A 72,089-nucleotide genomic window follows, 5' to 3' on the forward strand; every position below is an offset into this window, starting at 1 on the left:
TCTCCTACAAACGAAGGAGAACCAACTCCAGGTGTTGTGAAGACGAGGTCGAAGAGGTGAAGGAAAACAGGGTTTCTTTGAGGCTGTCACGCAATGTGTTTTAAATAAATGACGTAAAAAAAAAAACAAGAGACGAATTAAGTCCCGTTGACGAAGCTATTCGAGTACACACAGTGGCTCTGGCCTCTCATACGATTTGCCTTGAAGAGACGTGTATCACTGCCAGCTGCTGGAAGGACCAGCCCACCACTCACGAGAGAGATCTCCATCAGGCACTCTGCCTGGCTAACAAGAGTTAGAGTGTATGAACACCAACCTTACCCGATCCTTCAGGTGAATCCACGAACCACAACAGCAATTATCCAATGATTAGTCTTCCGCCTCGTTCAGGTGCTTCGAATGACAAGAGGAAGGGCTCGCAAGTACACCCAGGCAGCTTCCAGTCGACACAAGCAGAGACGATCGAGGGTTGGAGATGCCGCCACCACTGCTTTCCCTCCAGAGACGCTACAAATCTTGCCTTTTCCAACACTTTCTTTTTTTTCCCTCCCTTGGCTCTGGCGTGGTGGGGTGGGTACGAGAGGTGCTTGGGCACAATACTCTTGCTAAGGACCACTGGGAGAGATTCTTTGCCCTGGAAATGGTTTCAAAAGGCAGCCAGAAGGCATGCGACACCACTGTTAGTATTTAGGAAAAGGCCTCTTGCTCCTTATAGGTCTTGAAGGGTGGAGCGGTCATTGACAATGTGGATAACTTGGCTCTTGTGGGTATACACTGCTATTGTCTTCACCCATCAGCCTCCAATGCACCCGAGCGCCTCCCCTTTACTTCAAAGACCCTCCAACGGAGAATGATTAATGAGGATGTGAGGGGAAAGTGACTAAGTTTATACACCCGAGACAGATATACTCACTCTCTTCTGTACGACAAAGTCCTTCATTTCTCTTTCTTTTCATCACCAGGAGGTCCCCAGGTGGATGTGTTGTGTGTCACTCCAACAGACTCTTCCCATGCGAGGCCATCCAGCTCCAAGCTGACCATGTTACGTCTCAGCTGGGAGGAGCACAGGTCCGTAAAATGCAACCGGAGTGGAAATCGTGGCAACGAGGACCCGTCCGACATTCCATGAATCCACGCTTGAGTAACCTAGTTCTTGTTCCAGATTCCAGCAAAGATGAGGGTTTGAAAAAAAAACCCCACCTGGATTCCAGGCATTGTGTCTGAATGTCTGGGGATCTCTGCAGTGTCATGTAGAAGCGAGATGTGCGCTCTCTGCTCATGGATATATGTTGACCAAATACATATCTGCTGAAAATACCTCACAGAGAGAGACACGAGAACAGTGGATCTCTCTCTCCAACAGCCATGGCAACGATATTCTCGCCGTGTGCACACGTACGTGTATGTTCGCTACACAGCGGATCCTCCGGCTTCCCCAGTATACATCCACCCACATGAAAACCTCCGAAGTCAGTTCGAAGCTGGAGACAAGCGCAGGCAACACTCAGTCCAACACTCCGTTCATGAAACACCCTCGTCTTTCATATGACCACAAGGATCCTCAGAACCATTCTTATGTGGTAGGTACCACTGTCCATTTAGAGGTTTATCTATCGTATCTACCTAACCTAGAACCCATGTGGAGGAATACTTACTGGGTTTAATAGATCGGTGGCTACTGCCGAAGCGATATGTAAGACAGTAAGACTGTGGTATTAAGGGGGAATGACTGAGTGTTCAAAAAAGATGAGGACCACCAAGATCTCGAAGGCATGACCCTTGAACACTGCGGTGGTATGAACACCCTCCCCCCCTCCTTCCTTCCCTTGGGTATCATGACCTAACCTTTGACATGACCCTAGAGGGCAAGGTCACTCAAAGTGTCCAGGCCATCATACACAAAGGGACGTCATCACCATCAGCTTTATCCAGTCGTACCGTCCTGCTCAAAGGGGTATTCCAGACGCCCATTAATCTTCTCAACCATGGTGCATGGATGGATAAGGGGACGGACCAACTTGGCTGGTCCTCTGGTCGAACCTGTCCAGGTAAAGCCACGGGCGAGGGGGGTTGGAGGTGGGGGGCGGGATGAGGGGCAAGAGTGGCAATAAATAAATGAAACAATATAAGAATCAGACAGCTAACGGTGGCCCCGGGAGTGTACAGGCTGCAGAGCTAAACCTTCCCTTGCAATCGCAGTCACCTAATCCCATTGCAGAGCTGAGGTTGGAGGCTCCTATATACACCAAACGACATCCCAGCTTCGTCTCTTCGTCGTATATCAACTGACTGCTATATTTCTCTCTTGTGTCTCCCCTGATGATGTGATTATTTCACGAAAGTGCACTTGGGAGCTTATCGTGTTTCATTTTCCCCGTGGACTCATAGGAATATCTTGATCACGCGCAAAAATTGTGATCCTTTCCAATATATATATATATATATATATATATATATATATATATATATATATATATATATATATATATATATATGGTATATGAACGGTCTTATCAAAGGGCATGACCCCACATGACACCCACAAAGGTCATCTTTACCACATGAACGTGACCACAACACCAACACATGTGTGTGTGAGAGTGAAGGCGATACAAGTTTGTGGACCAACTTCTGAAAAAAAAAAAAAAAAGCCTCCATTAACGACTTCCTTCTGAAGTGGTTCAGTCTGAAGTTAGGACTCGAGGAAGGGAGTGGTGTGAGAGTAACGAAGTCATCATGCAGTGAGAAGGTATCATGGTTGTCAAATCTATGAACCAAATGAGACCAGAAAAGTGTATATATATATATAATATATATATATATATATATATATATATATATATATATATATATATATATATATATATATATATTATTTCATTATTACACTTTGTCGCTGTCTCCCGCGTTAGCCAGGTAGCGCAAAGAAGCAGACTAAAGAATGGCCCAACCCACCCACATACACATGTATATACATACACCCACACATATGCAGATATACATACCTATACATCTTAACGTATACATACATATACATACACAGACCTATACATATTTACACATGTACATAATTCATACTTGCCGCCCTCATCCATTCCCGTCGCCACCGTAAATACATGTGTTTATTACTGACTTTATGTGGTGCCGCAGCTGCTGTAGTGAACTGTGGCGCTCTGTATGTACCTTCCTCCCACCTCATACATGAGAAGTTCCCTCCCTCCCACCTCATACATGAGAAGTTCCCTCCCTCCCACCTCATACATGAGAAGTTCCCTCCCTCCCACCTCATACATGAGAAGTTCCCTCCTGGGGAAGATGGTGAGGAATACTGTGTGAGAACATACAGCGCATATTCTCTTGACCTTAAGTGTGTTTCTGTGAAGTTGCCCTCGACCTACTCCATCTCCTTCACTCCATCTACATAGACTACTCCATCTCCTACATTCCCTCTATACAGACTACTCCATCTCCTTCACTCCATCTATACAGACCAGGAATGTTGGATCATATGGCTTCTCCTGCAGTGGATAACTTCGCCATTGCCCACCGGGCCTTTTGTCTCCTTCCTTCCAAACACCACATCATGACAGCGAATTAAAGTGTTGTTTCAGGAGGCCAGTCTCTGTAACGGCTCATCCTCAAGTAATGGTCCACAAGAGTATCAGCAAGATAAGGGATAGATATCATATCTGCGAGTAAAAAGCCTTCTTCAAGTGGACACTACATTCATAAAATGAAAAGTACAACACGAGATATTTAGAATTCGAGATTTTCTTGATGATATGTTGTCTATCATCATCATCACTATCATCATCATTAACACCATCACCTTCATCATCATCGTCATCACTATCATCAGCATTAACACCATCACCTTCATCATCATCATCTGTCATCATTATTATGATCATCATAATCATTACCATCATCATCATCATCATCACTATCTCTTCCATTATCATCACTATCTCTTCCATCATCATCACTATCTCATCACTATCTCTTCCATCATGATCACTATCCCATCCATTATCATCACTATCTCATCCATTATCATCACTATCTCATCCATCATCATCACTATCTCTTTCATTATCATCACTATCTCTTCCATTATCAGTTACTATGTAGTCAAAGTGTATTACGTTCTGTGTCAAGCAGTGCTAATCACTGGCCATAATTTGCCTGGCTATAAAAAGCTTACATCAAACTGGCACTCCAATCCAAACCATCTACATCCAAAAAGATATCCAGATGAAAAAAAAATCTCTTCTAATCTAGATGGACAGCAGATAAATAGAGTTATATACATATATGACAACCGACAACCTACAACGCTAGTGGTTATGAAGTATGGCGACTGCATGACGCGGCCCAAACATGACACTGACCTTGGCTGACGTGTGTCAGGAGGGGGGAGGAGGGGGAGGGGAGAGAGAGGTCAACTCCATCAAGCGAGAATGGAACAGGTTCGAGCACAGAACAGTCACACTCTTTTTTTCTAACCAGGGAGACAGCCACCGTCCCTCGGGTCTGACAGATGTAGACAGCAGTGACATTCTAAAGGCTCAAACTGGCCTGACACTCGTGTACCATACAAGGATGGAGGTCAGGGGGTCACCACATCACGACTGGTCACATACGCGTATGCCTATGCCTAAGGTCACACAACGAAGCGGTTGTTTAAATAACTTTGTGAATGAGGGATCAATGATAATAGAGCACAAGTGAGCGATGATTACTCTCATCTATCGACTGTGTGATAGACATCTTGGTTTGACTGATAGATTATAATTATCGTTAATTAATGGCACGCCACGTGAACTGAGTGATAATAATAATAATAACAGCGAACACTGATGGTGTATATCTGGCTAATAGAAACTTTTAAACTTAGCAGCAAACAGGACTTCTCATGGAAAAAAGTTATGGCTGACGAGCCCATCCAAAGTCTATCGAACTGACCGATATACTACAAGGAGGGGAAAAAAAATAGAACCTTTACCATAAGGAGTCAAAAGGTTCAAGACACTTCAGCCCCCACAAAAAAAAGAAAAAAAAAAAAGTACTGAAGACTCTTATCTGGTTAAGGTGTATTGTTTATTCTTGGAGGGTCAGAGAGCATTTGACACTGTCCATTAAAGGAGATCACAAATGGAAATGCCAACCGGCAGTAATACTTGGAAAAGCATTTGTGATGGACGTTATCTAAGTCGATAGAAACACATGAGAGTGAAGGGAGCTTTTTAGAAATGCGGTGTTGCAAGAAAGGAGAAAAATCCAAAATGCTTTTTCCCGAATAACTTTACTAAGTGCTCCACTTTAGCTGTCACTGGTTTTCGCACCTGATCTCTAGAAACCTTAATAGCTGATAATGCAAAGGACAATCATGAGTTCTGAGGCAACAACAATGTGGATGAGTCAGACACACACACACACACACACACACACACACACACACACACACACACACACACACACACACACACACACACACACACACACACACACGGAAATGTCAGGTGATTAAAAGCGTGCACTGGAATAAAAGAGGGAACTTTAGCTACTCATTGAATGGAAATAAGTTGGTGGGAGTGGAAAAGCGAACACCAGCAGCCACTATATTGTACATCGAATTGGACACTGAATTTGGTGCTGGACAGATGCAATGGCAGGGCGTATAGTGTGTGTGTGTGTGTGTGTGTGTGTGTGTGTGTGTGTGTGTGTGTGTGTGTGTGTGTCGTGTGTGTCTACTTTTCATTATAAAAGCAACGGTGATTACAGACTTACCTATCGTTCTTCATCATCTTCTCTGATTGGAGGAGGTTTCAGGGACTTACCGTGTATCTGAAATTACAGAAGACGATCAGTGAGTAACTTCCTGAAATCTTAAAAAAAAAGAAGGGGGGGGGAGGGGGGGTGTGGCAATTTTCAGAGTTGCCTCATTACAGACATGAGAAACATGACCAATCAAACCACCATGATAAAACGAGAAGGTTAATTATGGTATGCATTAATCATGAAGTTTATCAGTTGAGAACAGCATTCCGTTTTCTTTTTTTTTTTTCGTTTTCGTTTTCAGGACACGGAGGTATGAACTTTGTTATGAAATATGCTATATTTTTACACGGAGTAACACAGACACACAGGCACAGACACAGACACACACACACACACACACACACAAACACACACACACACACACACACACACAAAACACACACACAAACACGCACACACACACACACACACACACACACACACACACACAAATACACACACACACACACACAAACACACACACACACACACACACACACACACACACAAATACACACACACACACACACAAACACACACACACACACACACACACACACACACACACACACACACAGACACACACACACTTCACCTGCACATAATCACATGGCGGTCTGGTATGCTTTTGATGTGGTGGTGTGGTATGCTATGGTATGTTATACCATCGTTTGGTATGCTATGGTATGTTATGCTATGGTATGGTATACCGCCAGTTGGTATACCATAGTTAGCATGTTCGATTATTATCATTATTTCTTTATCATTATTAATATCATTACTATTATTATTATCATCACTATCATTATCATTATAATTATTATCATTATTATTTTTTTTTTTTCATACGATTCGCCATTTCCCGCATTTGCGAGGTAGCGTTAAGAACAGAGGACTGGGCCTTAGAGGGAAAATCCTCACCTGGCCCCCTTCTCTGTTCCTTCTTTTGGAAAATTAAAAAAAAACGAGAGGGGAGGATTTCCAGCCCCCCGCTCCCTTCCCTTTTAGTCGCCTTCTACGACACGCAGGGAATACGTGGGAAGTATTCTTTCTCCCCTATCCCTATTATTATTATTATTATTATTATTATTATTATTATTATTATCATTATTATTATTATTATTATCATAATTATTATCAATATAATTATCTTTATCGTCATTACTATTATCATCATCATCATTATTAGCATTATTACTAAAGAGACGCCGTGTGAACCTTACTGATTACTGACAATTAATGAGTCTATCGAGAACAAGAAGAAAAAATAAGTTAGTTTAAACTTCCAAATAATTAAGATAAATCGCTAATGAGTTAGATAAAGTTCAGTTATTCACCTGCCACTTCGCTCTATCTGTCTCACTTATAAACTCACTCACTTCCATGTCTTCGTCTTGGCTGGTTCAACATCTACACCCCTTTTTTTCCCTCCTACTTCCAAGCGATTGGCGAATCGCATGGTGATTCGAGCTCTAACGAGGCATGTGGCATAATCAGGTCATTACCTACGACAGTTAAGAGAGAGAAATCATATGAGAAACTGGCAGTTCATTGGAGGAAGAAAAAGAAAAAAAGGATGGTTTTGGGGGAGTATGTAGCGTTGAAAACGTGAGCTCAAAGTTATTCAAAAGGCATTCTTCACAGAGCCAACGCCTGTGGTCAGAGCTGGCAGTGACAGGGATCATAAAAATATATACAATCTGTTGGAAAGGCGACAGTAGTTTTCCATGCACGCCGCGGGGCAAGAAAAAATTGTGTGTGTGTGTGTGTGTGTGTGTGTGTGTGTGTTGTGTTGTGTTGTGTTGTGTTGTGTTGTGTGTCAGTCTTCATCTCCCAGCTCGTTTTCTCCCTGTCTCTTCTCCTCTTCCATTACTTCTCTCTCTCTTTCTCTATCTCTCCCTCGCTCACTGTAATCCCCACTTAAACACGCTAAAGCATACATAACGTATGCAAATAAGACTCACAAAGCCACATTGACTTCTTAAGCCGCCAGTCCAGACACGACCAACCTTCCTCACAGCGTCTATCATCTTCGGGCATCGCGTGTACCATTCGCCTCCCTCCTCCACTCCAATGAGGGGCCCAGCCTCGCAACGATACATCACCGTCGGGGAAGATGAGCCATCAAACATGCCCCATTGTTGTCCAAATAGACAATGACCTCTCCTTCCTTTTTTTTTTTTTTTTTTTTTCAAAAGAAGGAACAGAGAATTGGGCCAGGTGAGGGTATTCCCTCAAAGGCCCAGTCCTCTGTTCTTAACGCTACCTCGCTAATGCGGGAAATGGCGAACAGTTTGAAAGATATATATATATATATATATATATATATATATATATATATATATATATATATATATATATATATATATATATGATCTAATTCAATTATGTAACACCAAAGCCCCTTTTACTGGCCCTGTAACTTCAAGGCTACGCTACAATCAGTAGCAGGGTAATACATAAGGCACTCCTTTTGAGTGGGAGAAAGTCCTCGGGACGAGGTTGTACTCCTTTCCGTCCCCTGACGCTCATATAACCACGTCCAACCTCTTGCAGCGGAGGTAGAGGTGGATGAACAGCTGCATTGACTGTGGGCCGACTGCCATAGCCAGGATTCGAAGGTTCACCATACATACGGTCATATATTACGTAGTAATACGAGTGGAAACTCTCTCTCTCTCTCTCTCTCTCTCTCTCTCTCTCTCTCTCTCTCTCTCTCCACACACACACACACACACACACACGTACACGTGTATGTCTGCACGGAAGAGCAATGTTGTTGATTTTAGATACACAATTATTTGATGTTTGTTGACAATGTAGTCGGTGAGGCGCCACATGTACAACGTCCATAAAAAAAACCGAACAAATAAAAAAACAAGCAAACAAAAAATTTTTTGCACTCTGTGGAAATTCTGGTCGGTCGGATTTTAAACCCTGTACTACTCTCTCTCTCTCTCTCTCTCTCTCTCTCTCTCTCTCTCTCTCTCTCTCTCTCTCTCTCTCTCTCTCTCTCTCTCTCTCTCTCTCTCTCTCTCTCTCTCTCTCTCTCTTCCATCCGCTCAGCTATAGAATGGGTTTTTTGATTGCCGCGCAGCGAGCTAACACTTTTCTTCTCTCTCTCTCTCTCTCTCTCTCTCTCTCTCTCTCTCTCTCTCTCTCTCTCTGTAATACACTGTCGCGTATGCCATCTTTGCCACAGTAACGTGTTCACCCTGGCTCACACAAGCTGTGGGATGCTTCCACTGTGGCCTTCATACCCATGTTTGAGTAGATAATCTACCTGAGTAGATAATCTACCGAACAATGTAGATCACATGCATACTCTACTCTCCAACACGGAGAACTTATTCTCCAACACAGATACATGGAGGGAGAACTTATCCTCCAACACAGATACATGGAGGGAGAACTTATTCTTCAACACAGATACATGGAGGGAGAACGTAGTCTCCAACACAGATACATGGAGGGAAAACTTAAAGTCTCCAACACAGATACGTTGAGAGCAAACCTAGTCTCCAACACAGATACAGTGAGGGAAAACTTAGTCTCCAACACAGATACAGTGAGGGAAAACTTAGTCTCCAACACAGATACAGTGAGGGACAACTTATTCTCCAACACAGATACATGGAGGGACAACTTATTCTCCAACACAGATACAGTGAGGGAGATCTATAACAAGAAGAACAAGTTCAATGGGTTATTGTTATACAAAAAATAATAATAATAATATCAACGAAGCAATTAAACATTTTTCTTTGTACTGGCTGTGTTCTGTATGTGAGTCACCAGAAGAAGAATGAGGAATTCATGAGGTTGGGCGAGTCCCCTCACGCTCCTCCTCATATCTAGTAACTCACAACACGTCTAGTCCTCATAACAACAACCCTAATAGGTAATAATCACCCGTATGACACTCTTAGTGTACGTCAGATATGAAATGTATAAACGACTGCGTTAACGGGGGCACTAGAAGGCTAATGTGCAGCAAAGGGGAGTCAGTGATAGGTTAAAAATAGAGTGCTGAGCGGAATTACAATTTTTTTGGGGGTCAAGTGAAATAATTTTCCATTTCAGACAACCCATGTCGTGGAGCAATCAGGCCTCCTACTGTCTGTCTTTCTCATGGAAACATGTCTACGTTTTGAATTCGAACTCCCAGCTCCCTCCCGTCTCGTGGTATGGTGGCTGGGAGGTGGAGCTGTTGCTGGTCGCCAGGCCCGACCAGCGTCCACCCCAGGCAAACGTCTCGTGGAGGTGGAGAGGGAGGAGAGGGAGGGAGGGAGGGAGGGAGGGAGGGGAGGGAGGGGATGCGAAGGGTGAGGAGAGTGTGAATGAAAGAATGAATGAATGAAGGAAGGAAGGAAGGAAGGAAAGAAGGAGGCTGAGAAGTGAGGGGGGATGGATGGATGGATGGATGGAAAGGGTAGCTAGAAGGTAGTGAAAGAAAGACAGATGAAACGATGATGAAGAGAAGGGAAGAGAGGAAAATGGGTGATATATGGGGAACGAAAAAATAAAGGGAGGACAGAAAAGGGGGATAAGATAAAGTTGGCCCCCCAAAAAAAGAGACAGATAGGATCAAAAAGGTAATTGAGATAAGGGAAAATGATTAAAGAAATAAAAATAAAAAGGGAAGGGGGGTTCACTGAGGGAGGAAATGATAGAAATAAGAGAGTATGAGGGAGGGAGGGAATGTGAGTCAAGGTCATGGGAGGGGTGGAGAAATGGAAGGGGAAATGGAAGGGGCGTGAGGGGTCGTGTGTGTGTGTGTGTGTGTGTGTGTGTGTGTGTGTGTGTGTGTGTGTGTGTGTGTCAAGGCTGTGGCACACAGGCGTAAGGAAGATAAACATTTCATACAGACGAGGGGACGACCTAAAGGAAACGCCTACAAGATATACAGAGAATACAAAAGCCTAGCAATAGGAGGGAAAGGAGTATAAATGGATAGACATATATATACGTCAAGGAATATACAAGAGAGGGAACAGACCACCAAGCGCTTTCGAAGCTCTTCGCGAGATAGGAACAGATCAAAGCCACAAACTTCTTTCACTCAAACCACATCGAACCTGGACACATCTACCCCACACCCACACACCCACCCACACCTCAGCTCCCCACCACGAGACCAACTAAGCTCCCTTTTCACGTCATCTCTCGCCTATATCCACCCCAAGCAATCGCCCCTCTCCCTCCCATCTTCTCCTCCCTTCTCCGTCTCTCTCAACACACTCTATCATGTACTCCAAAACCGACATGGGCTCTCACGAGGGTGTTTGATCATCATTCCCGTCTCTCTCTCTCTCTCTCTCTCTCTCTCTCTCTCTCTCTCTCTCTCTCTCTCTCTCTCTGTCTCACACAAATCACGCACGATCCCCATTCACTCTCTCTGCGTATTCAGAACGAGAGAGAGAGAGAGAGAGAGAGAGAGAGAGAGAGAGAGAGAGAGAGAGAGAGAGAGAGAAAGCTGGCGTTTAAATAACACAGACACAGCAATGCATCGCTCTAATGAGTCAGTTCCAATTTGCAATCTTTAAAATCTTATCACAATCCACTGACATTCATGTTCACTCTGTCTATTTCTACACTATCAATATGATCTAAGCCTTTTCAGAAGTAGCCAAAGATAATTTAAAAAATGTGATGATCCATTTGAGAGTTTATGGTCGTATCATTCAATGTTTTGGGTCCATGTTTTGCAATGTTTATTTATGTCATCACTTTAAAATATTTGTGTCAATATTTCCAATGCTTGGGTCACTACTGTCCAATGTTTGGGTCAATACTGTCCAGTGTTTGGGTCACTACTGTCCAATGTTTGGGTCAATACTGTCCAGTGTTTGGGTCACTACTGTCCAATGTTTAGGTCACTACTGTTCCAATGTTTGGGTCACTACTGTTCCAATGTTTGGGTCAATACTGTCCAGTGTTTGGGTCACTACTGTCCAATGTTTAGGTCACTACTGTCCAATGTTTGGGTCACTACTGTCCAATGTTTGGGTCAATACTGTCCAATGTTTGGGTCAATACTGTCCAATGTTTGGGTCACTACTGTCCAATGTTTGCGACAGTACTGTCCAATGTTCGGGTCACTACTGTCCAATGTTTGGGTCACTACTGTCCAATGTTCGGGTCACTACTGTCCAATGTTCGGGTCACTACTGTCCAATGTTCGGGTCACTACTGTCCAATGTTTGGGTCACTACTGTCCAATGTTTGGGTCAACACTGTTCCAATGCGTGGGTCGGCACTGTCTAACCTCTACGTCAATACTGTCCCATGTGTGTCAGTATTGTCCAGCCTCTGTCCAATCTTAGATCAATATGAAATCCTTCTCCGACGTATGGATGGTCTAGTAACAATGGATATATCAAAAGTTGATTTGGACTAACATCAGGAAATGATTACATTTTTATATGTCTTCGTGTTTGTTAATGTAATTACGAAGAGGCGTAGGTAATTACCGATTACTTTACGACCATCACAGGATCGGGTGTATGTGTGTATGTGTATGTGTGTGTATGTGTGTATGTGTGTGTGTGTGTGTGTGTGTCTCATATCATCTTCACTACCTTGTGTATACAAATAAGAGTATTGATCGCGGAGATCAAGACGAATCCAACACCTTTGAATCGTATTGATCTCTTAATACAGAAGGAAAAAAAGAGAGATTCTACATTGGGTCATAATCACAGCCTCCCTCGGTGCATATACGTCCCTTCCAACACCAATTACGATTACTGACCACACTCTCCTTCCCTCTCTGCCAACACCAATCTCAACTGTCACAACATCTCAAAACATCTCAACGTCTCACACCATCTCAAAGCCTCTCGCAACATCTCAAAACATCTCACAGCATCTCAAAACATCTCACAACATCTCACACCATCTCACAACATCTCAAAACATCTCACAACACAACGTCTCAAAACATCTCACACCATCTCACAACATCTCAAAACATCTCACAACACAACATCTCAAAACATCTCACAACATCTCACACCATCTCACAACATCTCAAAACATCTCACAACACGTCTCAAAACATCTCACAACAACTCACAACACAACATCTCAAAACATCTCACAACATCTCAGATTCATTAGCGGCACCGAACCAACACACACGTCTCTCACTACATCTCTCAAACCTTTATTCCAACACTAACGAACGTATTCTCGGAGGTGGAAGCCAACACATTGTCCTGCCAACACTGCTCCATTCCCCTGACACCACCACCACCCACCTCGCTGCCAACACCTGCATTCTAGGCGCTATGAAACCTGCCACCACCTCCCTCCGTCTCAGGTACCTGCCAACACCACAGTTCCCCACTGCTTCAAACCATTCCTTTCCAACTTCCTGCCAACACAGACAAGTCTCCCTTACAGTACCACTACATCTTCCCTCAGTAGGACCAACACTATCCCCACTACATCTCCATGACCATAACTTCCTGGTACCACAAAAAGTACACTAAACGTACCACCACATCTCCATCTCGACTTTCTGCCAACATCATCACCACATCCCATGACCAATTGGTTGATAACGTAGCTCCTACCACCCCACTACACACCCCACTACACACCCCCAACACATTCGTGCCCACACCAAGTCACCCTCATTGCTAATATGGACCAATTTCCCCTATCAGTACACATCCCTCGTCCCCCTCCACATCCCCCTTTGCCCACATCACCACACCAATCACCACCACAATACATCGCTACACCAATCACCACCACAATACATGGCAAATCACCAACGTAAGTAACTCCAAAACACCCCCACCAAACACCCACAGCAGGACGAACTGGTTCATCATCTCCACCATCACCAGAGGTATCTCCACCAAGTACTCCAACATCACCCGGCCATTCCTCCCTCCCCCACCAGAGACGACACCACCGGTGCCTCCAACATCTTCAACATCAGCTGTGGCCAGCACCAACATCACCACCATGATCTCTTAAACCCCATCAAAGCATTTTTCACTATTAGTATCAAGTCTCAAGTTTTTTTTTTACGATGGAGTCTGATTGCTTTTGTGTTAGAGGATTACAGTCCACGCCAGTCCTTAATCTCTGGCCATTACAGTAGGCTCAGTACCGGAGGAGCCTCGACACGCTGTACCCAGAGTGTATCATGAGTACAGAGAGCGAGGGACAGAGACATGACGGTGTATGTGGGAGTAGCGCCTCGCAGTCGTGGTTCATCTGGATGAATGAGGGAGGTTTTAGTCTATGTTTTCCAGACCGACTCCTGGAACCTGTTTGAGGGGACTTTGATCCCTCAACCCGCCAAACCTTTCCTTCCGCGCATCAGAATACTAAATCATTGCACACACACACACACACACACACACACACACACACACACACACACACACACACACACACATCCCCAAGCACTTATGAAACAATGTCGCCTGACATGCAGTCCTGGAAATACATGTAATGCCACCTCCTCCTCTCGCGTCTGCCACTCCAGGATTCAAAGTTTGGATTCCTTCGCGAGCGGGAAATAAGTTCATGTTGATTTAAGACTCCAAGTTGACTGTGAGTTTTGCAACAGATGATAACACTGTATTTTACTTGCCAGCCACACACACACACACACACACACACACACACACAACGCAGGGACAAATACGAGTTTCGGCAAAACTCTGGTCCAAATCATTCTACTTTCGCTGTGCCTGGAAGCAAGATGCAAGATGAGGGGAATGAAGTCTTCTGAAATTAAGAATACTGAAGTCTATCTATCCTCATGAAATAAACATCTCTTCACGTCGAGGCTTTTCGACAAGCGAGGTGTGTCGTGCATCGTGAGTGCACAGAGGGAAAAAAGAAATTCGCTTTCTTAATGAGTTTGAAGAATGATAAGCTCCTGTCCTTTCCTCCATTTTTTTTTTTGGATTCCCAGGTTGAGTTCTGACAGCTGCTGCTCTCTGGAGGAGGAGGAGGAGGAGAGCGTCAGCCTTGAGTTGGAGGACGAGGAGGAGGAGAGCGTCAGCCTTGAGTTGGAGGACGAGGAGGAGGAGAGCGTCAGCCTTGAGTTGGAGGACGATTCCCACTCTCTCCAAGAACCAGATCTATTGATAACCCCAAGTGCTCTTCAACCCACTGGGTTCCAGGTCCAAAGAAAATTCACCATCCATTCACCTGGAATGGATGTTCCTAATGGCTTGGTATCCTTTGGAATTGAAGAGCGGCCAATTGCACTCCAAGATATCTAGTTTCCTGATGTCTTTATGCGCGATTCCTGGTTTAATGTTGACTTTTTTGAAGATGGTCGCCACAAGACCTCCAGGGACTGGTCCCTGAGATGTTCAACATCATCTTAAAACTTCACCAAGGGAAAAAAGGATTCGTTCGAATTTCAGGGACCTTTGACCAATTCCTGACAGAATTCTGTCTGTAGTGACCTCAAACTTACCGAGCACTTCTGCCACACCCTCAGAGGCCAAGGTGTGTTTCTGATCAGCAGTGGCAAGGGGGAAAAACACCTGATGGTGGCAGAAAGGTTCTCTTTCTGCCCTTTAACACTACCACTTCCTGGAGTAATAATTCTTGTCTTCGTCTTCCGGGGTGTAATGATGTATCGGAGGTGTGTGTGTGTGTGTGTGTGTGTGTGTGTGTGTGTGTGTGTGTGTGTGTGTGTGTGTGTATCTTCGGGCAATATGTAAGGCCGCAGCTTTCCCTCCTCCTTCGTCAGGTGTCTCACTCACAAACTACCCACCTGGGGTGGATGGATGGCCTCCTTATGAAGTTTGTCTTCTACGACGCCGGACCATCACGTGGGAGGAGGCAAAAGGGGATCCCATGGTCTAAAACCCCCCATTACACCCTCCATTCGCCCCCCCCCCTCACTCCCCCCCCCACCTCAAGCCCAGCTGAGACGCCCAAAAAAAAGACACCAAAGACCCAAAGTTTCTCCTCGAGTGCCTGGGTTCGAAAGAGGGGGAAGGGGGTGAAGAATGGGAAGGCGCTTGGAGAGGGGGGGGGGGGTAGAGAAATAGGACAAAGAAGAGAAAAAGAAGAAAAAAAAGGGAAAGAGGAGAGGAAGGTGAATGGAAGACGGTAGGTGAAAGAAAAAAGAGATAAAGAAAACGAGACATAGACTAGCTACGAGAGAACGGCGGGCTAACGGAGGAAAGACACAGAAGGGAAATGAAAGAGAAGTGGATGAAGAGGAAATGAACAGGAAGGGGAAGAAGAGAAAGAGGTGATGATGAAACAGAGAGAGAGAGAGAGAGAGAGAGAGAGAGAGAGAGAGAGAGAGAGAGAGAGAGAGAGAGAGAGAGAGAGAGCTCTCTGTGTCGCAATCTTCGGAATTCGATAAAAATGGTGTTAGTTGCGGAAACCATAACCCCCCTAAACCCCCCCAAAAAGGGGGGGGGGGGGGAAGCAGATTCATAGAGATTAGGGCTGAGGTAAAGGGGAGGGGGGGATTTTGACGTGGTGGGGTGGGTTGGGGTTGGGGGGGGAGCACCCCCTCCCTCTCTCTCTCTCTCTCTCTCTCTCTCTCTCTCTCTCTCTCTCTCTGTGCCAGCATTGAGCGCCAATGGTTGAGAGCGAGCATTTATATGCTTGTGGAAGATGAAGGGAATTTAAGGTAAGAATTTTAAGGAAGGTGAGGGGAATTTAAGGTAAGAATCTTAAGGAAGGTGAGGGGAATTTAAGGTATAGAATTTTAAGTGAGGGGGGGAGGATTTAAGGTGCATGTAAAAGCTTATGGAAGGTGAGGGGAATTTAAGGTAAGAATTTTAAGGAAGGTGAGGGGAATTTAAGGTAAGAATTTTAAGGAAGGTGAGGGGAATTTACGGTAAGAATTTTAAGGGTGATGGGAATTTAAGGTATAAATTCTAATGAAAATGAGGGGGGGGGGGTTTAAAGTACGAATTTTAAGGTATATACAGGTGGAGGACTTATGGGGATTTTAAAGAGATTTAAGGCAAGACTGTCTGGTTTTAAGACGATTTTAGGAAAACCAGCGCGTGTACAGGATACGGTAATGGTAGGGAGTTATGGTGTCTATATTAACATTAATTATTTCCATTCATCCACCATACACCCATCTACCAATCCTAACATGGTCTCTACATTAACATTAACTTTATTTCCACACAGGGTAGAGGGACGACTTGACACCGTGTCCCACACAGGGTAGAAGGACGACTTGACACAGTGTCCCACACAGGGTAAAGGGACGACTTGACACAGTGTCCCACACAGGGTAGAGGGACGACTTGACACCGTGTCCCACACAGGGTAGAGGGACGACTTGACACACTGTCCCACACAGGGTAGAAGGACGACTTGACACAGTGTCCCACACAGGGTAAAGGGACGACTTGACACCGTGTCCCACACAGGGTAGAGGGACGACTTGACACACTGTCCCACACAGGGTAGAGGGACGACTTGACACACTGTCCCACACAGGGTAGAGGGACGACTTGACACACTGTCCCACACAGGGTAGAGGGACGACTTGACAGTGTCCCACACAGGGCAAAGGGAAAATTTGGAGTAACAGTCGGTCCACAGTCGACCCAGCTGTTCATCCTCCTCCCATATGGATTCGCCCATACATTAGGCATCTGGCTTAGAATATCTATCTATCTATCTACCTATTTATCACAGTGGTACGCGCGCGATCTAGTGTGTGCATGAAACTAAGGGAAATGAAACACGATAAGTTCCCAAGTGCACTTTCGTGTATTGATCACATCGTTAGGGGGGGAGAGACACACAAGAATATTGAGGTAGAAAACGTAGAACACAAGTCAGTTGATTAAACAAGGGGAGATGGGGCTTAGATAAGGGAATTCAAAAGCTCGTGTCGTCTGAGCAAACACGAGAAGGGAGAGAGAGAGAGAGAGAGAGAGAGAGAGAGAGAGAGAGAGAGAGAGAGAGAGAGAGAGAGAGCCTTGCTTCGCTTCAATACAATGCTCTCACCGCAGGCCAATGCTACTCCAACGAAAACAAAATATATCGTCCATAAATACAGCCTTTAACATCCGTAATGAAAAGTCAACAAATATATATATATATATATATATATATATATATATATATATATATATATATATATATATATATATATATATATATATATATATTTGCATTCCAATGAGTCGCTTTTTCTTTTCTCTCTCTCTCTCTCTCTCTCTCTCTCTCTCTCTCTCTCTCTCTCTCTCTCTCTTTCCCACCCTTCAACACACACTTTCCTTTTCCTTCCTTTTTCCTTTCCACACCCACACTGGAAGGAACACGAGGTGTTACGGACACACACATCCCCCTCCTATTGGCACCTCCCCCTTTTGGAACCCCAGCTCAAGGTCGTCCTCCAGCATCAAGTACAACTCAAGGTTTCGCCCTCAGACACCACAGGGGGAGACTCCCCTCCCGAGTAAGGTCCTAAGAGGGACCATATCTTCTGGGGTCTAGCTGAGTGTAAAAGGGACCATGTCTTCTGGGGTCTGGCTGAGTGTAAGAGGGACCATATCTTCTGGGGTTTAGCTGAGTGTAAGAGGGACCATGTCTTCTGGGGTTTAGCTGAGTGTAAGAGGGACCATGTCTTCTGGGGTTTAGCTGAGTGTAAGAGGGACCATATCTTCTGGGGTTTAGCTGAGTGTAAGAGGGACCATATCTTCTGGGGTCTGGCTGAGTGTAAGCGGGACCATATCTTCTGGGGTTTAGCTGAGTGTAAGAGGGACCATGTCTTCTGGGGTCTAGCTGAGTGTAAGAGGGACCACATCTTCTGGGGTCTGGCTGAGTGTAAGAGGGACCATATCTTCTGGGGTCTGGCTGAGTGTAAGAGGGACCATGTCTTCTGGGGTCTAGCTGAGTGTAAGAGGGACCATATCTTCTGGGGTCTGGCTGAGTGTGAGAGGGACCATGTCATCTGGGGTCTGGCTGAGTGTGAGAGGGACCATGTCATCTGGGGTCTGGCTGAGTGTAAGAGGGACCATATCTTCTGGGGTCTGGCTGAGTGTAAGAGGGACCATGTCTTCTGGGGTCTGGCTGAGTGTAAGAGGGACCATATCTTCTGGGGTCTGGCTGAGTGTAAGAGGGACCATGTCTTCTGGGGTCTGGCTGAGTGGAAGACAGACATTTGCTGAGGTATGCCTGAGTGTGGAGAGAGAGAGAGGGATGGTTGCTGACGTGTAGTCATAATGCGTCTGAATAAACAATCTATTCTCCCTCATATTCCACGACCTTATTTCCCATCCCATCCCAGGACTTCTCCTCGTCGCCAGCCCTCCCTAGCCCCCTTCCACACCATTCCAGCCCCTCCCATCCCGTCCCTACGTTCAATTTATTCAAACATCGTAATTACGGCTCAGCCAGATAATTCCCTTTGTTTATCTGGGACAATTTAGCGTTCACTCCACATTGGGGGCTCAGACGTAAGAGGATATGACAAGGATAAAGCAGAAGCTAAGAAGTCGCTCCGACGACAGACGCAACGTATATATATATATCTCGTGTCTCTTCTCTTTTCTCTCTCCCTCACCCAATTTTAGAGTAATCTCTCTCCCTCATCCAATTTTAATGTAATCTTCTCTCTCCCTCACCCAATTTTAGCGTAATCTTCTCTCTCCCTCACCCAATTTTAGTGTAATTTTCTATCCCTCATCCAATTTTAATGTAATCTTCTCTCTCCCTCACCCAATTTTAGTGTAATTTTCTCTCTCCCTCACCCAATTTTAGTGTAATCTGCTGCAATCTGGTTGAATCTATGTGTCTCCGTGAGGTCCACCAACCTATGTGACACGAGCGATTTCAAAGAGGGAGAAACTATGTGATCCAATCTTTGGTCGCAGTTTTTTCTTTCTGTTGTCTTCGGACTTTGCCACTGTGGCAAGTGATCTAAAAACGGGATGCGAACTGAAAGAAACATAATGAGACGTGAGTGTTCAAGTGTGGGCCCAAAAGATAGCTAGAGGAAAAAAGAGAGAGACTAAATGAGAGTATTAAGTATACAGAACAGACGGGAACGCCAAGTGAAAATGAACAAAGTGAACTGCTTGTAGAACTTGTACACTGAACAGAGGACTGGTGATTTGGAACGTTTGAAAAACCAGTTCGTATGTAAGTATACACATAAGGGTGAGTGAGGCTAAGGGTGAGCTAAGGCATCATATGATTGTATCAAATGATAGGCGTGCAAAGGAGAGATTGTTGGATGTGAACATGCTGAGAATGGCAGCTATTGGGAATGTCTAGTGCAGGCGAATGTGAAAGTGTTTAGTGGTTTATGTAAAAAGAAAAAAAATGACATGGATGGGTAGTGCACACACACACACACACACACACACACACACACACACACACACACACAGTACATCCCGCAAATGAAAGCCAGTGAAACAGAAGGAGATGGACAGTGGATCATCCAGGTTAATCCTCAGTGGGAGTGTCCCCCAAGTCTTCAGCACAGTGTATCCCGGGGATAGGGGGATGGGATGGGGATAGAACACTATCCACATACCTTCTACGTCTCGTCAAAAGGCGTCACAAAGGAGGGAAAGTGGGGGATTAAGGGTGGTTGGTAATCCTCCCCTCCTGTATCATCACTATCCTCCCCTCCTGTATCATCACTATCCTCCCTCCTGTATCATCACTATCCTCCCCTCATGTATCATCACTATCCTCCCCTCCTGTATCATCACTATCCTCCCCTCATGTATCATCACTATCCTCCCCTCCTGTATCATCACTATCCCCCCTCCTGTATCATCACTATCCTCCCCTCCTGTATCATCACTATCCCCCCTCCTGTATCATCACTATCCTCCCCTCCTGTATCATCACTATCCCCCCTCCTGTATCATCACTATCTAAAAGCAGGAACAAGAGGAAGGAACCAAAAGAGGACTTTCTCTCCTCACTGAGCCCAATCGTCTGCTACTGACACCACTTTCATGAAGACAAGAAAGTTTAGTTTGAGATTAAAAGCGAAAAAGAAGGAGAATGTAAACCAATTTTCTTTTCCAGCTGTATTTTGGCTATTACAAATATCCTATTTCTGTTTTTCTCGCTGCTATGCCACCTCTCGTCATGGCCTATTCCACGATTATCAAAAATCGTCAAAGAAAATCATTCCTGTAGGATTACAATCTTAAAAAAATATGATAATTATGTTTGCTCATTACTACAATCTCAGAAGTGCAAGACAAGACAGGTTTCCCTGAGACAAATGAGGATCGAGTTCCTTTACTTTACCCTGAGACACAAGAGGATCGAGTTTCTTTACTTTACCCTGAGTTAGAAGAGGATCGAGTTCCTTTACTTTATCCTGAGACAAAAGAGGATCGAGTTTCTTTACTTTACCCTGAGGCAGAAGAGGATCGAGTTCCCATACGTCTCCCTGAGACAGAAGAGGATCGAGTTCTCATACGTCTCCCTGAGACAGAAGAGGATCGAGTTCTCATACGTCTCCCTGAGACAGAAGAGGATCGAGTTCCATACGTCTCCCTGAGACAGAAGAGGATCGAGTTTCTATACTTTACGATATGAATATATATGAATATCAATATTCAAAATGTATGATATACATTTCTTACCGACATATAACTCTTATGCAATGTATACACCTAGCGTGTGGTATGCATTCTGGATAAATAATTATCTTAGACACTGATACATGATACATGTGACAACATTATATCTTCTAAATGATATCATCTGAAATGTGTTATGATAACACGTTACTAAATAACTCCAATGAACAACACGAAACGCAATTCTCAAATATTCTTGGTCAATTCCCCTCTCTCTCTCTCTCGCTCAACAAATAGGCGAGAGATAATTTGTTCATGGACACACACGAGAGAGAGAGAGAGAGAGAGAGAGAGAGAGAGAGAGAGAGAGAGAGAGAGAGAGAGAGAGAGAGAGAGAAAGAAAGAGAGAGAGAGAGAGAGAGAGACACGACGCCAAATCTATCCAGGTTCGCCAGGCGCAGACGCAGACATCATCGGATAATCTATTCAAATACCTTTGCGTTCTAACGGCCATACAGGGTTGGCGCCCCCCCCCCCCCCCCCGCGCCCTCATTTGCATATTCAGCGTACGACCTTCGACACGTCGAATACCGTCACAATCCAGTGGCGAGGGGGATGCCGTGGTATATTGGTCAACATGCTGTTGTACCCAGTCAATCTCATACGGGGTTCGATCCTCGGGCACGACGGTACGACCCTTGAGCACGACGGTACGACCCTTGAGCACGACGGTACGATCCTTGAGCACGACGGTACGACCCTTGAGCACGACGGTACGATCCTTGAGCACGACGGTACGATCCTTGAGCACGACGGTACGACCCTTGAGCACGACGGTACGACCCTTGAGCACGACGGTACGACCCTTGAGCACGACGGTACGATCCTTGAGCACGACGGTACGATCCTTGAGCACGACGGTACGACCCTTGAGCACGACGGTACGACCCTTGAGCACGACGGTACGACCCTTGAGCACGACGGTACGATCCTTGAGCACGACGGTACGACCCTTGAGCACGACGGTACGACCCTTGATCACGACGGTACGACCCTTGAGTACGACGGTACTACCCTTGAGCACGACGGTACGACCCTTGAACACGACGGTACGATCCTTGAGCACGACGGTACGACCCTTGAGCACGATGGTACGACCCTTGAGCACGACGGTACGATCCTTGAGCACGACGGTACGACCTTTGAGCACGACGGTACGATCTATGACCACATCGACGACCTCACACCATCAGAGAACTTTGTGTCTGACGTGAGCGTATAACACTGGATCACTCCACTGTGTTGTAAACCACCTCACCACTGGAGTAAATCACTATGCCTTAAGCCAGCAGCACCACTGGACAAAAATCACAACATCTGAAGCTCCCACCACTGGACAAAACTGACATATCTGGAATTCCCGCCACTGGCAAAATTGAAACATCGAGAGCACCACCACTGGAGAAAAACTGCAATAACTTAATCTCCCACCACTGGACAAAATTGCAATAACGTAATCTCCCACCACTGGAGAAAAATGGCAATAACGTAATCTCCCACCACTGGAGAAAAATGGCAATAACATCTCCTCCACCACTGGACAAAATGACAACATCGGGAGCACAACCACTGGAGAAAAATGGCAATTACGTCTCCTCCCACCACTGGACAAAATTACAATATGAGAAGCTCCCACCACTGGGACAAATTTCCACTGTAGTTATATCCCTCCACCACTGGAACACCGGAAGCAATTCATGACCCCTCGATAATGAACCCATGGTTCTTGTTTGCTAATTAACATGAGATGTTGACAAGCAACTTGTCCTTGACTTTTTGCATATGATTAACTGTGTTTCCAAAAGCTGTTGTAAATACACACACACACACACACACACACACACTAAATATATATATATATATATATATATATATATATATATATATATATATATATATATATATATATATATATGTAATTTATTCATTATCTATTATACTTGATCACCGTTTCCCACGTCAGCGAGTTAGCGCCAGAATACAGACGAAGAATGGCCCATCCAATCATATACACATATATACCAAAACACGTACATATACATACATATACCTATACATATCAACATATACACATATACATACATATACAAAGATATATACATTTTTACACATGTACATATTCATACTTGCTTGCCTTCATCCATTCCTGGCGCTACCCCGCCCCGCAGGAATCAGCATCGCTACCACTTGCTTCAGTGAGGTAGCGCCAGGAAAACAAACAAAAACAAAAGAAAGGAAAAAGGCCACATTCGTTCACACTCAGTCTCTAGCTGCCATGTGATAATGCACCGAAACCACAGCTCCCTTTCCACATCCAGGCCCCACAAAACTTTCCATAGTTTACCCCAGACGCTTCATATGCACTTGTTTACCTCGTCTTCCTTATGCTCAAAGTCTGCATCTACCACACTCACATATACACACACACCTGATGGGCACGTATTCACTCACATATACACACACACCTGATGGGCACGTATTCACTCACATATACACACCTGATGGGCACGTATTCACTCACATATACACACCTGATGGGCACGTATTCACTCACATATACACACCTGATGGGCACGTATTCACTCACATATACACACCTGATGGGCACGTATTCACTCACATATACACACCTGATGGGCACGTATTCACTCACATATACACACCTGATGGGCACGTATTCACTCACATATACACACCTGATGGGCACGTATTCACTCACATATACACACCTGATGGGCACGTATTCACTCACATATACACACCTGATGGGCACGTATTCACTCACATATACACACCTGATGGGCACGTATTCACTCACATATACACACCTGATGGGCACGTATTCACTCACATATACACACCTGATGGGCACGTATTCACTCACATATACACACCTGATGGGCACGTATTCACTCACATATACACACCTGATGGGCACGTATTCACTCACATATACACACCTGATGGGCACGTATTCACTCACATATACACACCTGATGGGCACGTATTCACTCACATATACACACCTGATGGGCACGTATTCACTCACATATACACACCTGATGGGCACGTATTCACTCACATATACACACCTGATGGGCACGTATTCACTCACATATACACACCTGATGGGCACGTATTCACTCACATATACACACCTGATGGGCACGTATTCACTCACATATACACACCTGATGGGCACGTATTCACTCACATATACACACACACCTGATGGGCACGTATTCACTCACATATACACACCTGATGGGCACGTATTCACTCACATATACACACACACCTGATGGGCACGTATTCACTCACATATACACACCTGATGGGCACGTATTCACTCACATATACACACACCTGATGGGCACGTATTCACTCACATATACACACCTGATGGGCACGTATTCACTCACATATACACACCTGATGGGCACGTATTCACTCACATATACACACCTGATGGGCACGTATTCACTCACATATACACACCTGATGGGCACGTATTCACTCACATATACACACCTGATGGGCACGTATTCACTCACATATACACACCTGATGGGCACGTATTCACTCACATATACACACCTGATGGGCACGTATTCACTCACATATACACACCTGATGGGCACGTATTCACTCACATATACACACCTGATGGGCACGTATTCACTCACATATACACACCTGATGGGCACGTATTCACTCACATATACACACCTGATGGGCACGTATTCACTCACATATACACACCTGATGGGCACGTATTCACTCACATATACACACCTGATGGGCACGTATTCACTCACATATACACACCTGATGGGCACGTATTTACTCACATATACACACCTGATGGGCACGTATTCACTCACATATACACACCTGATGGGCACGTATTCCCCACACCTTAACAATCAACCCCATCATCCATTCCCAACCCCACAAACCCCTTCATTCAAGTCTGCCCCATCTCTCTCTCTCTCTCTCTCTCTCTCTCTCTCTCTCTCTCTCTCTCTCTCTGTTGCTCTATTTACCAGCGACAAGTTCCCATAAACCTCCGGCATGTTTGAGAAAACACAACAGACATTTTCCTCCAAGCGATGAAGAAGAATAAATCTCTCTCTCTCTCTCTCTCTCTCTCTCTCTCTCTCTCTCTCTCTCTCTCTCTCTCTCTCTCCCTTCCTCCCCACCCCATGAAATAATAAAAGATAAACAAATGTTTTTTCCTCCCGGAACAATATGGAGATAAAAAAAATAAAACTTTTATTTGCGAAATAAAAGTTCAAAAAAAAAAGAGCTATATAACTTGAAAATGCAAATGAGAATGAGATCAAGGCATTATTTCTCTCGTCGAATGCTGGGGCTGTGCGCTGAACGAGGCGTTAAACAAGCGATTCCTATTTCTCTTCCTTTCAAGAAATGAACTTCACATCCCATGTTCGAAACGCGTTGAACTCCGTGGCTTTTATCGAGACGCAATACGCGGTCAACGCGATCGCTTCCTTCCCTTCAGTGGCTTGTGTCATTATCCCAGCGAACTGGGGCTCCATATACAACCCTTCCAGTAAATGAATAAGTCAATTAATATCAATAAATTAATATTTCCCCGTAAGGTCCCGACCATTTTGGATGACAATCACATGTTTACCAAATGGCGTCCTAGCTACGTCTCTTCGATGTATATCAACTGACTGTTATATTTCTCTCTTGTGTCTCCCCTGATGATGTGATTATCACACGAAAGTGCACTTGGGAACTTTTCGTGTTTCATTTTCCCCGTGGACTCATAAAAATATATATATATATATATATATATATATATATATATATATATATATATATATATATATATATATATATATATATATATATATATACATATATGTATATATATATGTATATATATATATATATATATATATATATATATATATATATATATATATATATATATATATATATATATAAAATGGGGAGGTGATAACAAGTAGTGGTGATGTGAGAAGGAGATGGAGTGAGTATTTTGAAGGTTTGTTGAATGTGTTTGATGATAGAGTGGCAGATATAGGGTGTTTTGGTCTAGGTGGTGTGCAAAGTAAGAGGGTTAGGGAAAATGATTTGGTAAACAGAGAAGAGGTAGTAAAAGCTTTGCGGAAGATGAAAGTCGGCAAGGCAGCAGGTTTGGATGGTATTGCAGTGGAATTTATTAAAAAAGGGGGTGACTGTATTGTTGACTGGTTGGTAAGGTTATTTAATGTATGTATGACTCACGGTGAGGTGCCTGAGGATTGGCGGAATGCGTGCATAGTGCCATTGTACAAAGGCAAAGGGGATAAGAGTGAGTGCTCAAATTACAGAGGTATAAGTTTGTTGAGTATTCCTGGTAAATTATATGGGAGGGTATTGATTGAGAGGGTGAAGGCATGTACAGAGCATCAGATTAGGGAAGAGCAGTGTGGTTTCAGAAGTGGTAGAGGATGTGTGGATCAGGTGTTTGCTTTGAAGAATGTATGTGAGAAATACTTAGAAAAGCAAATGGATTTGTATGTAGCATTTATGGATCTGGAGAAGGCATATGATAGAGTTGATAGAGATGCTCTGTGGAAGGTGTTAAGAATATATAGTGTGGGAGGCAAGTTGTTAGAAGCAGTGAAAAGTTTTTATCGAGGATGTAAGGCATGTGTACGTGTAGGAAGAGAGGAAAGTGATTGGTTCTCAGTGAATGTAGGTTTGCGGCAGGGGTGTGTGATGTCTCCATGGTTGTTTAATTTGTTTATGGATGGGGTTGTTAGGGAGGTGAATGCAAGAGTTTTGGAAAGAGGGGCAAGTATGAAGTCTGTTGGGGATGAGAGAGCTTGGGAAGTGAGTCAGTTGTTGTTCGCTGATGATACAGCGCTGGTGGCTGATTCAGGTGAGAAACTGCAGAAGCTGGTGACTGAGTTTGGTAAAGTGTGTGAAAGAAGAAAGTTAAGAGTAAATGTGAATAAGAGCAAGGTTATTAGGTACAGTAGGGTTGAGGGTCAAGTCAATTGGGAGGTGAGTTTGAATGGAGAAAAACTGGAGGAAGTGAAGTGTTTTAGATATCTGGGAGTGGATCTGGCAGCGGATGGAACCATGGAAGCGGAAGTGGATCATAGGGTGGGGGAGGGGGCGAAAATTCTGGGAGCCTTGAAGAATGTGTGGAAGTCGAGAACATTATCTCGGAAAGCAAAAATGGGTATGTTTGAAGGAATAGTGGTTCCAACAATGTTGTATGGTTGCGAGGCGTGGGCTATGGATAAAGTTGTGCGCAGGAGGATGGATGTGCTGGAAATGAGATGTTTGAGGACAATGTGCGGTGTGAGGTGGTTTGATCGAGTAAGTAACGTAAGGGTAAGAGAGATGTGTGGAAATAAAAAGAGCGTGGTTGAGAGAGCAGAAGAGGGTGTTTTGAAATGGTTTGGGCACATGGAGAGAATGAGCGAGGAAAGATTGACCAAGAGGATATATGTGTCGGAGGTGGAGGGAACGAGGAGAAGAGGGAGACCAAATTGGAGGTGGAAAGATGGAGTGAAAAAGATTTTGTGTGATCGGGGCCTGAACATGCAGGAGGGTGAAAGGAGGGCAAGGAATAGAGTGAATTGGAGCGATGTGGTATACCGGGGTTGACGTGCTGTCAGTGGATTGAATCAAGGCATGTGAAGCGTCTGGGGTAAACCATGGAAAGCTGTGTAGGTATGTATATTTGCGTGTGTGGACGTATGTATATACATGTGTATGGGGGTGGGTTGGGCCATTTCTTTCGTCTGTTTCCTTGCGTTACCTCGCAAACGCGGGAGACAGCGACAAAGCAAAAAAAAAAAAAAAAAATATCTATATATATATATATATATATATATATATATATATATATATTTATATATATATATATATTATCCCTGGGGATAGGGGATTAAGAATACTTCCCACGTATTCCCTGCGTGTCGTAAAAGGCGACTAAAAGGGGAGGGAGCGGGGGGCTGGAAATCCTCCCCTCTCGGTTTTTTTTTTTTTTTTTTTTTCAATTTTCCAAAAGAAGGAACAGAGAATTGGGCCAGGTGAGGGTATTCCCTCAAAGGCCCAGTCCTCTGTTCTTAACGCTACCTCGCTAATGCGGGAAATGGCGAATAGTTTGAATGAAAAAAAAAAAAAAAAATATATATATATATATATATATATATATATATATATATATATATATATATATATATATATATATATATATATATATGATCAGTATAGCCGGTGAATCATATACCATACAGGCAAGAGGGAGAAGAAAGTGTCATCCCAACGGAAGGTCGGGTTTAAGGAAAGTAAACATGTTGTGTTATGTATGCCGTGTGACCAAACCCTAAAGTTCCTATGGCAATCCTTTATCTTCCTTTATCATCCACAACTTCAGATAAGAGTGAAGAGATAGGAACGACGCCCCTCGACATGCTGGGCGTCCAGCCCTGGTTCGAGACAACCTCCACGAGCAGTGATGGCTTTTCCTTTTGCCACTCTCATGCCAGCTGGACCTACGTACGCGTCAGCAAAACCAGATCTCCCTAAGCGATCGCCTTAATTCATCGCTGGAAACTATGTCTTGACCACCTTAACTGGTCGCTCTTACCAAGGGGTCTATAATACTCGTGGAGCGACACCTCGACTCTCTTTATGTCCCCCATTATCAACCACGTCTTCTATATTGTCTTATGACTTTGGACTACTCACAAAACTGCTTCTGGCGTGAGGGAATGGGGTTAAAACACAAATGCAAAAGGCAGGTCTCTCATCCACAATTGTCTTTTAATACCAGGTCTTGATCTCTCTCTCTCTCTAACTCTTTTCCCATGCCAACTCGACTAGGAGAATACAATTGTGCTTGTTTCAGACACATCCACGCATAGGTCAGGGCACTGCACCAAACATGGCCCTCACGGACCCTCGACCATCATTTTCCCCTGTCGAGGTCTGGTTAAGTTCGTGGACCAGCGGGTTCCTCCTTCACGAGTGGCATCTGTCTCTGCAAGAGCTCGGTGTTCTGGACAAATATTACCTTCCAACTCTGACGGTTTGGACAGAGCGAAACCGGTTCGACGCCCCGGCACACACACACACACACACACACACACACACACACACACACCGGACAGCTATAAATGGCAATTGTTGCATTCACAGAGCCATTTGTTGTCCTCCCAAGCCAGGATAAGAGGAGATCCCTTCTCTGTAACTATCCAACTGAACATTTGAGCACGACGGGTGTGCGACACTTGAGCACGACGGGTGTGCAGACCCTTGAGCACGACGGGTGTGCGACCCTTGAGCACGACGGGTGTGCGACACTTGAGCACGACGGGTGTGCGACCCTTGAGCACGACAATTATGATCCTTGTAGCGTCGTGTTTCAAGGGTCGTACCGTCGCGTTTCAAGGGTCGTTAGCGTCGTTCTCGAGTCGTACCGTCCGCTTGGCTTCATGCTTGGGGGCCCCCCCCCCCCCCCCCCCCGTATTTCCGCGACCCTTCTGACGTTCAACGTCGCATGAGCCAACTTCATACAACGCACGTCGTTTACGTCGCCCTTCGTCCACGGAACCCAAACAATTTCTTTGGGAGTGTTGTAAGACGCCCTCGTGACACTTCGCTGCATCTATACATCCCTGAACAGAGAGGCGGTGGTCAACAAAAAAAGAGAAAGAAGAGACGACTGTGTTCTTATGGACAGCAGAAGAATACGTTATCTATTTTTTTCCTTTTTCCTTTTAACGTCGAGAGCTACAGTCACAGGGGGAAAAATCCTCCTCAAAGCTAGGCCTTCAATGAAACTCAAAGGGCGAAAGAGATACAGAAGAGAGAGGGGGGAAAAAAATACTATACTTTTGGGGGGTAAGAGAATTAAATCATTGGATAAAATCATAGGAATTTCAGTTACTAGGAAGTAAGCAACGAGATAATGCCAGAGTTTAGGAGGGCAAGCAAAGAAACAAAGACAACAACGGTTCATCTCTGACCTACCAACGTCTACATAGTAATCATATGACACAGACGATTAACGAATAGCACACACGATCCAGCTATTACGGCAGGAACAGACGTAGCTGGCAGGTCTTAAAGAAACCAGATAAATATCCGTAGGACAGGGAAAGAGAACCAACACTTCTGAGGTTAGGCTGGCGAGTTGATAAGCCAGATTCGTATGAGTTTTCGACCCGGCATAGAAGTGCATAGAGCTTGTAGCTCTCGCAATGTGTCAACAACACGCTATACAAGGACAGATCTGTGTAATGTAGAGCATAGAATGGTTAGGTCTGTCACCTCCCCTGTGTGTTAAATACACAGCCAAGGGGGAGGAACTTGGAGGAAGCGAAGGGGGAGTATAAAAACGCCCCACTTCCCACCAGGGTGATTAGGAGCGAGTGTAACCCTAGTCTGTGAGGCCAATGGTGGGGTGATAACCAGCAGATAAGAGGGGTGGGGCGGGCGGGCGGGGAGTTTATATATATACATCCATGGACAGTGGGGAGGAGTTTATATATATACATCCAGGGACAGTGGGGAGGAGAGGAGGTTGGGTCCCCAGCCTGCTGAGCTGGGGTACTGGGAGGTGGGTCCCCAGCTGCGTGTGTGTGTGTGTGTGTGTGTGTGTGTGTGTGTGTGTGTGTGTGTGTGTGTCTGTGTCGCCGCCGAAGCGAAGTGTGTCGCCTCGAAGATGATGGAGAGCTGGGGTCCCACCATAAAGACACAGTCGGTCTGTGTCACAAACCTTGACCGGATGGATGGGTCGTGGGGGGGCATATACGCGCACACGCGCAACACACAGACGAACGCATCGCTTCCGACAGACGTTTCAGGTTTCCAGGCGTCGGAGGAGATGAAGGAAGGCACAGACGACAAATACATCCCACGGCGCCTTGTGACGTAAGACAGATCGAAAACGAACACACATGATCGCCAACGTTTTTGGGTGGAAAAGACGTCTCAGAGAGAGAGAGAGAGAGAGAGAGAGAGAGAGAGAGAGAGAGAGAGAGAGAGAGAGAGAGAGAGAGAGAGAGACTCCGACATCTTCCACAAGAAGGAAGACAAGATGGACGAAGAAATGTGTGTGTCTCTCCACAGACATGACCCAAGGTTCTGTGTGTGTGTGTGTGTGTGGCCATGATTCGTTACGTTCTTGTATGTACAAACTACGTCATACGTTGGAGGCGTGCCTTTACGTCATGTCCGTACGATTTCGCATCTCTGCTCCTCCCGTCTCCCTGCTCCCGTCTCCCTTCTCCCTCCTCCTCCCTCCCGTCTCCTACCTCCTCCCTCCAGGTCTCCCTCTTCCTCCTCCTCCTCCCTCCCGTTTCCCTCCTCCTCGTCCTCCCTCCTGTCTCCCTTCTCCTCCTCCTCCTCCCTCCCGTCTCCTACCTCCTCCCTCCAGTCTTCCTCCTCCTCCGCCTCCTCCCTCCCATCTCCCTCCTCCTCCTTCTCCTCCCGTCTCCTTCTCCTCCCGTCTCCCTCCTCCTCGTCCTCCCTCCTGTCTCCCTCCTACTTCTCCTCTTGTCTCTCTCCTCCTCCTCCTCCTCCCGTCTCCCTCCTCCTTCTCCTCCCGTCTCCCTTCTCCTCCTCCCGTCTCCTCCTCCTCCTTCTCCTCCCTCCTCCCATCTCCCTCCTCCTCCTCCTCCTCCCGTCTCCCCAGGTACCCGGTGATCTCGTCCGCCACGCTGCGTCCATCCTCCAAGCAACCATCTCCTCTTCGACCGAGGCAAATAAAGAAAACGTACTGTCGGCGACCGCTTGATTCTTCTCTCTCTCTCTCTCTCTCTCTCTCTCTCTCTCTCTCTCTCTCTCTCTCTCTCTCTCTCTCTCTCTCTCTCTCTCTCTCTCTCTCGCAGAGACGGAAGACAAGGTGCTGATGGTGAGGGCTGTGATGGTGTATAACCCGGTGGTTGTGATGGGTTGTGATGGGGTATAGCCTGGTGGTTGTGATGGGTTGTGATGGGGTATAGCCTGGTGGTTGTGATGGGGTATAGCCTGGTGGTTGTGATGGGTTGTGATGGGGTATAGCCTGGTGGTTGTGATGGGTTGTGATGGTGATGGGGTAAAGCCTGGTGGTTGTGATGGGTTGTGATGGGGTATAGCCTGGTGGTTGTGATGGGTTGTGATGGGGTGTAGCCTGGTGGTTGTGATGGGTTGTGATGGTGATGGGGTAAAGCCTGGTGGTTGTGATGGGTTGTGATGGGGTATAGCCTGGTGGTTGTGATGGGTTGTGATGGGGTATAGCCTGGTGGTTGTGATGGGTTGTGATGGGGTATAGCCTGGTGGTTGTGATGGGTTGTGATGGTGATGGGGTAAAGCCTGGTGGTTGTGATGGGTTGTGATGGGGTATAGCCTGGTGGTTGTGATGGGTTGTGACAGGTTATAAGCTGGTACGTCCACTGCTGTTACCTCCGTCACACGTTACGCCTGGCGCTGCCGTGTGTCCACTGTAACACCACCTCTTCCTTTAACGGCGTTACCGCTATCGTGTGACAGGGGGAGGAGGGAAGGGGGAAGGGGGAAGGGGGAAGGGGGAAGGGGGGAGGGGGTTGTTGTTATTGTTGTTGTTGTTGTTGTTGTCCCTTTCAACGCGAGCACCACTTCATCAACGTACGGGTTGTTTACGCTAAACGACTCTCTCTCTCTCTCTCTCTCTCTCTCTCTCTCTCTCTCGCGTGCGCGCACGCGCGCCTCTCTCCGACGGCCGATGGTTGGCGTTGTACGATCGTCCATGCGCAAGTTTCCCCCCCACCTCCCCCCTCCCTCCCCTCCAAGAACCCAACCCAACCAACCCCCCCCCCCATAAAATGTGTTGGAGGGGGAGGAGGGAGGGGGTGAGGAGGGGGGGTGAGGGGGAGGGAGGGGAAAGGTCATTTAAGGTACATGCCTTACCTCGCCTTACTGACCCCACAAAAGGTCAGGTTAGGGGTGGGGTGTGTGGGAGGTGTGGGGTTGGCTGGGGTGTGGGGTTGGGTGGGGTTGGGTGGGGTGGAGGGGGGGTTGGGTGGGGTGTGGGGGGTGTGGGGTTGGGTGGGGTGTGGGGGGTGTGGGGTTGGGTGGGGTGTGGGGGGTGTGGGGTTGGGTGGGGTGTGGGGGGTGTGGGGTTGGGTGGGGTGTGGGGGGTGGGGTTGGGTGGGGTGGAGGGGGGGGTGGTTGGGTGGGGTTTGGGGTTGTGAGTGGGGGGATGTGTGTCACTCATGGGACCACACCCCTTTCTGCCTGACGGGTTTGGCTTCGTGTCCCAAGCGCCATCCCTTATCCCACAAGGCAATTTTTTTTTCTCTTTTTTAAACCACTATGATGTAACTGTAGACCGGAAGGCTGATTTAATGCAGTTTTGTGACCTGGTTCCCGACCTTACATGTTTGGGTGCCAATTCAGGCGTATGAGTGTGAGTGTGTGTGTGTGTGTGTGTGTGTGTGTGTGTGGGTAGATGTCAATCCTCATTGGTCCATCACAGGAGAACAGCTTCCATGCCAGTGAGGTCGGAGCTGAAGGCAAGAGAGTGTTATACTCAGTTCATTCGAAGGGCAAAGATAAACAACACGGCGTTACTGACCATGAGACAGCACGGGCCAGCCTGGGGTCAGACCAGTCAGGGTTCGAGTCCTCGAAGTGGCGGTCGGCCTATACCCATTCCAGGTGGTCAGTAAATGGGTACTACCTGGCGTAGGCTGGTGTATATGTATATGTGTATGTGCATCCATACATACGAATAAAGACCTAGTATACATACATACATACATCTAATTATCATTCAACTGTATCGCTGTTTCACGCGTCAGCGAGGTAGTGCCAAATGAAAAAAACCCATCCACTCACACACACACACACACACACATACACACACACACACACACACACACACACAGAAGGTTAAGAGACGGGGCAACACCAGTGTAAATCCCCCCCCCCCCCCAAAACACATAAATAGTAAACACAAACAGTGATCACACAAGGAAAGACGTAGGTTTACACGCCAAAGAAGAATCATCATCAAAACCAACACTAAACGTAACACTGAGAAAAAAAATTACTATGTGAGAAAGCCAGGCCAAAGTAAAGCAAAGTGTCTTTAACCTGACATGTGTGTATAATCATACGAAAAAGTCAGTCCAAATCAAGCACAACTGTCTTCCCCTTGACGACACGAACACTCATCCACAGAAACACAGAGGAATTTCATTTCAACAATCTTCATACCTACATACACTTACCATCCCCAATTATGATCGAGTCTGCGGGTCACGAGCGAATAATTCACATAACGGGACTGACCTGTATAGAACGACAGAGTAATAGCACACACAGATCTCACACAACACATTCTAAATGGCTTCAATCAACCACGGGCCCCCTTCCCGCACAGTACTAGTGACAATGAACATCAAGAAAGCATTTGACACCTGGACCTTATTCCTGGCTGCCGAGCTGAGGCAGGGGACCCTGAACTCCGAGAAAACTAATTCTTATAACTGGTGGACGCTTATATGTGGATGAGAGAGAGAGAGAGAGAGAGAGAGAGAGAGAGAGAGAGAGAGAGAGAGAGAGAGAGAGAGAGAGAGAGAGAGAGAGAGAGAGTCACGTTACTCATTTCGGAGAAAGAGCAACGAAATGAAATCGCTTGAAACGGAATGAAAATTGACCCGTCGCGGCATCGCAATCACAATTCCCACACATGCTAACGTACCACAAACGGTAAACAGAAGGGTGGGCGGCTGGGGACACGATGGTTTGAGCGGGAAAACTCCTCAGATGAATGAGCTTTTCTCTTCCAGAATCGGTGAGGAGTGCTTAACGAAGCCATTGTTAGACCTCCTCAAGAATTCTGAGACGACATGGAGGCAAGTCAGTGCGACAGAATGTCCCTTCCTTGAGTTGAACGTCCTTCCCTAAGCGAATGGCACTGAGAACCTTACGAGGGTTGTAGAGTATTACAAGTTACTGTACAGTTAAGTGGAAGAAGTTGTGGCACTTGAGGTTTTGAACGAAGGAAGTTCTTCAGTCTCAAGACTTGGGATTCGAAGCCTGGGTCCTGGTGTGACCTCCCTCCACTAGTGTACGTGGCAAAGGAGAAACACTAAGACGGTCTTTAGACACAGATGTAACACTTCATGTTACTGACTTGTAACACTAAGACGGTCTTTAGACACAGATGTAACACTTCATGTTACTGACTTGTAACACTAAGACGGTCTTTAGAAACAGGTGGAACACTTCATGTTACTGACTTGTAACACTAAGATATTTAGAAACACGTGTAACACTTCATGTTACTGACTTGTAACACTAAGATATTTAGACACACGTGTAACACTTCATGTTACGGACTTGTAACACTAAGATATTTAGACACACGTGTAACACTTCATGTTACTGACTTGTAACACTAAGATATTTAGACACACGTGTAACACTTCATGTTACGGACTTGTAACACTAAGATATATAGAAACACGTGTAACACTTCATGTTACGGACTTGTAACGCTAAGATATTTAGAAACACGTGTAACAGTTTACGTTACTGACTTGCAACACTAATATCTTGAAATACAGGTGTAACAGATGACGTTACAACTGACGTGTTACACTAATGCAGATGTAAAAGCTCACGTCACTAAACATCTCGTTACTGCTGTTACTAAGTGCTGTTTCTCTGTTGTCACGACCAGTTCTGTTACCACTGTTCCGATTGCTACAGCTGTTCCTTCCTGTTGCTGCAGCTCCTCCTGTTGCTGTTCCTGTTGCAGCTCCTGTTGCTGCAGCTCCTCCTGTTGCTGCAGCTCCTGTTGCTGTTCCTGTTGCAGCTCCTGTTGCTGCAGCTCCTCCTGTTGCTGCTCCTGTTGCTGTAGTCATCACTACTGTAGCCAAAACCACTCATACAACTGTTGTTATTGGTGTTGTTTTTCTTGTTCTTGTCATCTCCTGCTGCTGCTGCTCGCTGTTATTACAACCATAAATACCCTTCAGGCCCGTGCAGCAATAAGCGGACACACACACACACACACACACACACACACACACACACACACACACACACACAAACAAACTACATTGGGGGCCAAAATTCTTGCTGGTGGATTAATCTTGCTTCACGTCATTTTTCCCTGACGCCTTCCATTTGCTCTGATTGCTGGAGAGTTTGTCCTCCCGCGACTGTTTATGTGTCGTGCGATTCGTCAGATGTGTGTGTGTGTGTGTGTGTGTGTGTGTGAGAGAGAGAGAGAGAGAGAGAGAGAGAGAGAGAGAGAGAGAGAGAGAGAGAGAGAGAGAGAGAGAGAGAGGGAGAGAGAGAGAGAGAGAGAGAGACAAAAGCGAATTATATTGATGAGAGAGGTATCAAAAGTGGTCCAGTCATGTCAGATCACAAAATTTTTAAAGATAAATGAGAGAGAGAGAGAGAGAGAGAGAGAGAGAGAGAGAGAGAGAGAGAGAGAGAGAGACAAAAGCGAATTATATTGATGAGAGAGGTATCAAAAGTGGTCCAGTCATGTCAGATCACAAAATTTTTAAAGATAAATGAGATAGATAGATAGATAGATAGAGAGAGAGAGAGAGAGAGAGAGAGAGAGAGAGAGAGAGAGAGAGAGAGAGAGAGAAGCGAATTATATTGATGAGAGAGGTATCAAAAGTGGTCCAGTCATGTCAGATCACAAAATTTTTAAAGATAAATGAGATAGAGAGAGAGAGAGAGAGAGAGAGAGAGAGAGAAAAGCGAATTATATTGATGAGAGAGGTATCAAAAGTGGTCCAGTCATGTCAGATCACAAAATTTTTAAAGATAAATGAGATAGATAGAGAGAGAGAGAGAGAGAGAGAGAGAGAGAGAGAGAGAGAGAGAGAGAGAGAGAGAGAGAGAGAGAGAGAGAGAAAAGCGAATTATATTGATGAGAGAGGTATCAAAAGTGGTCCAGTCATGTCAGATCACTAAATTTTTTAAAGATACATGAGAGGTAATACTTAACAAAGATCTATACCTCGCATAGCCATGGATACAAATTTTGCAGCAGAACGCAACAATAGCTTGAAATAAGGACGAAGAAATCTGCGAACGTATCTGTCACTTATAGTTAATAGTGTTCATTCTGAGACGTATCGTTCACCGGGGTGAAGATAATTTTTATGCCGTGTGTACGTAACAAATTCTGTTGCCTTAAATACTTAGGAATTAGGAGCATAGACAATATCAATAGACAGATGGTAGATAGATAGATAGATAGATAGATCATTATGAGCAGATAATCTGACAGACAAATAGAATGGCTGATAGACGGAGCGATAGACATATATATAGATGAACAGAAATATAGACAAACAAACAGATTAAAAAAGATAAACAGACAGACAGAAAGATACATAGATGAAGAGAGTTAGATGAATAGATGGACAGATAGATAAATAGATAGATTGATAGATAGAGATAGATAGATAGATATACGAATATATCGAAAGACATATACATAATTTTTTGGGGGGCAGTCACCATCAGCGACCTCAGTAACTGAACATACATTAACCATTTCACGTCAAATCTATCATATAATGTGATATTAATATTCTAAAATACTGTTATGTATTTGATGTAAATAACATGTGTGTGTCCATTCTCTAATCACGTGGAATTACCACAGTTAAGTGGTTTACTAGACAATTATTGTCAGGCTTCGGTTGAATCCATTTATGATAATCGTTAATATTTTAGTTAATGTGTTTGATGTTTCATTTACTCCCTCTTTAAAAAAAAAAAAATATTTTTGACAGTCACTGATATGAATTTGTGAATTTCACTGTAGCAAGCTCAGGCTAGTGTATATATATATATATATATATATATATATATATATATATATATATATATATATATATATATATATATATATATATTTTTTTTTTTTTTTTTTTTTCATACTATTTGCCATTTCCCGCGTTAGCGAGGTAGCGTTAAGAACAGAGAACTGGGCCTTAGAGTGAATATCCTCACCTGACCCCCTTCTCTGTTCCTTCTTTTGGAAAATTAAAAAAAAAAACAAGAAAGGGGAGGATTTCCAGCCACCCGCTCCCTCCCCTTTTAGTCGCCTTCTACGACACGCAGGGAATACGTGGGAAGTATTCTTTCTCCCCTATCCCCAGGGATATATATATATATATATATATATATATATATATATATATATATATATATATATATATATATATATATATTGGAAAGGATCATAATTTTGCGCGTGATCAACAAATTCCTATGAGTCCACGGGGAAAATGAAACACGAAAAGTTCCCAAGTGCACTTTCGTGTAATAATCACATCATCAGGGAAGGCACAAGAGAGAAATATAACAGTGATATTCGATGAATATCAAGGGACTGTTATATTTCTCTCGTGTCTCCCCTGATGATGTGATTATTGCATGAAAGTGCACTTGGGAACTTATCGTGTTTCATTTTCCCCGTGGACCCATAGGAATATATATATCGTTAATGTGATGGCCTTGATTAGGGCCTCAGTTGGCCATGCCGTTCATCATCATCATCATCACATCTCTTCATGCCCCCCAAGTATCCTGGCATTGTCTTCCACACATGCGTCGACGGGCCCTGGACTGCGCATTATGCCTCCTTGCCCATCACCTGCTTCGTAAGGTCAAGATGCACGCGGTAGCTTCCGCCTAGCCAGCCATCAAGTCTGCTGGCGCCCCTCCCCTGAGTGAGCACTGAGCTATGATGGGAGGAGGAGGAGGAGGAGGAGGAGGAGGAGCTCCTCGTTTCCCAGCGCCCGCGACGCAGCTCTGGATAGATCGCTTCACCGCGCCCCCCCCCAAGGCTCTATGAGGGAACGCCAACAACACTTCATCCTTCTAGTTGTTTTTACCACATCCATTTCGTTATTCACGGACGATGCATATTTCATACCCTCGCTGCCTCTAATCTAGGTGTGTGCGGGGGGCGGGGCTAGCCCTGGGGCCCTTCACTGAGCATCCCGGCTGACGCCAGTCCAGAAGGCTGCAGGAAGAAAGGTTTTTGTGCTGGCGACCTTTCTATAATCCTACGTTCGGGTGGCTTGTCTTGATTTTTAGAACCCTCCGGGAGCTGTTGTATCAGCATTTCACTGGGTCCAATTTGCCAGCAGGGAACTTCTCCTCTGTCCCCTTCAATGATGCAGGGAGGCAGACGGGAGTAGCCCAGTGTACGAGAGCTGAGGAGTATATAAAAAGTTATATCACTTTGATTCAATTCTTCCTCAACCTACAACGGAGGGGTAATAGTTTTCATAATGAGTATTGTATACTTTCTTGTACTTCCTGTCCCAGGGAGTCGCCTTCTAGGCCTGTGGGGCTCTTGCAGCGCTCAGGAAGCTGGCCACGTCCACATGTCCAGACACCACAGCTCATGTGACGTGTGTGTGTGTGTGCGTCTATGTACTAAGACTGGATGGTTATCTGTGTGTTTTCACTATTGTTGCATCGTGGGCATCGTATTTGTAGTCATTTCATCCCATTCAGCCACCATCACTTAAACTATAAAAGTACTTTTCCATTTTTCTTTAAGCAAGTTTCACCCTTCGTGTTATGGTCCCTGGTTGCCCTATCTTTACATCTCCCTTGGAGAAAGGGGCGAGCATGCAGTCTCTGGGGGATGAGAGGGCTTGGGAAGTGAGTCAGTTGTCGTGGCTGACGACACAGCACTGGTGGTAGATTTGCGGGAGAAACTGTAGAAGTTGGTGACTGAGTTTTGGGAGAGTGTGTGACAGGAGAATGCTGATAGTAAATGTGAATAAGTACAAGGTTATTAGGTTTACCAAGGTAGAGGAATAAGTTAGATTGGGTTGTGAGTTTGAATGGAGAAAATTTGGAAAAAGCGAAGTATTTTAGACACCTGGGAGTGAATGTAGCAAGAAATGGAACCATGGAAGTGGAAGTGAGTCATAGGGTGGGTGAGGTGGCGAAGGTTCTGAGAGCACTGAAGAATGTGGGGAAGGAGAGGCTAATAATATCCAGGAGGGCAAAAAATGGGTATGTTTAAAGGTACAGTTGTAGTGAAGTCCCCCTTTAAAAGCAGCATAAGAAACTGAGAGCAGAGCAAAGGTTCGAACCGAGAGTATGTAGACTTAGTGCCTCTCTCAGCTTTTCGCCTGTTATTCCAATCAATCTAATCACCCAGTCATGAGGCATTTAATATCTGAATCCTTTACCACAGTTCTATACGGCTCTTCAGGAGGAGGAGGGTGCATGCCTGACCTGTTCTTGTATTTCATTCTGGACGCATCTCGCTGGCCACATACTTCGAGGTCATTTTCACGTCGAAGGAAATGGAGTTCGTCTGTGTAACGATGCCTCTCACGTCCTGTCCTGCTGACATGTTCTGTGTAATATTAACTACCTCTGTGTCTCTCGCAGTGTGGCCCTTGCAATATGCTCCCTCCACCATGGGTGTATCCGGCATGTCAAACCCTACCTCATTTTCTATGCCTCTGGGTCTCCGAGGGGGGTCAAATTTCATTAGCCATATGTTCGACCGGAGTCGTATCTCATCTGAGCCTCTTTTTGCAACTGCTGGTCTTTCACTTTTCCCTTCCTACTCTTCTCTCTCTCTCTCTGCCGTTCCTCTTATCTTACACTTCCTCCGTAATCAACACGATCAAGAAAGATAACACAACGCTTTGGTGAGATAAGGTGTGGTATCCCCTTATCACTCAGCACTGGAGATAATCTAGACCCATTAACAAAAGATCCACTTGACATGAATCTACCTGGTTCCCTTCCATTGACATAACTGTCAATCCATCTATGTATTCCTCCACCCAACCTGAGAAGTCCACCTGGTCACCTTCCGTCTCCCGTGGAGGTGGGAAAGGTATGAGTGATTTATCTCAGTCCAAGATCACAAAAGACACTCATCTTTCCTCTCTGTCTTTTTTTTGACTGATTTCTTCCCTGCAGTAACCAGCAGGACATCAGCAGCCTCGGCCATCACGGATGAAGTGGGAAAGAGAGGACGAGAGAACTAGACATCATAGCAGATCCTGGAGTGGCTGTGGACCAAACTCGAAAAGTAAAAAAAAAGGGGGTCTTACGCAGAGGTGAAGGAAGGAAGGAAGGATTCCTCAAGTTAGCTCTCCCAGGAGAGAGAGAGAGAGAGAGAGAGAGAGAGAGAGAGAGAGAGAGAGAGAGAGAGAGAGAGAATGAGAGAATGAGAGAGAGAGGGCAGTATGATAACGGTCAATCCTCATGTGGTTGGCCTCCATACAGAATCCAAGGGAAGCAGCATCGAAGCCATGTGCCACGGGTTCAGCTGGCACAGTGACGGCAAAACACACACACACACACACACACACACACACACACACACACACACACAGCTCACGAGAGCAGCGGCCAAAATGACACCATCAGGACCAAAAAAATGTCCAAAACAAAACAAGAATTGACGCCAGACGAAAGGGATGGTTGAGGACGATCAAGGACAACAGAAGGGTTTTCGATTCCAATTTGATTTAGAAAAGAGAACGCAAGACGCACTAACCCAATGATGTGCACAGCACTTTATTCTGTGGGGGGGGGGGGGAATAAATTCCCTTTAAATAGGGAATAAACTTCACAAGAGGAATAAATACGCCACCTGTGCAATCACTCCAATTTCTGTTAAGAGGATTTTGTAAGGGTTCATGTGGGGCTTGGCTGGATAGTAGCGTTATGATATTGCAAAGGGGGGGGGGGTTGAAGAGCCCCTCTGAGGGAAAATGCAACGGTAGAGAGAGAGAGAGAGAGAGAGAGAGAGAGAGAGAGAGAGAGAGAGAGAGAGAGAGAGAGAGAGAGAGAGAATAACTTTTTTTGAGTTTTAACACTATTGAACATAACTACACCTCTGCATTTCCACTCCCAGGTGCTACATGTACAGGTCAGAACTGAGAGAAGGGTTGAGTTCAGCGTAAACGAGACGAACGGTATTATAGTTAGGAATGAAAGGGATGAAAGTGAACAGAAATAGGCAGAGTGGAAAGCAGAGGGGGGGGGGGGATCGTGGGCATAAGAGTAATTACAGTTAGGCTTTGAAGAATACGTTCATTACTGGACGAAGAAGAAGATAGGCGACAGCAGAGCGCCCTGGGGGACAGCACTAATGGCAGGATGAAGTGGTTACATGAACGACTACCGCAATGGAACGACTGGAAAGAAAACAAAATATCAGAAAACAGAAGAAGAAAAAAAGGACAACCATAAGAAGGAGAGTTGGGAAGCAAAACAATGCCATAACATGTCACATGCTCGAGAGATGTCGAGTCTCAAGAGAAACGACTCATCTAAACCTCGTAGGAGAAGAAGACCAGAGGTGAGCAACATAGGATAGAATACCATTAGACCTGGAACCACGAAAACCCAACTGGCAATCTGAGGGAAGGGAATGGGATCCCAAGTTTCTAAGGAAGTTAGATTAAAGGAGAGTTTCGAACACTCTGGAGACAGAAGAAGTAAAGGCGAAGAGATGACAGCTTAAGGTGGTTGGGTTAGAACGGTCTCGTTTATCAGGGACGAGATGCACCAAGGCAGGCTTCCGAGGTGAGGGGGGGGAAGAAGCTTTGGATCTACGAGTGGGAGGAAACAAGAGAGAGCGAGGATCGGTACAGCTTCAGAGGAACACTACGTTAAGGCATGAGGAGCTATGGCGTCCGGGTCAAACTACCAGTCTTACTTGTAGTCGGGAGGGAACTTAGAGGACCATGTATGAGGAAGAGGAAAGAAGTGAGTGAAGGTTTCATGGTAGGAGTAAAGGAAGACGACGAGATACTGAATCATCAAAAGTGGGATTGGAGAATAATAAACTACTTAAAAGATCTGTCTTATAAGTATGGGAATGAGCTATAGATCAAGTCGACAGGAAAGGAAAGAGGCTGAGATACAAGAGATGTTCACTATGGGTTTTATTCTGGACCAGAAATCCGTGACTGCAGAAGTTGTTAAATCCAGTACATTTCTTTTTCACAAAGCTATCAGTGCTATAACTCTACGAACACCAGCTCGGCATTGATTCCGAGCAGAGAAATGCAAACAAGGAAGAGTTCTAATGCCTTATATGATCTGCCCTGAGTCCGACAAGCACCGGAAGGAGAGGGATCAAACCACAAGAGGCGAAGACAAAGTAGATTTAGTAAGAGGAAGGAGCGTAGAATTGAAGGGGCGTAGAATTGAAGGAGCGTAGGATTTCACTCCGGCTGAGGTGTCCACAGATGAACAGCCACCACAGCTGGTGGCATCTTGGTCTACGAGGCTGTCTGTACTGGCCCAAAAGAAAGGCAGTGTAACAGCTGCCAAGGATGGCTGAATGAGCTACGCCACGGTGCTAAGGTTAGGGTTTGGAGGCAGAGCGGGGTGGATAAAGGGTAGATAAACCCATTTAAGAGAAATAAGACTATGTTTGGAAGACCCTTAGTGAGGCAAGAGCCCCATTAAATGGGTCTTGAGACTATAAACCACTCCATAACTAAAACCAAACCTCAGAGTAAGAATAACAAATGACCACCCTGGCTCATATTTCCCACAAACCATACTCACACATCTCCTTAATCCTAGTCAACACAAGAATGACAGATCATGTGTACATCAAAATGGCCCCATTCGATCTAAACCACCACCATCCCAAACCCCCATTCTCAAACACCGACCCCGTCAGACGTACATTCTTCTGAAACTAAGCTCCCCAGGAATGTACGAGATACACTTTCTCGTCTGTGTTCTCGACACAGTCCATATCCCCAGCGTTACAAGCCACTGTTTCACTAGATCGCGAGGAGACCCGTCATGCATAAGATGCAACGCCAACACGCAACATCAACTCACTTTATGACCCATGTTCCCGACCAGCGGACGTGGCCAGCTTCCAGAGCACTGCGAGAGCACCATAGGAAGAACAAAGAAAAGTGAGAGATTTGAGGAAAGGAAGGTAAGATATAAATATATACATACGTATTCTCTGCGTGTCGTAGAAGGCGACTAAAAGGGGAGGGAGCTGGGGGGGTTGAAAATTCCCTCTCGTTTTTAATTTTCCAAAAGATGGAATAGAGAAGGGGGCCAGGTGAGGATATTCCCTCAAAGGCGCAGTCCTGTGTTCTTGGCGCTACCTCGCTGACGCGGGAAATGGCGAATAGTATGGGGAAATATATATATATATATATATATATATATATATATATATATATATATATATATATATATATATATATATATATATGTGTGTGTGTGTGTGTGTGTGTGTGTGTGTGTGTGTGTGTGTATACAGTGGACACCATATATAAACCTCTTACCACAACAATGCTGTCCAGTGTTGCCTTGGCTCTGGCGTTCAACTGTACGATTGCCAATTCCTCCTTACGAATCGTTCGTCATCGGGCGCAGCCGTGTGGCTCACACGAACAAAACCCCTCCACGAATCTCCCACTTCACGAAGCAAGGCACCAAGCAAAACAGTTTTATCTATGCAAATGCGAATTTTCATTTTCCATTTCTTCCCATGAGAGGTTTTTGTTTACACTCACTTGACTCACAACGAAACGTTTGAGCGGATTCGTTCGACACGAATCGATATTTTCGAACTTCCTGTAAATAAAAATAAAGAGAAATGAAAGATATCTCTCTGGACTGATGTGCTTTACTGAAAGGTAAAAAAGTATCAGCGAATTAGTATTCTAAATGAGCCAACAGCATACCACGAACTCGTTCGTGAGCTGTTAAAGTACCACAAACTTTCGTGCGAATCTTTCGTGTATCTGATCCTTCGTGTACCTGATTCCTTCGTTGTGTCTGATTCATGAGATTCTGTCGACATTTGTTATTAAAAGAAATAAAAAAAAAAAAAATCAGGTGTCGAAATTCTGCTCTGTGTGTGTGTGTGTGTGTGTGTGTGTTACTGTATTTGCATGTTGGTGCTTGACTGATAAGAATGATTCTCTTGTGTTGGGAGTCACGTCTGAAGTATTACCAACATGACATACACATCATTATCCACAGGATGAGATTATATATATATATATATATATATATATATATATATATATATATATATGTATATATATATATATATATATATATATATATATATATATATATATATATATATATATATATATATTGCTATGTCTCTTCGTTGTATATCAACTGACTGTCATATTTCTGTCTTGTATCTCTCCTGATGATGTGATTGTTACACGAAAGTGCACTTGGGAATATATCTATAATCCATTTATACATATACTGCCAAGTAGAGGGTAAAAATGCACATCATCATCTTCAGAGTAACACTATTTCTTTTTTGCTAAAGAAGCTGCTAAATAGGCGGGTTATAATACCAGTTCTTCTTTCTATAAACTGGTACAATCTTATGCACCACACAATAATAAGATTAGGGAATAATGTGGCAGGAAATGTGGCTGCTGGAATGACGGCTGGGGTCCAGGGCCATGGGGCCCCGTGGGGGGAGAGAGAGAGAGAGAGAGAGAGAGAGAGAGAGAGAGAGAGAGAGAGAGAGAGAGAGAGCTCAAAACCCGACGGACCATGACTCAAACCCTGAAGATCGAAATGACTTTATTTTCCACATGAGCATTCAAAAGAGTTGAGACAACTCAGGCTTGTGATCGGATCATTTCCTCCATAACTCCCTAGATGCATGTCTATGAAATCCTTTAATGAGATCAACTGATGTACGTGGGTAATTATCCAATGCGTAGCATCAAAGGCACAGATAAAACCGATTACTACAGGCAGTTTGTCGTTAAATGAGATCCTCTTTCTAAAAAAAAAAACCCCAGTTGGATAAATAGAAAAAAAGAGAAGTGATTTAGATCATAGGTAATTGCCATACTCTCTCATAATCACCTCATTAATCATATTGCTTGCTCGTTAGCGATAGAACTGATCGAGAGAATCTTGATTTATAAAGGCAGCCAAAGCTGGCACCCGGGTCATGCCCTTCCCCACCCAAAAAAGAAGTGGATATACACACGCCACAACAGACATGGCCACAGGCATACCTATGTACGCAGACATTGCCACGCACCACGGACACACGCTCACTCACAGACCTTCCCACAGACAGTCATAACCCTCTTCCTATCTCAACCTTTCTGGATGACCCTGTATCAGCCAATGCCATCCATCGCTTGAACCTCAAAATCATCACCTCCTTTTCACGTCCACCTCCAAGACGCCCCTACATGCCTGGGGGCCCCCAAAGTCGGGATGTATACTGAGGCAAGTTCTTCGTAACGCAATTCGTTACTCTGGACAACTGATACTTCGTTATCGTTTATTTGGGAGGAGGAGGAGAGCGTCAAGCGTGGTTAACGAAGAGACGGGAGGAGGGGGATTAATAAGTACGTCAGCACCATCGCTTCGGAGGACAACACCAACCTAACGTGGCCAGGAACACACACTGGAATGAAACCAATCCAGTAAAGACGCTAAGCCCTCCGCCTCTTTAATCACTAACCTTAACAAGGCTCTTTGTTAACGACAATTCGCGAAGTAAGCGCAGCATGGAATCCACAATACCCTGAAGCAAAGTTACGTAGCCCAGAGCAGCGCGACATCGGACAGCCGAATGTGAAACTGAACGAAGTGAACAGTTTGAACATTTCTCACTACGTCGTTCACCTCTGTACTGAAGACGTTGCTCAGTTTACTAAACGCTCACTATGCCACAATCTACCACAGATTCCAGGTACACTAACTGTCTCTCAACCTACCTTCCAGTCACACACACACACACACACACACCCACCCTCGCTCATTCAGTGTATGAAATCACCAGTCGAGAGAGAGAGAGAGAGAGAGAGAGAGAGAGAGAGAGAGAGAGAGAGAGAGAGAGAGAGAGAGAGAGAGTCTCACAGCTCATGAGGAGCTTTCTCATGAGCGAGTGGAGTCTGTCTCACCGCGCCATCATCACTACTTCCCTCACAACCAAGATGCCCCGAAGACATTACCTGTGTTTTCCACCATCGCAGTACGTAAAGCACACATATCTCAATGATTCATGACCCATCCTCAGCATTGGCTTTGCTCAGCTGGGTTCACACAGACATCTCAGACCCACAAGCAGCTATCTATCTACTCTCAGTCTCTTTTGCAATCCAGAGAGACTCAAGACCCTTGAGTCTTTCGCCCATCTTGACTTCACCAAAGCCATTGGCCAAATCAGCAACATCACAAACATCAAGTGGATCGCCCTCCAAGAAGTTCCGTCTCATTCCATGTCTTGCAGTCTTCCAGAGCGAAGGTTCAATATTCCAGTCCCTCAACAGTGGTATTCCAGTGTTGCCACAAAGACAAGACCCGCGGTTCTCTTCATCTCCATATACACTGCTGTGATGACTACATCTGTTCCATGAATTAAGCAGACGACTTTCCCAACTGGTACCGTCGTTGTTAACAGTTCTACCTCAACTACGTCGCCTTCCAGAACACCCTAACCAGCTTTCCAAAGCTCTGGAGCCACAGGGAGCGCGTTACAAACTCAACCAACCAAGAATCGAAATCGTGTCCATCAGCCTCGCCTCCGACTGTGTCTCACTCCCTATACCAATGGTCCAACAGCCCCCTACCACACTGTTGTTCAGTCCACAACGCTTCCAGTCGTCCTTCTGGACGATAAACTGAGCTGGAAGGCTCACAAAAGAGCCAGCGTTTAATCTACCATCTTCCAGCGGCGTTCGGCTGCCATGTTTTGGAGCGACTCCATCACCCTCTCCAAACATACCGAAGCTCATATTGAATCACACACACACACACACACACACACACACACACACACACACACACACACACACACATACACACACACACACACACACACACACACATATACACACACACACTCAGTAGCTTATACCCTCTTACTGAGTCTAGAGATCTTGCAGTGTATCCTTACAAAGGATAGGTGGAAATAAGAGAATACCACAGAAATGCCAATCAATATATTTCCATTAACCCCAAAAGTCTGACCTTCGTAAAGTAAAGAAACAGAGCAATTTAGGAAACAAAGCAACACATTTGTCTTCCTCCACAAACCATAAGACGCTGCTCTCTAGAGCAATCCATCTCGCCCCCTTTCTCAACCAGAATCCTCAAGAACAACGAAAATGACATTAATTTCCTATAAATCAAGTTACTGGCGTGTCCACTCACTCTCCTGGAGACACATCATTCGCTCAGAAAGTCGACTGCTGCTAAAGGTGTTCGCTGTCGCTGGTCGACCCCCTCATGTTGCAGACGCCAACAGTAAGGGAGACCTAAGACTAGATCGTCTCCAGCTACCACAAAACATCCCTCCCTCGCCAACTTGTTTACCAAATGGCGTCCTAGCTACGTCTCTTCGTTCTACATCAACTGACTGTTATATTTCTCTCTTGTGTCTCACCCTGATGATGTGATTATTACACGAAAGTGCACTTGGAACTTATCGTGTTTGGACACCTGGAGAGAATGAGAGAGGAAAGATTGACCAAGAGGATATATGTGTCAGAGGTGGAGGGAACGAGAAGTGGGAGACCAAAGTGGAGGTGGAAAGATGGAGTGAAAAAGATTTTGAGCGATCGGGGCCTGAACATGCAGGAGGGTAAAAGGCGTGCAAGAAATAGAGTGAATTTGAACGATGTGGTATACCAGGGTCGACGTGCTGTCAATGAATTGAAACAGGGCATGTGAAGCGTCTGGGGTAAACCATGGAAAGGTCTGTGGGGCCTGGGTGTGGAAAGGGAGCTGTGGTTTCGGTGCATTATACATGACAGCTAGAGACTGAGTGTGAACGAATGTGGCCTTTGTTATCTTTTCCTAGCGCTACCTCGCGCGCTTGCGGGGGGAGGGGGGTGTCATTTCATGTGTGGCGGGGTGGCGGCGAGAATGGATGAAGGCAGCATGCATGAATATGTACATGTGTATATATGTATATGTCTGTGTATGTATATGTATGTATACGTTGAAATGTATAGGTATGTATATGTGCTGCGTGTGGACGTGTATGTATATACATGTGTATGTGGGTGAGTTGGGCCATTCTTTCGTCTGTTTCCTTGCTCGCTAACGCGGGAGACAGCGTCAAAGTATAACAATAACAATAAAATATATGTACATATATGTGTGTGTGTGTGTGTGTGTGTGTGTGTGTGTGTGTGTGTGTTCTAAGTCCCTCTGTCAATGGGGGGCGGGCACCACTGTCTTGCCCCCAATACCTTCTGGACTCTTGTCGTCTGCCATGACCCCAGTCTCCCACACATGAAGTCAAGCGCGAGTTGGTCTCAGCTCACATGTCTGCTGCCTCTCAAGCTAGGGCTGGTGTTGTGAACCCTCACCACAACTTAGCTTACAACTCCTCCCTTTTAGCTTTACACCACATAGCTTAAACCCCCCCTTCCGTCCTAACCATCAATTTCATTACAGTCTCGAAGCTATTTCAACTTTCATCTCTACACCTTCGCTGTCAATGCCTTTATGAATTCATTTCTTTATTTTTTATCTCTGTCCTTCCTCCACACTGACTCTGTGTCAGTCTGTCTGTCTGTCTCTGTCTCTCTGTCTCTGTCTGTCTGTCTGTCTGTCTCTCTCTCTCTCTCTCTCTCTCTCTCTCTCTCTCTCTCTCTCTCTCTCTCTCTCTCTCTCTCTCCAAACATTCTTTCCACTGCGAGCCATCTCGCCTTCTCTCTCTCTCTCTCTCTCTCTCTCTCTCTCTCTCTCTCTCTCTCTCTCTCTCTCTCTCTCTGCAACACGTCAGGGGGGGAGGAGGGGTCCTTCTTACACCTGCTGCTTCTTACACCATCATCAGATGCCGATATGTATATATATATATATATATATATATATATATATATATATATATATATATATATGTATATATGTATATATATATATATATATATATATATATATATATATATATATATATATATATATATATATATATATATATAAGGTGAAGATTTGTATGGGTTTTCAGAAAAGAAGAGTGAATGTTGGGGTGAAGAAGGTGGTGAGAGTAAGTGAGCTTGGGAAGGAGACCTGTGTGAGGAAGTACCAGGAAAGACTGAGTACAGAATGGAAAAAGGTGAGAACAATGGAAGTAAGGGGAGTGGGGGAGGAATGGGATGTATTTAGGGAATCAGTGATGGATTGCGCAAAAGATGCTTGTGGCATGAGAAGAGTGGGAGGTGGGTTGATTAGAAAGGGTAGTGAGTGGTGGGATGAAGAAGTAAGAGTATTAGTGAAAGAGAAGAGAGAGGCATTTGGACGATTTTTGCAGGGAAAAAATGAAATTGAGTGGGAGATGTATAAAAGAAAGAGACAGGAGGTCAAGAGAAAGGTGCAAGAGGTGAAAAAAAAGGGCAAATGAGAATTGGGGTGAGAGAGCATCATTAAATTTTAGGGAGAATAAAAAGATGTTCTGGAAGGAGGTAAATAAAGTGCGTAAGACAAGGGAGCAAATGGGAACTTCAGTGAAGGGCGCAAATGGGGAGGTGATAACAAGTAGTGGTGATGTGAGAAGGAGATGGAGTGAGTATTTTGAAGGTTTGTTGAATGTGTTTGATGATAGAGTGGCAGATATAGGGTGTTTTGGTCGAGGTGGTCTGCAAAGTGAGAGGGTTAGGGAAAATGATTTGGTAAACAGAGAAGAGGTAGTAAAAGCTTTGCGGAAGATGAAAGCCGGCAAGGCAGCAGGTTTGGATGGTATTGCAGTGGAATTTATTAAAAAAGGGGGTGACTGTATTGTTGACTGGTTGGTAAGGTTATTTAATGTATGTATGACTCATGGTGAGGTGCCTGAGGATTGGCGGAATGCGTGCATAGTGCCATTGTACAAAGGCAAAGGGGATAAGAGTGAGTGCTCAAATTACAGAGTTTGTTGAGTATTCCTGGTAAATTATATGGGAGGATATTGATTGAGAGGGTGAAGACATGTACAGAGCATCAGATTGGGGAAGAGCAGTGTGGTTTCAGAAGTGGTAGAGGATGTGTGGATCAGGTGTTTGCTTTGAAGAATGTATGTGAGAAATACTTAGAAAAGCAAATGGATTTGTATGTAGCATTTATGGATCTGGAGAAGGCATATGATAGAGTTGATAGAGATGCTCTGTGGAAGGTATTAAGAATATATGGTGTGGGAGGAAAGTTGTTAGAAGCAGTGAAAAGTTTTTATCGAGGATGTAAGGCATGTGTACGTGTAGGAAGAGAGGAAAGTGATTGGTTCTCAGTGAATGTAGGTTTGCGGCAGGGGTGTGTGATGTCTCCATGGTTGTTTAATTTGTTTATGGATGGGGTTGTTAGGGAGGTGAATGCAAGAGTTTTGGAAAGAGGGGCAAGTATGAAGTCTGTTGTGGATGAGAGAGCTTGGGAAGTGAGTCAGTTGTTGTTCGCTGATGATACAGCGCTGGTGGCTGATTCGTGTGAAAAACTGCAGAAGCTGGTGACTGAGTTTGGTAAAGTGTGTGAAAGAAGAAAGTTAAGAGTAAATGTGAATAAGAGCAAGGTTATTAGGTACAGTAGGGTTGAGGGTCAAGTCAATTGGGAGGTGAGTTTGAATGGAGAAAAACTGGAGGAAGTGAAGTGTTTTAGATATCTGGGAGTGGATCTGGCAGCGGATGGAACCATGGAAGCGGAAGTGGATCATAGGGTGGGGGAGGGGGCGAAAATTCTGGGAGCCTTGAAGAATGTGTGGAAGTCGAGAACATTACCTCGGAAAGCAAAAATGGTTATGCTTGAAGGAATAGTGGTTCCAACAATGTTGTATGGTTGCGAGGCGTGGGCTATGGATAGAGTTGTGCGCAGGAGGATGGATGTGCTGGAAATGAGATGTTTGAGGACAATATGTGGTGTGAGGTGGTTTGACCGTGTAAGTAACGTAAGGGTAAGAGAGATGTGTGGAAATAAAAAGAGCGTGGTTGAGAGAGCAGAAGAGGGTGTTTTGAAATGGTTCGGGCACATGGAGAAAATGAGTGAGGAAAGATTGACCAAGAGAATATATGTGTCGGAGGTGGAGGGAACGAGGAGAAGAGGGAGACCAAATTGGAGGTGGAAAGATGGAGTGAAAAAGATTTTGTGTGATCGGGGCCTGAACATGCAGGAGGGTGAAAGGAGGGCAAGGAATAGAGTGAATTGGAGCGATGTGGTATACCGGGGTTGACGTGCTGTCAGTGGACTGAATCAAGGCATGTGAAGCGTCTGGGGTAAACCATGGAAAGCTGTGTAGGTATGTATATTTGCGTGTGTGGACGTATGTATATACATGTGTATGGGGGTGGGTTGGGCCATTTCTTTCGTCTGTTTCCTTGCGCTACCTCGCAAACGCGGGAGACAGCGACAAAGAAATGAAAAAAAAAAAAAAATATATATATATATATATATATATATATATATATATATATATATATATATATATATATATATATATATATATGGCGGGGTGGCGACGGGAATGAATAAAGGCAACAAGTATGGAGTATGTACATGTGTATATATGTATATGTCTGTGTGTGTATATATATATATGTGTACATTGAGATGTATAGGTATGTGTATTTGCGTGTGTGGACGTGTATGTATATACATGTGTATGTGGGTGGGTTGGGCCCATTCTTTCGTCTGTTTCCATGCGCTACCTCGCTAACGTGGGAGACAGCGACAAAGTATAACATAAATATAATATATATATATATACTTTTCACAGAGAAAAGGCCATATCAAGAAGTGAATTGAAATACATAGAGAGGATCATGAAGAGGGATAAAGAAAAGACAATAGAAAAGTATTCATGTCTTTCTGTAAGAAAATGTAAAAAAACTTTGTCTTTTATTTCTATATTTTTTGTTCAAGTCCTTCATCAAAGAACCACATTCAAGTAACGCATTTCTCTGGCAGTATATCAAAGTAACGTGTGTGGCAACACAAGCAGACTTCTTGCCAAGGAAAAGTTTATATTCACAGCTGGTCATAACTACTTACATCCAACACACACACACACACACACACACACACACACACACACACACACACACACACACACCCTTCCACCCCCTAAACACACACACACACACACACACACACACACACACACACATGTGGTACTGCGTTCAACCTGACCACTGTACTTGATAATGGATTCAGTCGTTTACTCGTCTTTGATGCGTTTAACGATCGTTAGCCAGCTGTACCGATGCGATGACCTGACCTGTGACATTGACGACCCTGGTGGTGGCTGACCGAAGCACAGAGGGGGGTCTTGGGGGGGGGAGGGGGGTAGTAGTCGTCTATATCTTCCTATATCTTTTCCTTTAAATGATGAGTTTCTTCCTCGAACACGTAACCTTCACAACCGCTCATATAACTTCCATTAGCCTAAGAACGATAATTACTGCTTGTATAACTTCACAACCATTAGCCTAAGAACGCTAATAACTGGTTCTATAACTTCACAACCGCTAATATAACTCCCATTTGCCTAAGAACGCTAATAACTGGTTGTACAACTGGTATACTGAACAAGGAGGTACACCATACCCTGAGGGTCGACTGGTATACTAAATAAGTATACGATATATACATATATACAACTAATTAGATCAATTCATTAATGCCATACTGACACAGATATACATACATACATATACATTTTAACTCAGCATCAATTAGATACATTAATTAGAGAGATTAATTCTAAAGTGAACAATGACGTCCAATTCCTCATATACATAATACAAGGTTGAACATGTTAATGTTATTTGTGATGCGAGATGTGACGTCATACAAAACAAAAACAAAACAAAGAAAAACGAAAAAATAAGAGAAGGAAATATATACATTATAGGACTATAAGGGTCTTGTCACGTACGAATATCACACGTACTTTAGACCTTACCGACCCCAGTGGAGGTCAGGGGATAATTGCGACAAAGAAAACAAAAACAAAGAAATAGAAAGACAATGGAATTTGGCTGATTCAAGACAATGAAAGATGTGTCAAGTGAATCTCAAGTCACACACACACACACACACACACACACACACACACACACACATATACAAACAAACAAACACACACACACACACACACACACAAACAAACAAACAAACAAACAAACAAACACACAAAAAATCTATATAGGTAAGGTTTCATTGTTCATCATCTTCATCATCACAATAATTGGTCGTTTGGTCGTAAATGGGAAAACAAAAATGCTGACAAAAAAAAGGAGAAAAAAAAGATATTTCAAAAAGAAGCAAGACGACTGAGTGGGGCTTACATCAACCAAGGACCGAAGACGTTGTGTGTGTGGGAAAAAGAAAATGGGGTGCGGGTTGAGACCTTGATCACCGGAAAACGGGAGTTGGGTCTTTGCTGGCGGCAGGGCGAAGTCGCATTCCTATGACCCTAAAGCGAAAAAGGAATCCATCAAGAACAGATTGGAAATACCCCCAAGGACGTTGCTCTTCGTCAAATAAAGCGGAACTTTGGAAAGATATGAATAAAAAATAAAAATAAAAAAAAAGGCACATGGGATAATGAGACTTACAGATCCCTAAGCTCACAAAACTGGGGGTAACAACAACAACAACAACAACAACAACAACAACAACAACAACAACAATATCTCCTTAACTCTAAGCATCAAGCTGTGAAGGTAAGGGCAAACACAGCTGTGCAAAAACACACAGGCATGACAAGCAAACACCTGTGCAAAAACACAAGCATGATAAGCAAACAGCTGTGCAAAAACACAAGCATGACAAGCAAAACCCTGTGCAAATACACACAAGCATGACAAGCAAACATGTGCAACAAACACAACCATGATAAGCAAACAGCTGTGCAAAAACACACAACATGACAAGCAAACAGGTGTGCAAAAACACAAGCATGACAAGCAAACAGCTGTACAAAAACACACAAGCATGACAAGCAAACAGGTCTTGATACCAGTGGAGAACTTCTGCCTCAGCTGGGGTTCAGTCCACTAGCGAAAACAAATGCAGCTATAAAGACGCCACACCAAGCAGCTGCAAACAGCTTTAGGCAGCCAAACACTGACGAAAACAATCCTAGAACCATGTTATCATTGTGGCCCGTAAACACGGCTAAATATCTGCACACAGCAGCTATAGTGCCGGGTGAACTAAGAGAGTTTCTGGAGGATATGTAGAAGACCAGAGACTTGGTTATCTTGTACCTTCCGTTGCTCAACGCCATTTGCACAGACGCAGCTACAATACATGAAGGTGCACTTGGTAAATGCATACAACGGATGAGAGATGAATGGAAATCAATGCCAAAGTGTGGTTAGATGACAATATATGTTCTACAATGAATAGAATAAGAGCCAATCTTGCAAAGGTGGAGGTTTTAAGTACAACGATTTGGTAAAGAACTAAAGAGACAAAGCATTAATGGAAGAATGGAACTCTAATTAATAAAAAGCTAGCTATCCATAGAGTGGTTCGTAGCTCTGACGTACACTCAACAATTAATCATCTATGCAAATGGGTTCGGTGGACTTCAAAATGAACAATATGATTCCTCTTGAGTAGGAAAGGTTGGTAACTGTGAATGGATGATGACGTATTTCTTAACTATGGTAATTGGTCTGCAGAGCAATTAAAGAGTAATTGCTGTCAATATTAGAAATCAGGCATTATAATTGTTTGTAAACTGCATACGCTACAATTTATACTTTGTTTTTCGCATTTTAAATACTATATATATATATATATATATATATATATATATATATATATATATATATATATATATATATATATATATATATATATATATATATATATATAAGCTGACTTATATTTCTTTCTTGTATCTCCCGTGATGATGTGATTATTACACGAAAGTGCACTTGGGAACTTATCGTGTTTATTTTACCCGTGAACTCATTGGAATATATATATATATATATATATATATATATATATAAGGAAAGCAGGCCTTCCACTGTGAAGCAAGAGCCCAAAACATTTGCCCCTGGGGATAGGGGAGAAAGAATACTTCCCACGTATTCCCTGCGTGTCGTAGAAGGCGACTAAAAGGGAAGGGAGCGGGGGGCTGGAAATCCTCCCCTCTCTTTTTTTTTTTTTTCTAAAAGAAGGAACAGAGAAGGGGGCCAGGTGAGAATATTCCCTCAAAGGCCCAGTCCTCTGTTCTTAACGCTACCTCGCTATCGCGGGAAATGGCGAATAGTATGAAAAAAAAAAAAATATATATATATATATATATATATATATATACATACATATATATATATAAGGAAAGCAGGCCTTCCACTGTGAAGCAAGAGCCCAAAACATTTGCCCAGACCTTGACCCGTTTTGTCACACTGTCTAACACGAAAATGTCAAGATACTTTTTTGGCTGGGTGTACGTATAATTCAAACCAGGAACATGATTAAGTGAGAGTATGAACTCTTGACAGTCAGGTTGTCCTTGGGACACGAAATCATACCAGTAACATCTGTAGCTCCAAATTTCGTCCCACACAACATCTGGAAACAAGAGGCACTTGATTACCATCATATCATCCCATTATGTAACCACGCCACACCAGAGCGGTGAGTCCCGTGTTGGAATAGCCACGGGAGGTCTCTTTCGCCACTGGGTTTCCCGAAGGCAAGGCAAAAAAAAAAAAGAAAGGTATTGGGGTCAAATACAACTGTTGTTAATATGACCTTATTTATGTGATATCTCGTAGCATCTGGGTGAGTCGTGCTCTTATCACACAACCCTTTCAATGGGGTGTATAGGAAAGCTGGGAGGTCCTTTCCCACACACCTTCCTCCCTCTACACACTCACTCCCTGTGATCTCTCATCTCTTCGCACACCGTTCCACCTCACATCGATCCCCTTCCTCTGTCTCTACCTGTCCAATCTATCCCCATCCTCTGTCTCTACCTGTCACATCGATCCCCTTCCTCTGTCTCTACCTGTCCAATCTATCCCCATCCTCTGTCTCTACCTGTCCCATCTATCCCCTTCCTCTGTCTCTACCTGTCACATCTATCCCCATCCTCTGTCTCTACCTGTCACATCTGTCCCCTTCCTCTGTCTCTACCTGTCCCATCTATCCCCATCCTCTGTCTCTACCTGTCCCATCTATCCCCTTCCTCTGTCTCTACCTGTCATATCTGTCCCCTTCCTTTGTCTCTACCTGTCACATCTGTCCCCTTCCTCTGTCTCTACCTGTCCCATCTATCCCCATCCTCTGTCTCTATCTGTCCCATCTATCCCCTTCCTCTGTCTCTACCTGTCCCATCTATCCCCATCCTCTGTCTCTACCTGTCCCATCTATCCCCATCCTCTGTCTCTACCTGTCCCATCTATCCCCATCCTCTGTCTATACCTGTCCCATCTGTCCCGTTCCACTATCCCCGTCCCTGTGGTTTGCCGTCACGCCGTTGCTCAGGGAGAACCTTTCCTTATCACTCACCTTCCTTCCCATGGCCCGTCCGGCTCCCCACACTTCCTGCCAGCGAAGAGCTTGACTCCTTTCCTCCCGACGGGTCTCGTCTTTTCTCTCCCCTACCTCACCTCCTCCACGCTCGCGGTCCTCCGTCTTCAGGAACTCCTTGCTCTCTCTCTCTCTCTCTCTCTCTCTCTCTCTCTCTCTCTCTCTCTCTCTCTCTCTCTCTCTCTCTCTTTCTCTCTGTCTCTCTCTCTCTCTCTCTCTCACACACACACAGTTCCTTCCGCCCACTGTGTCCCAGGCGGGTGTGATGTGCCATCCCCCCCCAACCAGGCCATTACTGGCCCACATTACACTATCGTGAAGGTCTCCTACTCACCAGGAGGCGGGGGCAAGTGGGCGGAGGGGAGATGAATTGGGCGGGAGGAGAAGCCCTCCTCCTCCTCCTCCTCTTCCTCCTCCTCCTCCTCCTCCTCCTCCTCCTCCTCGTCTTCCTCCTCCTCCTCCTCCATCCGCCAGGACTCATGGTATAAAAGCCAGCGAGCGGAGGGAGGGACGTGTGTGTGTGTGTGTGTGTGATGTATTGTTTCGTTGTGCCAGGGCGTTGGTCCTCCCAGCAAGACTTTACCTCCCTTTCCCTCACTCTCCCACCCACGCCCATCTTATCTGCCGGGGGAGTTCGAGCACCATGGCGTTAAAGATGTTGACGAGAGCGCCTGCCTGCTTCCACCACCACCGGCGGGCCCCTTGTGTGGGAAGACTGGCCATTGTTATGGCTGCTGTGAGGAGCCATGGCCAAGGAAGGGAGACTGGCGTAAAAGAGAGCTCTTGCTGTTAGTTAAAGAGAGAGTGTTTTGGTGAAGATTATGGAGAAGGGAAGGGGGTGGGGTAATTATCTCATGGTTTCTTGGGGGGGTGTTTGGATGGGGGTATGTGTGGGGGTGTGGGGTTATTCATGAGGCTAGCTTTTGAGAGAGAGAGAGAGAGAGAGAGAGAGAGAGAGAGAGAGAGAGAGAGAGAGAGAGAGAGAGAGAGAGAGAGAGAGAGAGAGAGGGCCACCTGGGGAAACTTATCCACAAAATGCGTGCTTGCCTTCTACCAGAGGTCGTCACATTCCAGGTCACCACCGCGTGAGTCTGGTACGTCTCAGACCACAAGTGTTTCGACCCTCCTCCCTACCTCAGTTCCTCACAGACCTCCCTACCTCAGTTCCTCACAGACCTCCCTACCTCAGTTCCTCACAGACCTCCCTACCTCAGTTCCTCACAGACCTCCCTACCTCAGTTCCTCACAGACCTCCCTACCTCAGTTCCTCACAGACCTCCCTACCTCAGTTCCTCACAGACCTCCCTACCTCAGTTCCTCACAGACCTCCCTACCTCAGTTCCTCATAGACCTCCCTACCTCAGTTCCTCACAGACCTCCCTACCTCAGTTCCTCACAGACCTCCCTACCTCAGTTCCTCACAGACCTCCCTACCTCAGTTCCTCACAGACCTCCCTACCTCAGTTCCTCACAGACCTCCCTACCTCAGTTCCTCACAGACCTCCCTACCTCAGTTCCTCACAGACCTTCCCCCTTATCCCATATCTGTGCCATTCTCCTTCGGCAGATCCACACACACGACATCGCTGGGGGAGCCAACCCATACTGCAGACTAGCCCTGCTTGTATACTAAGTCCTCGAGTGTTGTGGTTCTTCGTATTGATCAAAACACAAGTGTTATGAACCACTGAAGTGTTTTTTTGAGGTGGAAATCTAAGTGGCAGTCCACTGCAAACATGTAGATGGGTCACCTTCTTCACCCTCGCTTCGAGATGATGAACTAGTTTGATATACACAAAAGAAATAGAATCATGTCTTCATAATGTTTCTTGTAAGTTTAAGCCACAGCATATGTGTTCTCTTGTGCGTTTAATCCACAGCATATGTCCTCCCTTGTGCGTTTAAGCCACAACATATGTGCTCTCTTGTGCGTTTAAGCCACAACATATGTGTTCTCTTGTGCGTAGAAGCCACAGCATATGCGCTCTCTTGTGCGTTTAAGCCACAACATATGTGTTCTCTTGTGCGTTTAAGCCACAACATATGTGCTCTCTTGTGCGTTTAAGCCACAACATATGTGTTCTCTTGTGCGTAGAAGCCACAGCATATGCGCTCTCTTGTGCGTTTAAGCCACAACATATGTGTTCTCTTGTGCGTTTAAGCCACAACATATGTGTTCTCCTGTGCGTTTAAGCCACAACATATGCGCTCTCTTGTGCGTTTAATCCACAGCATACGCGCTCGTGTTTTGATCCCTTCGCCTGTGATCTCACTGGCCATTCCCATCAGGCAAGAGTCGCTTTTGAGAAGGCTGTAAAGGGATCTCCTTCTTAACAGCAGAATTCTTGATCCAGTCGAATCCCCTGGACTTCCAGCAAAGGTCACATCACTTAGAGGGAGACCTGGAAGGTCAGGAGAATGCTGGAGTGGACTCTGGTGTCCAGTCCCTCTTGCTCCAGTCGTGTAGCCACGAAGGCTGCTGCTTGCTGTTGTACATGCCAGGTGGGTGAGGTGGAATCACCTATTGAGGACATGGATATAGTAAAGGTTTAATCTCCTCGAAATAATATTCTTCTTCCTGGAAAACGTCTTTACGTAAGACCGGTTCAATCTGAAAGTTGCTGGAGCGCGACGATGGCGAAGCTTCGAATAACACGAAAGGTGAACTTAAGAGTACAGACATGATTTCCTCTCGATTTCAAGTTGTTCACAGGTTTTGGTGCACGACAGCCATTTCCTGTATGTGAAGTCCTGATGGCATTGACTTATTCTTAAAGTTTTCATTATATATATATATATATATATATATATATATATATATATATATATATATATATATATATATATATATATATATATATATTCCTATGAGTCCACGGGGAAATGAAACACGATAAGTTCCCAAGTGCACTTTCGCGTAATAATCACATCATCATGGGAGAAAAAGGAGAGAAATATAGCAGTCAGTGTCTGTAAATACTACTCCAGCGTGTCAGCCCCAACCCCAAGTGAAGGATGAAGATCTAGGCTGGCTGTCAGCTAACCGGCCCGTACAGGATCTAAACCTTGGCGAGCCAGAACGTGCTTCATAGTCAGCAACGCAAAACTCTAGCCAACGCCCCTGAGGCCGTGGGGGACATCTTCATTGAAGTGAAGGTTGTCAGTTATCATGGCCCGTTAATTAACTAACATAATTAATGGGTATGATGATGATGTACATGTGAGTCCACAAGATGGACAGATAACAGAAGAACTGGCGGTCCCTAATGGGGTTATCTGTACAAACTGGTCTAAAAATACTGAGGCAAAAACAGGTCAACAGAACAGAAGGGTTTAAACGCGCCATGGAGTCCCCCATTAGGAAGACACAAGCGGTGGTTAGCGTTTAAATTAAACGCTTAGAGGATGGGGATATGTTAGGCTATGTGGGTTCAGATAATGGGGACATGTTAGGCTATGTGGGTTCAGATAATGGGGACATGTTAGGCTATGTGGGTTCAGATAATGGGGATATGTTAGGCTATGTGGGTTCAGATAATGGGGATATGTTAGGCTATGTGGGTTCAGATAATGGGGACATGTTAGCCTATGTGGGTTATAGTGTGGGGAAACTCACATACCCAAGATTGTAAGTGATGCATACTTTTTAAAAAGTGTGGAGGTTATATTCCTTAGACTTTTTTAAGTGCTGTTGTAGTGTAAGTGTTTTGACTGTTATCGAGTATCACTTAAACGATGTAAATGCAAGTGATGTGAGTTTTTGTAAGTATGGAGATGCTACTACTTAAAATTTTACGTGTTTTCGTATCATAGGTGTTTCCCTAAAGTGACAAAGACTGAACTCTCCCCAATTTCTTTTCAAAAAGAAAAAAGTAGTTTTATACATCGGATTGGAACGTACCTTATGCAACTGTAAGTGTATAACCAAATCAACATTTCAGACATGTGTGATGTCTATATATGTGACTCTATGAAAACACATTGTTGCCCTCAGAGACTCCAGGAAACAAATTTTTACTCCCAGGCCACATGAAGCTGGGGGAGAGACAGGCTTAAAACTGGCTTGAGAAGGATCACACATTGTTGAAGTTCAAGAAGTGGGTTCAAAACTCCTTTAGACAAGAGAGAGAGAGAGAGGATAAAAACAGAAGGGAGGGAGGGATGGGAACCCCTCTTCTTCTGACTCTCTTATCACTCGTAAAACTATATATATATATATATACATATATATATATATATATATATATATATATATATATATATATATATATATATATATATATATATATATATATTATCCCTGGGGATAGGGGACAAAGAATACTTCCCATGTATTCCCTGCGTGTCGTAGAAGGCGACTAAAAGGGAAGGGAGCGGGGGGGCTGGAAATCCTCCCCTCTCGTTTTTTTTTATTTTTCCAAAGAAGGAACAGAGAAGGGGGCCAGGTGAGGATATTCCCTCAAAGGCCCAGTCCTCTGTTCTTAACGCTACCTCGCTAATGCGGGAAATGGCGAATAGTATGAAAATAAATATATATATATATATATATATGGTCCAGTAGTCTAGTGTATGGGAGGGTTTAATACAAAAGTAGAGAGCACAAAGGAACAATGGACGTTGGCAAAGGAAAAGAAAAAAGGTGGCGGGTTGAAATATATTCAGAAATATAGCGTTTGATGCGTCAACACTGATGGATATAGAAGGAAAGGAGGTGGATGCTATACTAGGCAGACTAGCGAATCAGGTGGAGGTTGGGAAGACGTAAATCAGTGAAGGTGTCTGGACGAAAAGGTGACGCACGATTCAGACAAGAAGGAGGAGGGAAGGTTGAACAAAAGACACGTCCTTTGGGAAGGGGTGTGTGTGTGTGTGTGTGTGTGTGTGTGTGTGTGTGTGTGTGTGTGTGTGTGTGTTAAGGGATACACAAAAACGCAGTTGTTCTGTCGTAAAAGAAATCAAGGAGAGTCGGTTGTGGGGGAGTAGTTAGGACATTAGAAGGAACGACTTGTAGTGGCCATTTCCGGGTTCGAATGACTTTGGGTGGTAAAGAAACTTAAGAGGACGAGAAGGGTCACTGTGAATGTATACAGGAAACCCTCCTTCACCCACGGAAAGCTAACTACACTGAGATGGTCTGCCACACACAGACACTATCACCACGTCTTATCTTCCCATATACCAAGATAAGATGGAGTGACACACTGTCACTACTTGATCTTATCTTTACATAGAGTTACAGGGATACACAGACCACAGAGACCTATGATCCGAGCGAGGTGGTCTACACTTAAGGGTACTGAAAGAGATGCAATACCCTTAAAAGGCTGTAGAGGAAGAAAAAGGCCTTGCGAGGCAAAGGCGCTCACGACCCTCCACTAACTCCGGACGGGAAACAGGTAGAAAAAAATACCTTGCAGGACTAAAACACCTGAAGCAATTTACACATGAAAGTTAGAATGTTGAATGAACTTGAATACAGCTCCATGGAATTTGAGAATAATACATACTCTACACTAACTTTAAAAAATAGTGATCATGTAATGCTTCAGTAGGAACATGTGATAAATGAAGATGTGAAAGAGTATAATAGGTGAAGACCAGACTGAGGGAGAAAGTACAATCGTGGAAACCATACAAACAAACGTTGATATAATAGAAAAAAATGCATTTAAGAAACAGACAGAGCCAGGCATAAAACCAACATTTGTATGTCCTTCACTACACTCACAATCACACTCCTCCTTTCAGTACACTCACAAGCACACTTACTCCTCCCTTCACTACACTCACAAGCACACTTACTCCTCCCTTCCAAAATACTCCACGTCCCCTGGACGCTGAGGATCACATGAGTCTTCTAAGGGAGGCAGAAGCGCGAAGCTCTTTACCCCTTCGCTGGAGAGTGGCATGTTCTCTCTCTCTCTCTCTCTCTTATGTTGAGCGAGAATGTGATATCTGGTTAATTAAATCTGTGTTGTGGCGTTTAGCTGATGGGGGGGGGGGGGGGGGGGGTAAGAGGGTGTGGGTGGAGAGAGGGGGGGGGTGACGGGCTGCGAGAGGAGTTGGGGGGGGGGGGGGAGGAAGGGAGAGGGGAGGAGATTGCTGTCATTCTGTGGTGGTGGCAGGAACCGTGTTGGAATAATAGGTTACTGTGGGTAATGGTGGCGATGGTGGTGGTGGCAGTGTAGGGAATGGGTGGTAATGGTGGTTAGCTGGGGCGGGGGAGGGGGTGGGAAGGGGGGATGGTATGGAGTGGGGGTATGTTTCTGATCATGACATGAAATCGTTGGCAGGTTGGAATTAAAGCTTTGTCGCTGTCTCCCGCGTTTGCGAGGTAGCGCAAGGAAACAGACGAAAGAAATGGCCCAACCCACCCCCATACACATGTATATACATACGTCCACACACGCAAATATACATACCTACACAGCTTTCCATGGTTTACCCCAGACGCTTCACATGCCTTGATTCAATCCACTGACAGCACGTCAACCCCGGTATACCACATCGATCCAATTCACTCTATTCCTTGCCCTCCTTTCACCCTCCTGCATGTTCAGGCCCCGATCACACAAAATCTTTTTCACTCCATCTCTTCACCTCCAATTTGGTCTCCCACTTCTCCTTGTTCCCTCCACCTCCGACACATATATCTTCTTGGTCAATCTTTCCTCACTCATTCTCTCCATGTGCCCAAACCACTTCAAAACACCCTCTTCTGCTCTCTCAACCACGCTCTTTCTATTTCCACACATCTCTCTTACCCTTACGTTACTCACTCGATCAAACCACCTCACACCACACATTGTCCTCAAACATCTCATTTCCAGCACATCCATCCTCCTGCGCACAACTCTATCCATAGCCCACGCCTCGCAACCATACAACATTGTTGGAACCCCTATTCCTTCAAAAATACCCATTTTTGCTTTCCGAGATAATGTTCTCGACTTCCACACATTCTTCAAGGCTCCCAGAATTTTCGCCCCCTCCCCCACCCTATGATCCACTTCCGCTTCCATGGTTCCATCCGCTGCCAGATCCACTCCCAGATATCTAAAACACTTCACTTCCTCCAGTTTTCCTCCATTCAAACTTACCTCCCAATTGACTTGACCCTCAACCCTACTGTACCTAATAACCTTGCTCTTATTCACCTTTACTCTTAACTTTCTTCTTTCACACACTTTACCAAACTCAGTCACCAGCTTCTGCAGTTTCTCACATGAATCAGCCACCAGCGCTGTATCATCAGCGAACAACAACTGACTCACTTCCCAAGCTCTCTCATCCCCAACAGACTTCATACTTGCCCCTCTTTCCAAAACTCTTGCATTCACCTCCCTAACAACCCCATATATATATATATATATATATATATATATATATATATATATATATATATATATATATATATATATATATATATATATATACACGTATGGTTTGAGCGTTTGCAACTCAAGGGTGGGCCGTTTTGATAACTGTTTCTTTCCCTACACGTCGAAGCTTTGGAACTCTCAACCTTCTAATGTCTTTCCCAATACCTTATGACCTGGATAGTCAATTCAAAACACAGTTTTTTGTTTTTTTTTTCACTTCCTCCGAAATTCGTAAATACTTTCCCCCCCTTGTCTTTTCTTTTCTCCATCTTTTACAGTAACTTCTCTGTATTTCAATCAAGGCCTGGCCTTGACGTACAATTTTGTCCTTGACTGGAAACTTCAACGTGGAAAAGAGAGAAAAAAGAAATTAAAAATCTTTTACATTAGTTGTGATGAAGTGGTGGATGTACTTGTGTTGGTAATGCTTCGTGTTGGCAATGGTGGAAGATACGTTGGCAATGGAGTTTAGATCGATAGTGATGTTACTGGTGGTGGTAGTGTTGTCAATGATGCTTTTAGTGTTGGCAGTAACGATCAAGGTGGTGGTAATGATGGTAATGGTGATGTTAATGGTTGAATTGGTGGTTACAGTGATACAAGGGTTGTTAGTGACTGTGTTGGTAACGGTAACTACTGCTGGTGGCTCTCACTGCTACCACCATTGGTGGCAACGGTGTTGGAAATATGATGTTGGTAACGGTGCCAACAGTAATTGCCAATTATGAAGGTTGTGACACCAGTAACAATGGTGCTCTCTTTGTGTTTTAATCCTGTAAAGTTGGCCATAAGTGTTGGCAATGACACCAGTGATATAGTCAATGGTCCAAGTGGTGTTGGAAATGTGATGGCTTTCTTCGTGGTTATGAAAATGATACGAGTAATGCTGGTGTCACTGTTGGTAATAATACTTGGAATGATGGTATCAAGAGTTCTGTTGGCAGTGGTGTTGGCAATATTGATAGTAATGCTGGTAAGGGTGTTGGAAATACTACTAATGGTGGCAGTGGTGTTGGCAATGTTGCCTTTACTGGTAATAAAGTCCACAGAACTTCCGTCTCGACATTATCATTTAACAAAAGAGTTAAATTATCAATTAACAAAAGCGTTAAATCATTTAACATAAGTTTAAGATTTTCCTAAGTTAAAATCTTCAACTTTGAGGTCATCTAACATGGGTATTGCATGACCTCAAAGCAATGACACTGACTATCTGCTTAGAGGATAAGCAATTAAACACTGACTATTTGCTTAGAGGATAAGCAATTAAACACTGACTATTTGCTTAGAGGATAAGCAATTAAGTGTTTGAGGAAGGACGTTGGTAGAATGGGCACCGGGTAGAGGGTAATCTACCTTGGTAGACTGTGGGTAGAGGGGGTATCTACCAGGTAGACTCTGGAGCACAAAGTGTAGAACAGATCGAATATGTGAGTTGCATGGTGTTGCATAGACAAGGTGGGTTTAAGTCCTCTATATTGTGCCTCTCCTTTCTCAATCCTTCTTACCCCTTCATCTCAAAACCCTCCTATCACTCACCCATTTCTCTGGACACCTTCCTACCCCTCCCATTCCCGTTCACTTAGCTCCCTAGACACTCCAAAGTACGATAATTTCCCCTCCCATTCCTCTTCTCTCGTCCACTTGTTCTTTCCAGTTACCACCCTACGCACATTCTCCTTTCCCTACCATTCTTCTTTTCCTATCCCTCTTCCTCCTCCTCTTTTCCTTCTCTTCCCTTACCTCACTCTCTCTCTCTCCCATCATCCCCACACGATCCTCACTTCCCACATCTCTTCTCCCTAACACCTTCCCCGTTTCTCTCTCTCTCTCTCTCTCTCTCTCTCTCTCTCTCTCTCTCTCTCTCTCTCTCTCTCTCTCTCTCCTCCTCCCTCAGCCCCCAGCTGCCTGGCCTCCAAGCAACACCGACATTAACTCTGGAAATATGTAATATTCCTGAGGGGCCTTGTGTTGAGGCTGGGCCTAGCATCCGCCACAGGTAAGGAACACATCTGAAGAACCACCAATCGTATGTGTGTGTGCGTATTCCACGTACACAGATCGGAGAAGCGTATACCAGATGGTGCACAGGTGTCGTGCGTACCGTAAGCTGTACGACACAAGACGATGGAGTGACCTTCAACCTAAAGATAATGCACAGATAGTTCATATACTTCAGAGACGCTTTGCATGTAACAGCTGGAGAGCTCTAACTGCATACGACGCACACACACACACACACAAACGCACTGTGTACCAAGTAAACAGACAATTGGTAAACAACATGTGATGCCCACACACTGTCCCACATATAAGTAACGTACGCAGAGTAAACGCCCATACAATTCACTGCACTCAGTTAAGGAGCAGGGAACTGATGTCCACACAGTTTATATGTACACACACTCATAAATAAATGGGAAAGATTGTTAAACCAAACACTACAACTGGGGTTCCAATCCTCACGAACACTCAACACACTCGACCTCTTTTTATCCCTAACACTACACACACTCCATCCGCCACCTTGTGGTTTCCAGTTTACAATATTGCCTCACTCACTCCCAATTGGGCGTGCGGCCCATAATCTCTCTCCGAATAGCTAATTCAAACACTTTGGGTTAATCGTTATCCTTGGGTAGCGTCTTTACTGGCTTGTCCTGGGATGGGTCCTGCTTCGTCGGTCGGAGGGCTCGCAGCTGTGCTGACCACATAGCAGAGGTTATCTTGGCCAGGATGGACGCGTACGGCAGCGCATCTATTCGATCTTCCATGCACACTCGTTCTCTGATGCCTCTCGCCTATTAGGCCATGCAATTCGTTCCTTCCCCTGAATCCTACCCGGGTTTGACTTCTTAGAATCGGTGCAGAGCTGTTCTTCGTAAAGTCAAGCACACCTTTCTTGTAAGGAAGGTGTACTGTTTTGACTACCTCTACTTTCAAATCTCTCTGGTCCTCGAATCCAATAAGTTCTGTATTTCAGCCATTCCTCATCTCCTCCTACTGGATCACTCTATAGCAAACTCTCCAAATAATAAAGTCGCTCTTCTGTACCTTCTCTCTTCCATCAATTTTACTTTGGATTGCACTGCGTCTAAGCCACCGTCCCCATCGCCTCCCACTGAACTAACGCCATCTCCCAGTACTCTCCCAGCCTCATGGGGGGAAAAAGACACACTCGGTATTCCTCCATGAGTCTTTGGGGAATATGCCTCTGAGATGGCTCCTGTCCTTGCTCGTCTATTTCGTCTCTGTCTAGAGAGGTAATCTTTCCCATCTTGGAAGCATGCCTTGGTGCAGTCCATCCTTAAGATAACAAGACTTTGCTAGACTTTCCAACAATCAATCCAGTGCTTTCACTTCTGACATCTCCAGAGCTTTGGGAATCGTCCAATACCACCGACTTTCTCAACCACTTAGAATTTCATTCCCTTTTCTTCTAACCCTCGACATTTCCACAGCACTTGACCAGGTGTGTCATGTCACCAGTTTTCCTCCTCCTCTTTCCCTAACGCATAACTTCCTCTCTCGTCGGCAGTCGTTGAACGGAATGACTTCGCCATCATAACCCACATCAGCAGTGGTGTTTCACAGGGCTGTGAACTGTCGTCTACTTGCATTCTTCGTCTCTCCATTGGTGATCTCTGATCCTATTCACTCAAACATCTCTTCTCTCTCAACGCACCTCGACTCGCTCTTCTCTCTCACCCCAGTTCCTCACTCAAACATCTCTTCTCTCTCTCTGTCACATATCAACTTTCAGACATGTGCAGCACTTCGGAATGGGGAAGGGGAGAGAGAGAGAGAGAGAGAGAGAGAGAGAGAGAGAGAGAGAGAGAGAGAGAGAGAGAGAGAGAGAAGAAACCCATTTCGGTTCAAGAGATGCTAAAACACAATGTCTCCCTTTCTAATAAGTGTCACTCGTTCCTCCCCTACTTCTGTGAACTGTTCAGTTTCAAAACAACGCAATTAGATTTCTACAGTAAGAGGGACATGTTGGGCCTAACCTTACATCCTCCACTCATATATTGGACAACCCACGTTAGAAGCCTCACACCCACACTCCTGGTTTCCAGCAAGTGAATATGTCGCAAAAGAAGCCAGTGCCTCTATTCCACGCGAGCTGTTATCTCGTACCAACAAGGACTTCATTCTGGTACATTATCCCCTGTATAATTATATCTGCTACGGCGGAATTGGATGCTCTCTCTCTCTCTCTCATTAATTCTACCAGGTATTGCATACACGAGTGAGGAAGACACACACACACACACACACACACACACACACACGTCATAGATCGGGAAAGGGGGGGGGGGGGGTCGGGGGTGTTTAGAGAGAAAGATAAAGGTAAGAATGAAGAGAGAACAAGTGAGGTGAGGAGGAAGTGGTGCAGGGGAGGGAAGGATAAGAGAAGGATGCGAGAGGAGAACGAATTTGGAGAGAGAGAGAGAGAGAGAGAGAGAGAGAGAGAGAGAGAGAGAGAGAGAGAGAGGTGGGGGGAGGGAGGGAGGGAGGATGAGAAAAGAGACGTGAGGGGAGAATCAAGGTTAAAGGAGTGTTGTTAGGAGGTGTAAGGAGAGAAGAAGAAGAGAAAGAGAAGAAGAAGAGGATGAAGAAGAAGAAGAAGAAGAAGAAGAAGAAGAAGAAGAAGAAGAAGAAGAAGAAGAAGAAAAGAAGAAGAAGAAGAGAAGAAGAAGAAGAAGAAGAAGAAGAAGAAGAAGAAGAAGAAAAGAAGAAGAAGAAGAAGAAAAAGAAGAAGAAGAGAAAGAGAAGAAGAAGAGGATGAAGAAGAAGAAGAAGAAGAAGAGAAGATGAAGAAGAAGAAGACAAAGAGAAGAAAAAGAAGAGGATGAAGAAGAAGATGAATAAGAGGAAGAAGAAGAAGAAAAAAAAGAAGAAGAAGGAGAAGAAGAAGAAGAAGAAGAAGAAGAGAAAAAGAAGAAGAGAAAGAGAAGAAGAAGAAGAAGAAGAAGAAGAAGAAGAAGAAGAAGAAGAAGAAGAAGAAGAAAAGAAAAAGAAGAAGAAGAGAAAGAGAAGAAGAAGAAGAAGAAGAAGAAGAAGAAGAAGAAGAGAAGAGAACGAAAAGAAGGAGGAGAAGAAGAAGAAGAAGAAGAAGAAGAAGAAGAAGAAGAAGAAGAAGAAGAAGAGCAGGAGTCGAGAAAGTGAAAGGAAAATGTGAAAAAAAAGAGGAAAAAATCACTTTATGACCAGACAGGTTAATGGTATGAAAGTCCTCTCTCTCTCTCTCTCTCTCTCTCTCTCTCTCTCTCTCTCTCTCTCTCTCTCTCTCTCTCTCTCTACTCTCCTTAATAATATACCAAGTGAAGACCCTGTTCCTCAGATGAATAGCTGAGATCAGTCCTGCTAGGTTAGGTTAGGTTAGGTTAGGTTAAGTTAAGTTAGGCTACGTTCAGTTAGGCTAAGCTAGGCTAGGTTAGGTTAAGTTAGGCTAGGTTAAGTTAGCTAGGTTAAGTTAGGCTAGGTTAAGTTAGGGTAGGCTAGGTTAGGTTAGGTTAGGTTAGGCCAGGTTATGTTAGGCTAGGTTATGCTAGGTTAGGTTAGGTTAGGTTAGGTTAGGTTAGGTTAGGCTAGGTTAGGCCAGGTTATATTAGGCTAGGTTATGCTAGGTTAGGTTAGGTTAGGGTAGGCTAGGTTAGGTTAGGTTAGGTTAGGCCAGGTTATGTTAGGCTAGGTTATGCTAGGTTAGGTTAGGTTAGGTTAGGCTAGGTTAAGTTAGGTTAAGTTAGGCTAGGTTATGCTAAGCTAGGTAAGGCTAGGCTAGGCTAGATGGACGACACAACACGGCTCTGTTAAACAGGAGCCTCCCCCCCTCCCCCTCCCCCCCCCCACAACAGTTAGTAACAAAATCTCATTAAGGAGAGTAGATGGCGCCGGTCCATTTTCTTTATCGACCGGCGTCCCATTTTCTCTAAGGCCGGAACCAAATCCCCCCGTCGTGGGGGGGGGGGGGGGTGATGGGGTTGAGAGGGGGGGGGGGTAGACTCATCAAAACCAAGACAAAAGCTCTTAAAGCTTGAGCGTTACACACACACACACACACACACACACACACACACACACACACACACACACACACACACACACACACACACACACACACATACACACAGGCAAGCTTCCGTGGCGTAGTGGTTTAGTGTTGGTGTGACCACGATTCTCGCACAGGACTGCCTGGGTTCGAGTCCTATTCGATAAATGGAGTACACGGCCGAAGGTACACGAGTGAGGAACACACACACACACACACACACACACACACACACACACACACACACACACACACACACACACACTATCATCAGAGAGCTGGTTCACAACCATTCACCGTTTTCTTTTTTTCCCCTTTCCCCCCCCAAATGCCTCCGTAACCCAACCAGTCCAGACTGGGCCTCACACACACACACACACACACACACACACACACACACACACACACACACACACAAGTACCAAGATTCTTACACCTTCACACATATAATTTGCCCACGCCGGTCTCAGAGAGTAATCATTTACCCCACTTATCCATTCTCTCATTTATCATCACTTATCGACACCTGAATTTTATTCTCTCGTTTAACTTTATCATCCTTCTTTATTCAGTTATCGACACCTGAATATTTATATTTGACTCTTTTTTTTTTTTTTTTGCTTTCTTTTGAAATCTAATTTGCATATCAAGCTGTCTTTGCATATTATCTTTCCTCAATCATTTATTATCTCCCGCTTTTATATACTCTCTATAACATTTATA

The sequence above is a fragment of the Panulirus ornatus genome, chromosome 58 (assembly GCF_036320965.1).
Source record: "Panulirus ornatus isolate Po-2019 chromosome 58, ASM3632096v1, whole genome shotgun sequence".
In the NCBI taxonomy this organism is placed as follows: domain Eukaryota; kingdom Metazoa; phylum Arthropoda; class Malacostraca; order Decapoda; family Palinuridae; genus Panulirus; species Panulirus ornatus.